The 72,089-nt window shown below is 36.2% G+C and overlaps 3 protein-coding genes across 3 annotated transcripts; 1 reads left to right on the top strand and 2 right to left on the bottom strand.

Moving 5' to 3' along the window:
• The first annotated feature begins 20,695 nt into the window (after positions 1–20,695).
• Positions 20,696–25,588, top strand: LOC108477463 (ATP synthase subunit alpha, mitochondrial-like). The gene is made up of 2 exons (XM_017780011.1): positions 20,696–20,894; positions 24,903–25,588. The coding sequence occupies exons 1-2, from the start codon at positions 20,696–20,698 to the stop codon at positions 25,586–25,588; spliced, it is 885 nt and encodes a 294-aa protein (XP_017635500.1).
• An 11,618-nt stretch (positions 25,589–37,206) lies between these two features.
• LOC108477464 (uncharacterized) lies at positions 37,207–40,668 on the bottom strand. The gene is made up of 8 exons (XM_017780012.1): positions 40,611–40,668; positions 40,269–40,527; positions 39,850–40,079; positions 39,653–39,790; positions 39,013–39,101; positions 38,379–38,648; positions 37,492–37,624; positions 37,207–37,343 (listed from the first exon to the last, which is right to left on the bottom strand). Exons 1-8 carry the CDS (start codon positions 40,666–40,668, stop codon positions 37,207–37,209), a joined length of 1,314 nt encoding a protein of 437 aa, XP_017635501.1.
• A 14,527-nt stretch (positions 40,669–55,195) lies between these two features.
• LOC108477465 (2-methylbutanal oxime monooxygenase-like) lies at positions 55,196–56,994 on the bottom strand. The gene is made up of 2 exons (XM_017780013.2): positions 56,011–56,994; positions 55,196–55,913 (listed from the first exon to the last, which is right to left on the bottom strand). Exons 1-2 carry the CDS (start codon positions 56,935–56,937, stop codon positions 55,293–55,295), a joined length of 1,548 nt encoding a protein of 515 aa, XP_017635502.1. The 5' UTR covers positions 56,938–56,994; the 3' UTR covers positions 55,196–55,292.
• Between the last annotated feature and the right edge of the window lie 15,095 nt (positions 56,995–72,089).

Here is a 72,089-nt window from a genome sequence, read left to right as displayed (position 1 = left end):
CAATCGATCTACCACGACCCAAACCGCATCCTTCTTACTTGCGACAATGGCGGTCCGGATACAAAGTCCATTGTGACTCGATCCCATTTCCACTCGGGTATCGTGATTGGTGAAGTAATCTGAAGGCACCGATGTTCCGCTTTCACTTGTTGACATATTAAACATCTCGAAACAAAGTCGGAGATGTCTCGCTTCATACCATGCCACCAAAACCGACATTTCAAATCATTGTACATCTTCGTACTCCCGGTGGATTGCCATTCGGCTACAATGGGCTTCATTGAATTATCGAAATGAGTTCAATTTTTGGAACACACTGACGACTTTTGAACCTCAAACAATCGTCATCATCGATTTGAAACTCGAATCCTTGTTGAAACACACTCAGCCCGCTTTGCGACCAACTCGTCGTCGACTTTCGAGCTTCTTGAATTTGATGTATCAATAGTGGTTTGGCTTTCAATTCAGCTACTAACACACTATTGGATCGAGCAGACAAGTGCACGTTCATCGCTCAGAAGCGAATAATGATTTACGACTCAAGGCATCCGCAACCACATTCGCCTTTCGGGTGATAGTCAATGACCAGCTCGTAATCCTTTAACACTCGAGCCAACGTCTTTGTCACAGATTTAAGTCTCTTTGGATCATCAAATATTTGAGACTTTTGTGATCCGAGTATACATGGCACCTTTCACCAAATAAGTAATGTCGCCAAATCTTTAAAGCGAATCGATGGCGGCCAATTCGAGATCATGAGTCGGATAATTTTTCTCATGTGGCTTTAATTGCCTCGATGCATAGGCCACAACTCGACCTTCTTGCATTAATACGCAACCTAACCCAAGTAGAGGCGTCGCTATAGATGACAAACTCTTTCTGGGATTCGGGTTGCACTAGAATTGGGGCTTCAGTCAAATAAGTTTTCAGTTGATCGAAACTTTTTTGGCATTTCTCCGTCCATTCGAACTTAACATCCTTTTGGAGTAGCTTCGTCATCGGCGTGGCTATCGTTGAGAAGCCTTTTACAAATCGTCGGTAATAACCGGCAAGCCCCAAAAAGCTCCGAACCTCAGTAATATTTCTCGGAGGCTTCCAATTAAGTATGGCTGAAATTTTATTCGGGTCGACTCGAATACCCGATGCAGATACCACATGACCCAAGAAGCTAACCTCTCTTAACCAGAACTCACACTTGCTGAACTTAGCATATAATTGCTTATCCCGTAAAATTTGCAGCACTAATCGCAGGTGTTCAGCATGTTCGGTCTCATTTCTTGAATAGACCAAGATGTCATCAATGAACACGACTACGAATCGATCCAAATATGGTCTAAAGATCCGATTCATTAAATCCATAAATACCGCAGGGGCATTAGTGAGCCCAAACGACATCACTAGGAACTCATAGTGACCATATCTCGTTCTGAAGGCAGTCTTGGGTACGTCCGAATCTCGGATTCGCAATTGATAATAGCCCGATCTCAAATCTATTTTCGAGAACACTGAGGCTCCCTTTAGTTGATCGAACAAGTCATCGATACGTGGCAACGGATATTTGTTCTTTATTGTCGCTTTATTAAGTCGACGATAATCGATGCAACCGCATGGTTCCATCCTTCTTTTCACGAACAACCTTGGCGCACCCTAAGGCGAAAAACTCGGGCGAGCAAAACCTCTATCCACCAATTCTTGCAATCGAGCTTCCAACTCCTTTAATTTCGTTGGTGCCATACGATACGGAGCTACCGAAATTGGAGTGGTACCAGGTACCAATTCGATGCTAAATTCTATTTCCGAGCAGGTGGTAAACCCGGCAATTCTTGTGGAAAACATCCGGTATTCACAAACCACGGGCATAGATTCGGGTTTCTTTTACGATTCCTTGTCATCGAGCACGACGCAAGGTACGCCGCACTCTTTTCTTACATATTTTCGGGCCAACATTGCGATATTACGGTGGCAACCCTTTAAGTCCGTAGACTTAACCCGAATTATCTCGTTATTCGCGCACCTCAAATCGATAGTCTTGCTTTTGCGATTTACGACCGCATCGTGCATGGTCAACCCATCCAAACCAAGAATAACGTCGAATTCATCGACGGCAAAAGCATCAAGTCCGCCGGAAACAAGAACCTCGGAACACTAGGGACTTTTCTTGCACACTTTGTTGACAAGCACGTAATGACCCAAGGGTTTGACACCGAATTACAAACTCGATGAGACTCAATAGGCAAAGTCTTCTTTGGATGCTAAGGTTTCACATATATAAGATTGAGTAGAACCGGGGTCAATCAAAGCAATCACATTAGTATTGAAAAGAGTGAAAGCACCGTAATGACATCCGGAGGCGGCATCCTCGCGTGCGCGATGGCATAAGTCCTCGCAGAGCACGAGCCTTAGATCGATGGTAGCATCTCTAGATCCTCTCGACCGCCATCGACATTGCCCATATTTCTAGGTGGCCTACCTCGGCGGTGGTAGCACCCGAGTTTCCACTCGACTCACATTACATTCAAGCATCCTCGGGCAATCCTTCCTAAAGTGGTCGGCCGATCCACACTTATAGCAGGAGCGATCACGAAACCAACAGCTCCCGAATGCCATTTGCCACAATGTTGACACTCCGCCTCTCTCGGCGATCATTTCCACCATCAGCGATCGAAGTGACTCGTGTGGTCACGGGTCGATCGCGTCCTCGTCTAGAAAAGCCCAAAGCGCCTCTAGACCGGTTCACATCATCTCGAAATCTCTTGATTGCTGTTGAAGAGACTTTCCGAGGACCTCTTTCGAATTCTCCGGTTCCCACATCAGCTTTTTGTTTCTCCTTTCTAAGCTCTTCGACTTTACAAGCTCGCTCAACAAGTACTACGATCTCTCGTATTTCGAGAATGCCAACGAACATCCTTATATCATCATTCAGCCCATCCTCAAGCGTTTACACATAATAGCTTGGACGAAATGCATTCTCGCGTGTATCGGCTAAGCCTCACAAATTTTCGTTCATAGTCGATGTGAGACATAGAACCTTTCTTAAGATCAAGAAATTCCTTCGCTTTTGGTCGATGAATCTCGATGATATACTTTTTTTTTTTTTGAACTTGGTTTGAAAGAATTCCCAAGTCACTTGCTCTCTAGGTACCACGAAGTCGAGTACTCCACCAATAGTAGGTGGAATCACGTAGCAAGGAGATGGTACACTTTAAGCACTCATCGGGTGTACAAGATAGCTCATCGAGCACCGGATAGTGTTGTCCAACCAAAATTCAGCTCGTTCGGCATCATCATCATCCGTAGCTTTAAATTCAGTGGCCCCATGTTTTGAATCCTATCATTCGGGGCTTACTTGACCTTATTTGGTCGATTCACGGAGGTATTGTAGGTGCGGGGTTGCATTTGTCGGGAATGGAGGTTGTGGGACGGTAGTGTTAGTTCGAATGTATTGATTAAACCATTCGTTCATCACACTATAAAAGGCTTGCCTAGCCTCATCATTCGGATTGCTGGCCATAGGTTGAGAGTCGCCGGCGCTGTCCCTTGTGGGAGCAGCGCCACACTCTCCACATCATCAGCTATTGCTCGGTTGGGATCGGGATCCATTGCTATAAACAAACTCAAAGTCAAATTGTCGAAATCACCACACTATCGATTCATCATTTAATGGCATGTATAGCTAGACCCCAAACACCTCACGGTAGTCCTAGAATCGACTAAACCGTGGCTCGATACCAATAAAATTGTAACACCCGAACCCGAGACCATCGCCGGTGTCGGACACGAGGGGTTAGCAAGCCAAGTTCACTTGTTTTGCCCATCCATTGGACATTTCAGTCAGGCTGGAAAAACTGCGTCACTGTTGCCTTAAAATCATATCTCGAGTTTCAAAACTCGGAAACTGGTTTCGTAAATTTTCCTGAATTTAGACTCATATATCCATCCATGAATTTATTTCTAGAATTTTGGTCGGGCCAATTGGTACAGTTTATTAGTTAAAGTCACCCATGTTACAGGGATCGACTGCTCTGACCTTCGCGCGGTATAACTTGGATATCTCTCTGTACAGGGCTTTAATGCTGGTGCCGTTTGTTTCTAATGAAACTAGACTCAAAATGGAATCTGTACATATAAGGTATGTCTCCTAATTCTTTTGGATAATTTATAGTAAATTTTAAAGTTGCGACAGGGAACCCAGAAACCGTTCTGGACCTGTCTCACAATAGCTTTAATATCTCTTAACATGTAACTCCTATGACCATTTCGTTTCTTCCATATGAAAATAGACTCATCAATGTTCATTTACATAGCTGATTCACTATTTAATACCATTCCTACAAATTTTGGTGATTTTTCACATTCACATTACTGCAGCTGGCAGCATCTGTTTTAAGGTAGGTCTTACCTATTTTGTAGTCTCCATGAACCAACTAGTCTTGCCTTACATAGGTCCACATATGATCATTTTAACCATGCCAATGGCTGATCATGTGACCAACATTCCCATTTCCAATTCATAGTCACATCATGACACCATATATATATATACAAACCGCAAATAGTTTAAGTTGATACTTCACTATTACGAGCCATTTTCGCATGGCCGTACACATATACATCATAACATATTTAAACCAACAAGGGTAGTCCTATACATGCCATTTCAAGTTCAACCAAGAATTTATACCAAAATGGGGGCTTGATAGTGTGGATGACTTCGACTTCAACGATCCCGAATCCGATTGCTATCGGCGAAATCTAGAAAACCGAGAGCCAAAGCGGCGGAGTAAGCATTTTTATGCTTAGTAAGTCTCAAGGAATATAATCAACTCTAATTACAGCAATACATTCACATAGTTAAATGCACCATTTCATTAATGCACATTCACATAATCATACTTACTTCACCATCCCAACTCTTATGTTCATACACAAATGACGGCTTCATTAAGGCCGATAACTCGTTCCATCATAGGAGCGGATATTCACACGCTCTTACTCCTAGCGCATAAAGCACACACCGCACTTACCTTGTCATTGGGAAATTTCACAAGTGCATTAGCTGAAATTTTCCAGCAAGCTTATAATTTTCAAATCACATACCTTCGGAGTTTAACCGGATGTCGCTACTCGATCAATCGCCTTGGGACATAGCCCGGTTATGGTAACCCGCACCAAGGCCTCACGGGACTTAACCCGGATATCACGATTTGCACAAATGCCTTGGTCTTAGCCGGATAGAATGACTTGCACGAATGCCTTGGTCTTAGCCCGGATGTAGCCACTAGCACAATTGCCTTTGGTCTTAACCCGGTTATAATTTCCAGCATAATTGTCTTGAGGCTTAGCCAGGATATCATTCAATTTCTCATGCACACATACATCAATAATCATTGGACATACATATTTATTTTCGTTACTAAGGCTCAAACGCAATTATAGTCGCAAGCATATTCGCCTTCGGGACTTAGCCCGGGTAGAATTCAAATACTCATGCATACATAATCAATAATCAATACACATCCATACTTTATTTCACACAATTCAAGTAGGGTCACTTCTTGAGGACTTACCTCGGATGTTGTCGAACGGCTTTTACGGCTATTCGATTACTTTTTCCTTCCCCTTGTCCAATTGTGGCCCTCTTAACTCTTGAGCTAATTCAAACAAATTCAATTTATCAAAACCTCATTGTGCTAGCTTATGGCCGAATATGACAAGGAATTTAAATGGTCATATGGCCACCCTTTTGCTTGAATACACAATGGTCATGCACATTTTATACTACATCAAGCAATTCAATACAATTTATTCGAGCATCAAGGAAAAGCTTAAGGCCTTCAATAGGCTACCCAAGGCCGAATATACTTGTCCATGTTGAGGCCAATTATGCACTTAATACCACACAAAAACAGCATGCATTTTACTAGTTAATGCTTTGCATATTGTAGCTCAAAACTTACAATATAGCATCAAGCACTCATATGTGTGCTAGGCTAATGTGCTTACAATTTCACAATTATTCTTCAACATCTTCTTCTTTAAACAAACTTATTCATCACTTCCTTCATAACCAAAACATCATGTGCAAACATATATATACATATATGAGCATGGCGAATTTCAAGGTGTCCATAGCCATCCAAAACACAAATTTTAACTAACATGCAAGAAGCATGAACCATGCTCATGAATGCATCATGGCGAATATGACAATCATGCTCCTTTTCAACTTCAATCATGATAAAACAAAAAGAAAGCTCAAAATCTTACTCAAGAGTAGACAATCCATCATTGCATGCATCATCATCAAGCTTCACACTTAGCATGCAATGGCTTTATCACCATAACAACTTTGGCCAAATACCATTTCCATGGCTTAACAAAGATTTGAGCCATGGCTAACATGCACATCAAGTTAGCAACCAAAACATGCATGAAACTCCTAACACAACCTCATACATACCTTAATCTTGATGCAAACTTAGCCAAATCTCCTTCTAGATCTCTTCCAAACCAAGCATGAAGCAAAAATCCTCCTTCTTCCTTAGTTTTGGCTCAAAGAAAGGATGAACAAAATTTTTCTTTCCTTCTCTACAACTCACGGCAATGGGGGGATTACCACACTCACACACATTTTTTTTCATTTTTTATCACCCATACACCTTTGTTTATTATTTCACCCTAATGCACCAACAAAACATGTTTCATGACATGTTTAGCCCATCCTCCCTTGTCATGGCCGCCACCACCTATAAAGGGGAATTTGACATGCAAGTCCATTATTTTGCATGCATGCTTTAATTAGTCATCACACATTTCCTATCATACTTTCAAAGTTCATTACTAAGTCCTTTCTTGTGGAATTCACCCTTATAACACTAAATCAATCATCATAAAATGTCATACATGAGCACACACATATTATAGGCATCAAAATAAATTTTTAATTATTTTTATGCCTCGGTTTTGTGGTCCCGAGACCAACTTCCGACTAGGGTCAATTTTGGGCTGTCACACCACATTACCAGTACCAGACCCAGCGACCCTTTCCAAAATCCTCAACATTGCCTGGGACAGTGCATCGTCCCCAGCTACTCGATTTTGAGACCCTGTCTCAGCCATAGATGAAGCTGGTGCCTCTCTAACTTCCTCATTAGGCTGGTGTCAAGAATACGAAGACCCAGCCCTAGCACCTCCACAGCCTCTACCGCGACCTCTACCACGAGTACCTCTAGTACTCATTATCCAATTGCGCCCTAATCTGTATTAATAGTTTTATGCCAGTTATTTTATTGTTCTAGTGTTTATTACAGATATTTTATGAAAAAGTATTATCTCCGAGTTTGTTTTCGCGGTTCGCAATCTTGCCATGGTTTGTTGTTTACTCTAACTAAACTATTTCAATACAAGTTTACTACCTAAAGTAGTCTCAATAATATTTCAAAGATAACTCTTTCAACATAAGCAGTCAAAAGACTTACTGGATCAGTGTGGAGCGTCGGTGAAGCACTCCTTCAGTAAACCATTTCCAATTTGTTCCAATCACTTTAAACCGTTTGAAATTTCTATATTTTTAAAAACCTAAATCCACAGCCAAGTTTTGAAACCTGCTCTGATACCACTAAATGTAACACCCCAAACCTAACCTAGACATTATGGTCGAATCTATGATGTCATATTAGAGAGGCTTTTCCAAAACATTACTTGAAGAAAACTTGATCATTTATAACCACTTCTTTAATTTCATGGCCAAAAGGTTAGAAAGCCCAGTTTATTTAGTAAACTCATTTTGTTTAAGTAAGATAGTAAGTATACCGGTTTGTTTTCAAACTTTAAAACCATGTTTGGTACAAAAGCTTCTAAAACGTGTTGCGTAAGCGTGATGTTTCCATAAAAAACATTTGTTTGTGTTTTCTTGAAAATACGAGTCCTATTTCTAATAGATTAAAATAATTTAAGCAAATAAATCCCCAAATTAAAAACAAATTTTTAAAGGCCTTATTACAAAATAAAAAACCCGATATCGAACAGAATCAAAATTATAGAATTTTAAAATAAAATAACTACGTTGAATGGCCACCTTTGAGTCCTCCATCGCCCCGATCCAACTAAGCCTGAGGGTTTCCTACACAGATAACAGCCGAGTGAGTTTACGAAAACTCAGTGTGTGAAACCCCAAATAATAGATAATAAAAGAAAACGCAATATGGGCCTAAGCCCTTTTTATACCAATTAGGGCCTTAGCCCCTTTTTCAATAACGGCAGCAGTCTGGGCCTTAGCCCGTTTCAGTGCAGTATGCAACAAAGAGTCCTACCCAATCCAACAGCTACACACCAACTCCGTACGAGCCCTACACATCATTTGGGGATGAAATCGATCCACCCAACTCTACACACCAAATCGTGCCGATCTCGGTACTAAAGCAGTAATTGCAGCAGAGATGCCAGTAATAGGCTTATAGCCTTTCAGTACACTGCCTCCAAAATCATATAACCCATCCCATGTAATGCAACATAATAATATACGTGTATGCAGAAATAACATGCTCAAAACAATCATACATAACATAGGGGTATTTTAGTCAATTTACCCAACAGGGATATAATGGTCATTTCATCATGTTAGGGTCTAAAGATATTTACCAACCCAACAATATGTCCACTGTCATCTAAGCGACCCGTGTAACCTTATTAGTCAAACGGTAATAATGGGCCTACAAGCCCCTAATGCGGGCCCATGTGGCCCACATGCTCATCTGGCCCATAGAGCCTAGAAATAGACTTAGCCATGTAATTACACAGTCTAGCTCAATAATTACCACACTTGGTGCGATTTTTCCGCGTAGGACCCACAAGCCTATTGGGCCTACACTGTCCAGTTTGGCCCATGAGAATGCCCATGGCCATCTCGTCGACCACACGGTGATGTTTTGTAACACGGCCTGTCACACTGGCGTTCACACACCCTTGTGGTGTCGACAACCCACTCTCCTGCTTTTCAGCCTTTCGACTTGTCAGATTTTCAGCCTTTGCAGTTTCACGTCAATCGGTAGTGTTCACACTCCTGTTTGCGAAAAGTGCCAAAATCCCACGAACACCAAACTTTGATTTGAACAAGTGGCCTAACCCACTTGAATTGCCAACAATAGTTGATTTCCAAAACCCTTAGGAAAACGTGCATGATAATCTATTTTGGTTACTACCACCATACATGTAATCCACCTGAGCCAAAGGAGAACTTACTGAAATGTAGACTAAGAATGGAGGATAACAGTATTCAGCCTAACATAATACACCCTACAACCGAGCCTCACAAAGCCACGAACACCCTCCTGGTAACAACTGACAGAGAAAGGAAGAGATTCGAAAGGAAGATCATTATAGTATAGAAGAGAAAGAGAGATAGCATAATATGAACCCACACATAGATGATGACCATAATAAGGTTCGACTATGGCCATGAATTTGGTAACCCGAAAAGAACCTAATTACCTTAGTCAAAGCAGGAGGAGATCTTCTTACTAAAGAAAAGATATTCGGCTATTCGCACAATTTGCGAGGAGAGGAAGAGATGAAACGATCACCAATGTTGAAGGTATTCGGTCAATAGGTAATGTTGAAATCGATAAGAGGGAAGAATGAGGATAATAGGCCAAGGGAGAAAAATAGTGTAGGGAAAATAAAAGATGAGAAAGAAGTCAAGAAGAACCTACTCAAAACCATAATAGATACTAGGGTAAGAGACCTATTCGACAAACTTGAGAGGTAAAAGAAAGAACCGAAACACCCTACCGAAACGTGCACAAAAAGGAAAATAAGGCTTGGTTTCAAAAAGGAAGAGTGAAAAACATCAAAATTATAAAAAAAAACCCAAAATGAAAATGACCACTTCTCAGCCATAGACGAATTCCTAAGAGTCAATGCCTTATTTGGCCACAACTCCTCTACACCTTACCCTCAACTATCCTCTCTTAAAATCTCTCCATTATCCTCTCCTAAAATCTCTCCACTTTTCCCTCACTTGACTGATTCAAACTCCCTTTCCCTTATCAGCATTTCAGTCAACCTCTACCACCTCCCCAACGCAAGTAGTAAAAACATAATCTCCCTTATATGTGAGTACCGATTCGAATCTCAAACTCCTTGCACACACTACACACCACCTACCACCAGACTAGCATGCTCACTTTATCATGCCCTACCCACATTAATTTAAAAGTCCACTAGCAACCAATAAGGGTTTTTTTCCACATAAAAACCAAAATTTTGCTCAAGCCAGGACTTGACCCCACAGCTCCATAGACACTCCCAAATCATTAAACCACCAAGGTAGATATACATCCAAGTCACAATTACACAAAACAATTCTAATAGGGTTTTCAAGATTTAGGGCGTTACATGTCATGAGCATGATAGATGATAGTATTGCATTGACATGTGTTGATCATGATTCTGGATGGTTGGTTGCTTAAGTATACCATGATATATGCCATTGAATTTGTGTATGTGTATAGGCCGTGTATAACACACGACCTATCCATGGGCATGTGTTTTGGCCGTGTGTCTCCTGCACCTTAATTTTGAGAAATAGAATGCTCAAAATTGAGCACACGGGTAGAGACATGGGCATGTCTCTCAATCATGCAAAGGACACGGCTCCGGACATGAGCGTGTGTCTTGGCCATGTGACGTCTACACCTATTTTATGAAAATTAATTAATCACACGACATAGCACACGGGCGTGGGGCTTGGCCGTGTGACTTTAATTTATTCATGCCTTGCTAAACAGAGAGTTACACGGGTTAGGGACACGGACGTGTGTGACCACATGGCCTGACCACACGGGCGTGTCCCAAACCACACAGGCGTGTGACCCCTGTTTATAGCAAAAATTTTCTATGTTTTGTAAAAATTTCCTAAGTTTTCGGTTTAGTCCCAAACCACTTCCAATGCATGCTTTGGGCCTCGTAGGCTCGTATTAGGGACTTTAAGACTAAATGTAAATGGTTTTAATTTGGTTGAAATTTAGGATTCGAAATTGTATGATTATTGTGATGTAAGTCCTGTAATGCCTCGTACCCTGTTTCGGCATTAAATTTGGGTAAGGGACATTACACAGCCTGGGACACAGGCTGTCACACACGATCACCCTACATAGTCGTGTGTGCTCTGTTAGTTTGGTACAGGTTTCACACGGTCTGAGACATGGCCTTATCTCTTAAGTTAGTGAGTTACACAGTCTATGACATGAGTTGGGACACGACCGTGTGTCCCTACTTTAAATGCTCACACAGTCTAAGTTGTGTCACATGGCCAAGCCACATGGCCGTGTGACCCCTGTACTTCAAATTTTCAAGTTTGTCCTAAAATTTATGTTTTGATTCATTTTGATCCCTAATTACTTTCAAACTAATTTTAGGGCTCCGTAAACCTAGATTTCGTCAAACTAACTTTCAAGAAAAAGTTAAACTAATTTTCAAGAAAAAAGTCAAACTAATTTGTGACTGTTTGAAGGTTGCTTCTGGTCATCAGAAATCACATACGAATTTGAAAAGAAAAGGCATTTAATTTCAAGTTGGTGATAGAGTGTTCTTAAAGGTATCGAATTGGAGAAAAGTTCTCTGTTCTAGCCGAAAAGGAAAGCTTAGTCCACAATTCATCGGGCCATATGAGATCATCGAGAAAATTGGGCCAGTAGCTTATAGTTTAGCCTTGCCGTCTGAATTGCAGAAAATACACAACGTATTTCATGTGTCGATGTTACGGAAGTATCGATCAAACCCTTCATACGTGATTTCAGCAGTTGATGTTGAAATTCAGTAAGATATGTCATACAATGAAGAATTGATCAGAATTTTAGCTCGAGAAGTTAAGAATTAAGGAATAAGTGTATAGCTTTGGTTAAAGTTCTCTAGCAACATCATAAAGTCGAAGAAGCTACTTGGGAATCAAAATAAGTTGTAATAGTGCAATACTTGAACCTATTTTCTGGTAAGATTTTTGGGGACGAAAATTTCTTTAGGGGGGATAGTTGTAATAACCCAATTTCAGTGGTGTCAAAAATAGTGGTTTTGGGACAACAATCTCTATGAGTGAGTAATTATTTTAATATTTATTTAAAGTCTATGGGATGATATTAGGGTCGTATTATAGTTTCGTTAAGAAATTTCAAAGTTTAAATGGTTAATTAAGTAAAAAGGACTAAACTAAAAAAGATACGAAAGTTAAATTCTATTATTTAAATGGACCAAATAGCTTTAAAAAGGTAAATCAATGGACTTGAGTAGTAAATATACCACATTAAAGTTAGTGGATGTTTATGGAAAGGTACTATGGTAGTTTAAATGAAAATTTGAGTTTAAAGTAGTATTTTAGTAAATAAAAGACAAAAGAAAGATGTCATCTTCTCCATCTCTGTTTCTAAAACCTAAAATAGCCATTAGAGAAGAAAAAAAGTTCGGCCAAGCTCCTTGTTCTTGCATGGTATGTACTTTTGTCCCATTTTTATTGATTTTTATGTTTTTGAGCTCATATTATCTTAATCTAGCTAGCCCAGGGCTGAATTTGCTAAACTGTTAGAGGCTGAGGGACTTGCCATAGTTGAGTTTGAATGTTTTTTGATGTTAGTTGATAGATTATCAATCTTAGTTGTTAAACAAACTTGTTTTGTTAAGTGATTTTTTTGATAAATTTAGAGTTTAGGAATTAATTGTTTAAATGGTAAATTTCATGAATCTTGAGTGAATTAAGCAAAAATATGGATTGATATAGTTATAGGGAAGAATCAGCTATCATGTATGGAAAATTAAAATGGTTAAAATTCAAGTTACAAGCTTAAGGACTAAATTGTGAAAAGTTAAAATGTTAAGGGTAATTTTTAATTTTACATAAATATGAATTATTGGTTGAATTAAATACTTGAAGTAGTTAATTTAATGAAATTATCTTTTTAGATCAAGATAAACAACAACCAAATTTAAATTGAGGAAAGGCGAAAGCTTTAGATTAGTTTAAAATTCTACTTCTATGACTATAATTGTCGAGGTAAGTTAGTATAAATTATAGTATTATTAATGATAGTTTGATTTGATTATCGATTATATTGTGTTAGTTATAAACTGACTTGAAAATGCATGTATTTTGATGCTTTGAGTAATTGACGGATAACGAATCCCGTTTGAACCTTAAGAATTCTTAGGATATGAATGACATGTCATTAGGGATTTCATGTTTCGAGTTTTGGTCTTGAATGTCCTACCGATGGCTGAGGTCCTGTATTTGTTGCAGATTCTCCATAGCTAATGTAAGCAACATCGTGTAGCTAACATTCTAACCCACAGCTCGTGTGAGCAGGCCCCTTTTATAGCTTGTGTGAGCACTATTGAAAATGAAAGGTTACGGTTATATGGAAAGGCACACTATGTGTAAGCATTCCCGAGTATCCAATGTAATTCTAGATGGTTCAACGGGTACGCAAAGGTTAATGGCAACGTATGTATACAATTAAATAATGGTTCATGATCCTATGAAATGGTTAATGAGTTAAATGATGTGTATATGAAATCTACTTATGATATGTTTGAACTTATATATATTATGTATGAAATTTCTAACTTGTGAGTTTGATAATGCTTGTATAGGATTTTACTTATGGTATTGGTAATGATATTATGCATATTTTATAATGTGTACTTAAGAAATGGTAAGTTATGTTTGAGTTTATACGAGCTTTCTAAGTACTAGTTGTTACGTAGTTATTTTCTTTTGTTTCGTAGATTATCGAAAGCTCGATCAGTTGAAGGCTTGTTGGAGATCTATCACACTCTCCAGCAACCATTTCGGTAGTTTTTTAGTATTTTGGTCAAGGTTATAAATGGTATGTACAGGACCTTTTGTAATGATATTTCTTGAATGTGTTGACGATCAATTTGGTATATGTATGCTTTTGGGGAGTATGTTTTGTTTGATGGACTTTAATGCTTTGACAAGTTAGGTCATTTTGGCCACTTTTAAGTACTTGGAATATATGATCCTTGTTGGTATGCTTGTGATGATATGTAAATGGTTATATGCGATGTTATTTGGTAGTTAAAGGAACTAGGTTTTATGCTTGAAATGTGACTATATTGTTTTGATTTGATTAATGATGTTTTGGTATAAATTAGGTGCCTTTGAATGACATATTGGTTAGATGAAATAAAATGTTTGAATTTTTTTGTTTAGATGTGTTTAAATGATGCTTAAGTTTATTGAATGTGTGCACAAATTGAGTGGTTGAATATGTATGGCTTGTATTTGAAATGGCTTGATTTTAGGGTGAAATATTGGAGCACACGGCCTGGGACATGGGCTATCACATAGCCTAGCTACATAGCCGTGTGTCACTTGTAAATTTTTAATGTATTAAGTCAGCGTGTTACACTGCATAAGACATAGCCGTTTGACCCAATTCAGTGAGTTACAAAGTTTGGGACATGGGCCGGGACATGGCGGTGTAACCCATATTTTCATATTTTGCAACTTTTTCCCATATCTTCTAATTGCTTCAAATTAGTCTCTAAATTGCTTCTAAACTATTTTTAAGGCCTCAAAGGCTCGAGTTAAGGCCCAAATGCATATGTTTGATAGTTTTTTAATGAGATTTTTTTCTTTACTGTTAAATGATTTTATTAAGATATCTTGATGTTATATGTTGTTTCGATTGTTCGGTAATACTTCATAACCCTAATCCGGTGACGGAGATGGGTTAGGGGTGTTACAACAACAATTACATGTAGCATAGATCAAATTAACCTCTTGGTTTGAAAACAAGTTCAAAAGCCACTACAAGTTGAACCACTCAATAATTTAGAGAATTTGTTGAAGGCATAAATTGCTAAAAATGATGCTTTGATTCAAGGCCAAGCAACAACATTGAAGAATCTGGAAAATCAAATGGGACAAATAGCTAATGAGATTAGAAGCAAACCACAAGGTGCTGTACCAAGAAACATAGAAAATCCTCCCACAGTCGAGTCTCCAACATGGCGAACAAGGATGCAAATTTGAGAAATTTGGAGAACCGGATGGGCCAGTTAGCCAACAAACTTCAAAATAGACCACAAGGAGCTTTGCCTAGTGACATGGAGAACCTATGTAACACCCATTACCCGTTTTCGACACTGGGACAGGGTACGAGGCATTACCGGCCTTAAACATAAGCAAACATACAAAATCGGGCCACAAAATTTCGTTCAAATTAAATTTATTCATACATATGAAAAATTGTCTTTTGTATGGGCCTACGAGGCCCAAAACATACATCAGGTACGGTTTGGGACTAAACCGAGAACTTTAGAAAACTTTGGGAAAACCTAGAAAAATTTTCATGAAACAAGGTCACACGCCCGTATGGGTAGGCCGTGTGGTCACACACACCTGTGTGGCTTGGGACATGCCCATGTAACTCTCTATTTATGACGTCATCACCATAACTAGGGTTACACAGCCAAGTCACACGCTCGTGTGCTTAGGCCGTGTGGTGAATTAAATTCCAAAATCTAAGTGTAGACTTCACATGGCCTGGGCACACACCCATGTCCTGAGGCCATGCCCTTCACACGGCTAAGACACACAGTCGTGTCTCTACCCTTCTGTTTACTACTGGGCATTCTATTTTTCCTAATTAGGGTGAAGGGGACACACAGCCGGATCACACGCCCATAGGGTAGACCGTGTGTCACACATGGTCCAGACACACACCCGTGTGCCTACCCATGTGGACAACTTTGAGGCTATTTTCCAAGCCATTTTTCACCCTCAATAACACATGCACACTATTATATATGTCTCACTGACATCCTACATGGCATAAATGAACACTTACACATTCATAAATATGGCTCATACATAATAACTTCATATTTTATTTAGACCAAGCTTACCAAATCACATGCAATATGAAACATCAATTTAATTCCATTTCATACATTTATGCTTTAGTTGTTATTGTTTCATTTACTCACAATTCCAGCATCAAGCATTCATGATCATATCCACAATTCATCCATGCCAAATGAATTTAACCACAACATAAGTGACCACAGCACATGTCTGCATGTATGAATAGGATTACATCTCCATAATTAATATGGGCCATATCTCATGGCTGAATACAAAATGAATCATCAAATCATTATAACCCAACACATTTGGCTACACAAATATGACATATAACAAAAACACCAAGTCCTTATACATGCCATACTCAAAATATTTAAATTCACTATACCTAAAAGATTAGTTTGATAGTGTGAATCGAGCTCCGACTTCCTTCGATACTCGAGCTAGCTACGCAACACTATAAGGAAATGGAAAAGGAAAGGGAGTAAGCATAAAGCTTAGTAAGCTTGCATGTAAATAATTAACAACATTAACCATGCAATATTATACGCATAACACAATAATATATTTATCACAATGTCATCAAGTATCATAGATATATTTTAAGTCATGCCATTTACATAATGTACAATAAAACTCATGATGATAGTTCATTCATTCGCTTCTTCCGAGGTTTCATCGATTCATAATCTCAATGTTTATGAGCTTGGTGTACATACCTGTTGTAACAGCCCGATTTAGGGACTAGTCAAAATAGTGGTCTCGGGACCACAAATTAGAAGTCAGAGAAATTATTTTATTATTATTTTGATATTATAGCATGTTTTTAATAGTGCATGAATAATTTGGAAAAGTAATTTTAGCGTTTGTGAGCTTAATTGAAAAAAAAAGACTAAATCACATAAAATGCAAAAGTCCTAAATTGATAGCTAAAGGTGTAAAATAGCTAGAGAATAAAAATTGGGGGTCTTTAAAGGGCAATTAAACCCTACTGTGGTAGCTTGGCCGGCCATGAGAGATGAAAAGTGTGGTAAAGTCAACATTAGGTAATGTTGATGATATAAGGTGTATTATTATAATACCAAAAAGCCTAGCTATCATTTTCTTTTCTCCATCCTTTCTTTTGATCAAAATTTCAGATAAAAAATGGGGTTTTAAGAGCTTGAAATTTCAACAACTTTAAGCCTTCACAAGTACATGATTTTAATGGCTTTTCTTGAATATTTTTGTACTTTTGAGACCCTTGAAGCATGAGATTTCAAATGAATGTGCTATTTTGTAAAATGATCAAGAGTGTAGGGTTTTTCCATGAAAGGATTTGTAATGTTTGCTGAGTTTTTATGGAAGAAAATGAGTCTTAGGTGTCTTATAAACAACTTTTGTGAAAGGTGTTAGCATGAAAACACCTAAAAGGACTATTTTGCATAAGTTGTAAAATAGATGATAAACGTGTGAAATAGTGGGAATTTGGAGTTGCTATAAGAGTAAAAAGGGTTCGTCTAAGCTTAAGATGCGAAGAAATTCGATAAAAATCAATTTTTGAACCTAGGGGTAAAGTGGTCATTTTATTAAAGTCTATGGGCAAAATGGTTATTTCACTGAAGAAGTGAAATTTTGATTGCCTAATTTTATTTAGTGACTAAATAAGTGCATTTTGCTATTATAGATGAAGAATCACCAAATCCAAACTTAAACCGGGAGAAAGCCAAGCAAATCGATTAGATCGACTAGTCACCACATTTTGTAATCCGAGGTAAGTTGTATGTAAATAATACAACTACAATGTTAATGGATGAGTTGAATTGTACTTGAATTTAATATAGCATGAATTGCTTGATTGTGGAATTGAGAAAGCATGATGGTAATAGAGATAGTAGAGTTCCTGTTTGAACCTAGGAAATAAATTGGATATTCATGCCATAACATATGAATTATTGTGAGCTAGTGTAAGACATGTCTAGAACATGCATCGGCCAGATTAAGAGAGCCAGTGTAAGACCATGTCTGAGACATGGCATTGGTATTGAGACGAGTGCTAGTGTAAGACATGTTTGGGACATGCTTCGGCCTTGAGACATAAGGCAGTGTAAGACATGTCTAGGACTAGCATCGGCTACGAGATGTGTCAGTATAAGACCATGTCTGAGACATGGCATTGGCACAGATATGTTAGAACTTGTGTAAGACCACGTCTGGGACATGACATCGGCACCTTATCCCATGTTGGAGGCTTAATGAATATCTGATAATGTTTCAAATGGTTCAACAGTGAAAGTTTTGATTTCAAGTTAATGAGTAAAGTGTAATTGTGTTGTGAGTGGTACAGGTGCCTGTTCGGTATATATAGAATATGAGCCCATTTTATGATATACGATGTGTACTAACTAGTAATGAGTAAGTTTTTCTTATGCCCAATTGTATGTTATGAACTTGTTGATGAATGGTAAAGTTATGTTGTATATTGATTTATGTGCAACTTAGTAAGCTTTATGCTTACTCACTCTCCTTTTTCATTTCTTTATAGTGCCGCCTATTTAGCTCAAGGATCAAAGAAAGTTAGAGATATCAATCACACTATCAATCAAAGCATTCGGTCTAGTTTGATTTATATTTTTTAATATGGCATGTATAGGGCTTAGACTTTACTATTATTGTGTCATTGAGAACTGGCCAAATGTGGGTTGGAAACCCTTCATTTTGTATTAAGTCTCAAATGATGGATAATATTCATTTTGATTTATATGAAAGAAGTTATTTTCATAGATGAATAAAATGCACAAATGGAATGTTGTCTATTGTGGCTGATTTTGTTTCATGAGATAGTCCTATCTTGATTGTGGTTGCTATTATGTAAGTTTTGCAAGTAAGGTGGCTAAGAGGCTTAGTAAATAGCCTTATATTGTCCACATGGGTAGACACACGGGCGTGTGTCTAGGGCATGTCTGACATACGGTCTGCCTTATGAGCGTGTGGTCTGACGTGTGTCCGCTACACGTAAAAGTTTCACGTCAATATACATGATAGTAAACACACGGGCAGAGACACGGCTGTGTGTCTCAGATGTGTGAAGGACATGGCCTAGCACACGGGCATGTGCCTTGGCCGTGAGACATTTTGGGATGCTGATGTCAGAAACAGAATGTCCATGTTTTTTGAGCACGGGCTAGGACACGAGCGTGTCATGGACGTGTGAAGAACACAGGCTGGGGACACGAGCGTGTACCAGGCCGTGTGAAAACCACTGTAGGTGTGCATTTAGAATTTATTCCACATGGGTGGAGGACACGGGTGTGTCCCTATATTGTTTAGGCCGTGTGAGCCACACGGGCTATCAACACGACCATGTTGAAATGACTAGGCGGACGTGTTTCCCTTCTACATGGGTGTGTACCTTATTTGAAGTCAAATTTTCTATAGATGGTTTAAGGACCCAGGTTGAACCTGAATAGTTTTCAATGGTCGATTTAGGGCTTGTAAGCCCATAACAAGAAGTTAAAAGTAGAAATTGAAAATTTTCTAAATTGGACGAAGTCTTGGTGACTTGGGGAACATTTGTGTGCATGAGATCAAGTTAGGTAATGCCTCGTATTCCGCTCCAGCATGGGTTACGGGTATGGGGTGTTACATTTAGTGGTATCAGCTCTATGATTTAGTTGGTTCTAGGACTAACATAGCGAGAGTACGGGTTTAACTATACATGCCATGACTGTATATTGATAGTGTGATGACTTCTGACGATTATAAATTGTATTTTTATATAGTAAATGGATCCTGATAGAGCCACGGTGGATGACATGGAGAGTAACGCGCTAGCTCCCGCTGAAGGGACTTCGCCAATTGAGAGTGAGCCCATGACTATGGGCCAAGGCAGAGGGGCTAGAGAAGCCTATCTTCGAATGATGGATGCTTGGTATACGGAGTTCCTTCGTGCGAATCCAGACACTCCACCTCCCCTACCTCTTTCGATTCCTCAGTATGCCCCAGTAGCTCCACAAGGCGCGAACTTGATTAGGAGAGAAAAGTCTCTGGTAGACAAGATTCAGAAGCAAGAGGCTGAGGAATTTCGGGCTAACATAGATGAAGACCAGGAGAAAGCAGAGTTTTGGCTAGAAAATACCATCAAGGTATTTGATAAACTGTCGTGCACGCCTGAGGAGTGCATGAAGTGTGCAGCATCGCTCTTGAAAGATTCGGCCTACTACTGGTGGAACACTCTCGTGTCTGTGGTACCTAGAGAGAGAGTAACTTGGGAATTCTTCCAGGAAAAGTTCCGAAAGAAGTATATTAGCTAAAGGTTTATAAACCAAAAGAGGAAGGAATTTCTAGAGTTAAAGCAAGGCAGTAGGACAATGATGGAGTATGAACGAGAGTTTGTGAAACTCATCAAATACGCGTGGGAGTGCATGTCCTTAGAAGCTGCCATGTGTAAAAGGTTTGAGGATGGTCTAAATGAGGATATCTGAGAATTTTTTGGCATTTTAGAGCCAAGAGAATTTGTGGTGCTCTTTGAAAGAGCCTGCAAGGCAGAAGAATTGGTTAAAGAGATGAGAAAAGCGACTATTGAGTCGCGGGATTCAAAAAAAGACAGATGGGGAAATTACATCTGTCCTCATCTAAGAAATCTAAAGAATTCTCTACCAGTAGAACACGGCCTCTAGAGCCCAGGCCACCTCTATCGTGAGTGTTGGCAGTGCTCGGCCAAGTAGGCCAGATTGTTCGCAATGTGGCAGACACCATTTCTACTAGTGCTGAGGTAAAGAAAGAGGGTGCTTCAAATGTGGGTCACTGGACCACTTCATCTGAGACTATCCCAAAATGGAAGAGAGAGAGAAACAGCAGGAAGTGAAGGCAAGTAGTGCTCCATTGAGGGGTAGACCACAAAGGAACTCTAGAAGCAGGGCTACTAGCAGAGGTGGGCCAAGAGATGTTGCAGTGAGGTTTGAGGGCAGAGTGCCTGTAAAGACTTATGCTATTCATGCCCATGAAGAGGCAGATTCTACCAACGTGATCATGGGTACCTTTTCTATCCATGAAATATCTGTTGTTGCTTTAATTGACCCGGGGTCTACCCACTCTTATATTTGTATGGAATTGATACCTCGTATAAACATGTTAGTAGAACCCACAGAATTTTTGATAAAAGTGTCCAACCCAATGGGTAGATATGTCTTAGTAGACCTAGTGTGTAGAAATTGTCCTTTGACAATTAGAGGTCATTGTTTTCCGGCCAACTTGATGTTGTTGTCATTTAATAAATTCGATGTAATCCTTGGGATGGATTGGTTGACTTCTCATAGTGTTGTAGTGGACTGTGGGAGAAAAGTTTTTGAACTGGAATGTGAAGACATGAATATTCTTAGGGTTGGGCCAAATGAATCAAATAATTTGCCTGTGATAATATCGTCGTTGATTGCTAAGAAATATTTGAGGAAAGGATATGAGGCTTATCTCACTTTTGTGCTGAATACTTAAGTGTCTAAATCGAAGGTAGAATCGGTATCAGTGGTTTGTGAGTTTATAGACATGTTTCCTGAAGAATTGCCCGGACTACCTCCAATGAGGGAAATCGAGTTTGGAATCGAGTTGGTACCAGGCACGTCACCCATTTCTATTACTCTATATAGGATGGCTTCGACCAAATTAAAAGAGTTAAAGGCTCAGCTTCAAGAATTACCGGATAAAGGTTTTGCGAGACCTAGTTATTCACCGTGGGGAGTACCAGTGTTATTTGTGAAAAAGAAAGACGATTCGATGAGGCTATGTATTGACTACCGCCAACTGAACAAGGTGACGATAAAGAATAAGTATCCTTTACCAAGGATCGATGATTTGTTTGATCAATTGAAGGGAGCCACGATGTTCTCCAAGGTTGATTTGAGATCTGACTATATTAGTTAAGGGTTCAAGAGCAAGATATACCGAAGACTACATTTCAGACGAGATATAGGCATTATGAGATCCTCGTCATGCCCTTTGGTTTAACTAATGTCTCATCAGTGTTTATGGATTTGATGAACCGCATTTTTCGGTCGTATTTAGATAATTTTGTGGTGGTCTTTATCGACGACATACTAATTTACTTGCGTGATGAGAGTGAGCACGCAAAGCATTTGGGGACTGTATTACAGACCCTGAGAGACAACCAATTGTACGCCAGGTTTAGTAAGAATAAATTTTGGCTTAGAGAAGTTAAATTTTTGGGGCATATTGTATCAGGTGACGGGATCCGAGTTGATCTGTGTAAGATTTCAGCCATTGTTGAGTGGAAACTGCCAAGGAATGTGACAGAGGTTAGAAACTTTTTGGGTTTGGCCGGATACTATAGAAGGTTTGTTCAAGGGTTTACTATGATCACTACTCTAATGATGAGGCTTTTACAGAAGCATGTCAAATTCAAATGGTCAGAAGAGTGCCAACAAAGTTTCGAGAAATTAAAGGCTTCATTGACCAAAGCCCCTGTGTTAGTGCAACCGGAGTCGGGCAAGGAGTTTGTGATATATAGTGGTGCCTCCTTGAATGGTTTGGGGTGTGTGCTCATGCAAGAAGGCAAGGTTATAGCCTATGCCTCAAGACAGCTAAAGCCACACGAGAGAAATTACCTGACCCACGACTTAGAACTAGCAGCTATAGTGTTCGCATTAAAGATTTGGAGACACCATTTGTATAGAGAAAAATGCCAAGTATTCACTGACCACAAAAGTCCCAAGTATTTAATGAAGCAGAAAAAATTAAATCTATAGCAATGAAGGTGGCCAGAGCTAATAATGGATTATGAGCTGATAATTGACTATCACCCGCGAAAGGCGAATGTAGTTGCCAATGCCTTGAGTAGAAAGTCATTGTTCGCCTTGGGAGCCATGAAGACTCAGTTGGCTACGTCTAGCGATGGTTTGGTCCTAGCAGAGTTGAGAGCTAAACCTACATTTCTACAAGAGATCCGTGAAGCTCTGAAAGATGATAAGGAGTTGTAAGCTAAGATGACTTAGTGTGAGATGAAATATGAATCCAAGTTTCGTATGGGTGTTGGTGGATGTTTAATGTTCAAAAATAGAGTTTGTGTACCCAAGGGCAATGAGCTTATTCAGAAGATTCTGCGAGAGGCAAATAATGGTTGTTTGTCCGTCCACCAGGGCAGTGTAAAAATGTACAACGACTTGAAGAAAATGTATTGGTGGTCAGGGATGAAAAGAGATATTTTAGAGTTCGTTTCCAAGTGTCTTGTGTGTCAGCAAGTGAAGGCTAGACACCAAGTACCTCTGGGTCTACTTCAGTCTATCATGGTCCCCAAGTGGAAGTGGGATCAGATCACTATGGATTTTGTGACGGCTTTGCCGGTAACCTCAAAGAAAAAGGATATTGTTTGGGTTGTTGTAGATAGGCTAACAAAGTCGGCACATTTTATACTAGTGCGTACCGACTACTCCCTTGAGAGATTGGCTGAATTATACTTTTTCGAGATTATGAGACTACACGGGGTGCCCTTGTCGATTATTTTAGATAGGGACCCGAGATTTACCTTGAGGTTTTGGAAAAAATTACAAGAGGCTTTGGGAACAAAGTTGAGTTTTAGTACAGCATTTCACCCGCAAACCGATGACCAGTTGAAAAGAGTGATTCAGATTTTAGAGGACATGTTGCGTTGTTGTGTTCTCGAGTTTTAGGGAAGTTGGTAAAGATACTTACCATTGGTTGAATTCACCTATAACAACAGTTATCAGACAAGTCTAAAAATGGCGCCTTATGAGGCTTTGTATGGGCGAAACTGTCGAATGCCCTTATATTAGACTGAGCTCAGAGAGAGTCAGATTCACGGGGTTGATCTAATCAAAGAGACTGAAGAGAAAGTTAAAGTGATTCGTGACTGCTTGAAGGCTGCCTCGGATAGATAGAAATCCTATGCAGATTTGAAATGAAAGTAAATTGAGTTTCAAGTCAGTGATAAGGTATTTTTGAAAGTATCCCCTTGGAGGAAAGTCCTCCGATTTGGCAGAAGAGGCAAGTTGAGTCCTTGTTTCATAGGACCTTATGAGGTTATCGAGAGAGTAGGATTGGTTGCCTACCAATTGGCTTTGCCACCAGAGTTGGAAAAGATTCACGACGTGTTCCATGTATCCATGCTACGTTGGTATAGATCAGATCCTTCGCATATGATTGCACCGACAGAGGTTGAGATTCATCCGGACATGACTTATGATAAAGAACCGGTCAAGATTTCAGCTCAGGAAGTCAAACAATTGAGGAATAAGAGCATAGCACTTGAGAAAGACTCGTACCTAATCACTGCTTAAACCCTCGGTGAAACTGGCTTAAGCCCGACTACAGAGCCCATCTATATAGGGATAGGGATATACCACCAAACCTGTGAACCAAAGCGCATTCTAACTCCCTTACTCTATCAAGTAAGTACTTTCATTCCTTTGGAAAAAAGAAAGCCTGCTATAAAAAAAAATCGTCTTCTGTGTGGGATGCCAGGTTCGTTAGAACCAGACTATTTCACTCTAGGTTTTGAACTGTAATCTCTCTCTTCCTTCTTGACTCGCCTTCAGTCTTGATGGCTGCAAGCGAAATGGAAGCTGCCAATTTGACCTTTTCAGTAAAGGGGGAAACAAATAAAGTAGGAGACGAAAGACTAACATAGCGCTTCACGCCCAGAGGAAGATGCTTTCTTTTAGCCTACGCCTACGCCTTTCCCCTTTTAATAATAATAAGGTAAGCATCCAGCTCTCGATCCAGAGCTACTGCTTCAACAATCAACTGAGCTCAGGAAGTCAGGTTAAGACGTCGACTTATACAGGGTCTTTTCCGATAAGATGAAAAACAATTCCTGTCTTGAAAGGTAAATTCCTATCTCGACTTTGGATCTTAGCACCCCAAAAGTCTGTCTGTACAAACGATCTAAGACTATATTCGGAGTTTCCCTGGGGTTGGTAAGGCGAAATGAGGCCACCCTAGCCCATTGAGTGCTCTACCTCAAGCCATCGACATCATACGCTCTACTGAAATAGATTTCGCGAAAAACCAGCTATATCCGATCTTGGTTGGCCTTTCACCCCTAGCCACAAGTCATCCCCGTATTTTGCCACATACGTGGGTTCGATCCTCCAAGGCCTACTAGAGCTCTTTTCAACCTGCTCATGGCTAGATCGATTGGTTTCGGGGATTATTGAACATAAATCTGTGCACGAGCCTATGCAAACAGGGTTAAAAGCGGTAGATAGTCTGGTGCCTATAGGCCATGGTCAACAAGAACTTATAATCGGGGACCGAAAAATTGGAAAAACAGCTATTGCTATTGATACCATATTAAACCAAAAGCAAATGAACTCAAGGGCCACCTCTGAGAGTGAGACATTGTATTGTGTCTATGTAGCGATTGGACAGAAACGCTCAACTGTGGCACAATTAGTTCAAATTCTTTCAGAAGCAAATGCTTTGGAATATTCCATTCTTGTAGCAACCACCGCTTTAGATCCTGCTCCTCTGCAATTTTTGGCCCCATATTCTGGGTGTGCCATGGGGGAATATTTCCGCGATAATGGAATGCACGCATTAATAATCTATGATGATCTTAGTAAACAGACGGTGGCATATCGACAAATGTCATTATTGTTACGCCGATCACTAGGCCGTGAGGCTTTCCCAGACGATGTTTTCTATTTACATTCCTGTCTTTTAGAAAGAGCCGCTAGAAGCCACATGGGAACTTGAGGAGACTATGAGAGATCAGTACCTAAATTTATTTGCTGGTAAGATTTTCGGGGACGAAAATCCCTAAGGGGGAGAAATGTAATAGCCTGATTTAGGGCCTAGTCAGAATAGTGGTCTCGAGACCACAAATCCAAAGTCAGAGAAATTATTTTATTATTATTTTGATATTATAGCATGTTTTTAATAGTGCATGAAAAATTTGGTGAAGTAATTTTAGCGTTTGTGAGCTTAATTGAGAAAAAAGGACTAAGTCGTATAAAATGTAAAAGTCCTAAATTGATAGCTAAAGGTGTCAAATAGCTAGAGAATAAAAATTGGGGGTCTTTAAAGGGCAATTAGACCCTATTGTGGTAGCTTGGCCGGCCATGAAAGATGAAAAGTGTGGTAAAGTCAACATTAGGTAATGTTAATGACATAAGATGTATTATTATAATACCGAAAAGCCTAGCTATCATTTTCTTTTATCCATCCTTTCTTTTGACTGAAATTTTCAGCAAAGAAATGGGGTTTTTAAGAGCTTGAAACATCAACAACTTTAAGCCTTCACAAGTAAGTGATTTTAATGGCTTTTCTTGAATATTTTTGTACTTTTGAGACCATTGAAGCATGGGCTTTCAAATGAAGGTGCTATTTTGCAAAATGATCAATAGTGTAGTGTTTTTACATGAAAGGATTTATAAATTTTTCTGAGTTTTTATGGAAGAAAATGTGTCTTGGGTGTCTTATAAACAACTTTTGTGAAAGGTGTTAGCATGAAGACACCTAAAATGACTATTTTGCATAAGTTGTAAAATAGATGATAAGTGTGTGAAATAGTGGGAATTTTGAGTAGCTATAAGAGTAAAAAGGGTTCAGCTAAGCTTAAGATGCGAAGAAATTCGATAAAAATCAATTTTCAAACCTAGGGGTAAAATGGTCATTTTGTCAAAGTTTAGGGGCAAAATGGTCATTTCACCTAAGAAGTGAAATTTTGATTGCCTAATTTTATTTAGTGACTAAATAAGTGCATTTTGCTATTATAGATCGAGAATCACCAAATCCAAACTTAAACCGAGGGAAAGCCAAGCAAATCGATTAAATCGACTAGTCGTAACATTTTGTAATTCGAGGTAAGTTGTATGTAAATAATACAACAAAAATGTTAATGTGTGTGTTGAATTGTACTTGAATTTAATATAGCATGAATTGCTTGATTGTGGAATTGAGAAAACATGATGGTAATAGAAATAGTAGAGTTCCCGTTTGAACCTAGTAAATAAATTGGATATTCATGCCATAACATATGGATTATTGTGAGTTAGTGTAAGACATGTCTGGGACATGCATCGGCCACATTAAGAGAGCCAGTGTAAGACCATGTCTGGAACATGGCATTGACATTGAGACGAGTGCTAATGTAAGACATGTCTGGGACATACTTCGGCCCCGAGACGTAAGCCAGTCTAAGACATGTCTGGGACATGCATCGGCTTCGAGATGTGTCACTGTAAAACCATGTCTTAGACATGGCATCGGCACAGATATGTTAGAACTTGTGTAAGACCATGTCTGGGACATGACATCGACACCTTATCCCCTGTTTGAGGCTTAATGAATATCTGATATTGTTCCAAATGGTTCAACGGTGAAAGTTATGATTTCAAGTTAACGCGGAAAGTATAACCGTGTTGTGAGTTGTACAGGTACCTGTTTAGTATATATAGAATATAAGCCCATTTTATGATATTCGATGTGTACTAAATACTAATGAGTAAGTTTTGCTTATGCCCAATTGTATGTTATGAGCTTGTTGATGAATGGTAAAGTTATGTTGTATATTCATTTATATGCAACTTACTAAGCTTTATGCTTACTCCCTCTCCTTTTTCATTTCCTTATAGTGTCGCCTATCTAGCTCAAGGACCAAAGGAAGTCAAAGATATCAATCACACTATCAATCGAAGCATTCAGTATAGTTTGATTTATATTTTTGAATACGGCATGTATAAGGCTTATAATTTACTATTATTGTGTCATTGAAAACTGGCCAAGTGTTTTGGCTTGGGTTGGAAACCTTTCATTTTGTATTAAGTCTCAAATGATGGCTAATATTCATTTTGGATTGGAATGTTGTCTATTATGGCTGATTTGGTTGCATGAGATAGGCCTATCTTGATTGTGGTTGCTATTATGTAAGTTGTGCAAGTAAGGGTGGCCAAGAGGCTTGAACCAGATGAAATCACTACAAGCAAGCTATCCAATTCATCTGGTTCAACCCGAAGAATATCACCATTTTGCATTTTAATTCAATGATTTTCTTTCTACAATTTACTACTACATCATGCATGGTCAACCAATCCATACCAAGTATTATTCAAATTCATCAAACGACAAAAGCATAAGATTAGCTGGGAAACAATGATCTCCAATAATGAAAGGGCAATTCTAGCATATTTTGTTAACTAACACATGCTTTCCTAGAGGGTTTGACACTTCTATCACAAATTTTGTGGACTCAATAGGCATATTCATGCTAAACACCAATTTCACACAAATATACGAATGGGTAGAACCCAGATCAATCAAAGCAACAACATGAGTATCATAGAGAGAAAAAGTACTCGTAATCACATCAGGAGATGAAGCCTCTTCGCGAGCGCGAATGGCATAAGTCCTCACTAGTGCCCTACCCTTGGGTCTTACAGTTGGATCTCTAGGTGCACTCTTACTACTTGCTCGGTTTCTTGGATTTCTTTGTGGTCTCACTCGAGAAGCAATATTACTCGGTCTTGCACTAAAAAATTTCTCTTTTTCAACCCTTTTAGGGTAATCTCTAATGTAGCAATCCTGGGAACCACACTTAAAACAAGCTCTATCATTAACTCAACACTCATCGAGGTTACATTTACCACAATGTGAACACTCCGATTTACTCGGTCAGGCATTACCAACACTAGCAATTGAGGTTGTCTGAGCTTTCGAAATCGAGTACTGCTTACCCTTATTCCTATTTGAGTACCCAACTGAAACACTCAATCGAGTATTAAACTCCCCCAATTTCTTAGATGAGGACTGCAATGACTTACTCATCTATCTCTTCTTCGAATCTCAAGACTCAAATTTAGCCTTTCTTTTCTCCTTAGCCAATTCTTCGACCTTGGAAGCTTTCTCAACCAGTACAACAAACTCTTTTAATTCTAAGATGCCAACCAGCAATCGGATATCCTCATTTAATCCATCCTTAAACCTCTTACACATGATGGCCTCAGCCGATACTTACTACTGAGCGTACTTGCTAAGTCTCACAAACTCATGCTCAAATTTCATTACAGACATTCGACCCTGTTTTAACTCAAGAAATTCCTTTCACTTCAGATCGATAAACCTCTGACTAATATACTTCTTATGAAATTCCTCTTGGAAAAGTCTTAATTAACTCTCTCCCTTGGTGCAACCGACACAAGGGTGTTCCACCACTAATAAGCCGAGTCTCTCAAGAGTGATACTACACACTTCATACATTCCTCAGGTGTGCATGATAATTTATCAAATACCCTGATGGTATTCTCCAGCCAAAACTCTTCCCTTTCAAGATCATCATCTATACTAGCTCGGAACTCTTCGACTCCTTATTTCTAAATATTAAAAACTAGAGGTCTATTTAGTCTCACGAAGTCAATACCTTGGGGTGCTACGAGGATAGGTTGAAGAATAGGTGAGAGTGGAGGGGGTTGAGCGTTCGGGTTCATTCAAACAAACTCCGTATACTACACATTCATCATATGGAGAAAAGCTTCCCTAGCCTCATCTCCTCCTCCTTGACTCATAGTCACGGGTCTATTCTCAATTGGCACTGCCCCTTGGATAGGAGCAGGCGCATTACTTTCTACATCATTAGCTTCAACTCGATTGGAATCCATTACTATATGAAAACACAATTTAAAAAAGGTCAGGAGTTGTCACACTATCATAATTCATTTATGGCATGTATAGCTAGACTCATACACATGCTACGTTAGTCCGAGAATCAAGTAAATCATATCTCTGATACCATTAAATGTAACATCCTTATCCATGTCTAACACCGAGAAAGGGTATGAGGCATTACTGGCCTTAAACATAAGCAAACATATAAAATCAGGCCACAAAATTTTGTTCAAATCAAATTCATTCATATATATGCAAATTGTCCCTTATATGGCTACGAGGCCCAAAACATACATCAGGTACGGTTTGGGACTAAATGAGAACTTTAGAAAGCTTTGGGAAAACCTAGAAAGATTTTCATGAAACAGGGTCACACGCCCGTATAGGTAGGCTGTGTGCTTAGGCCGTGTGGTGAAATAAATTCCAAAAATTAAGTGCAGACTTCACATGGCCTGGGCACACGCTCATGTCTTGAGGCCGTGCCCTTCATACGGATGAGACACACGGTCATGTCTCTGCCCGTGTGTTTACTATTGGGCATTCTGTTTTACCTAATTAGGGTATAGGGGACACACAGCCGGATCACACGCCCATGGGGCAAACCGTGTGTCACACACGGTCCAGACAAACACCCGTGTGCCTACCTGTGTGGACAACTTTGAGGCTAGTTTCCAAGCTTTTTGTCACCCTCAATAAAACATGCACACTATTATATATGTCTAAATGACATCCTACATGGCATAAATGAACACTTACACATTCATGAATATGGCTCATACATAATAACTTCATATTTTATTTAGACCAAGCTTACCAAATCACATGCAATATGAAACATCAATTTAATTCCATTTCATACATTCATGCCTTAGTTGTTATTGTGTCATTTCTCACAATTCCATCATCAAGCATTCATGATCATATCCACAATTCATCCATGCCAAATGAATTTAACCATAACATGAGTGACCATAGCACATGTATGCATGTATGAATAGGATTACATCCCCATAATTAATATAGGCCATATCTCATGGCCGGATACAAAATGAATCATCAAATCATTATAAGCCCACACATTTGGCTACACAAATATGACATATAACAAAAAGACCAAGTCCCTATACATGCCATACTCAAAATACTTAAATTCACTATACCCAAAAGATTAGTTTGATATTGTGAATCGAGCTCCAACTTCCTTTGATCCCCGAGCTAGCTTGGCCACACTATAAGGAAATAGAAAAGGAAAGGGAGTAAGCATAAAGCTTAGTAAGCTTGCATGTAAATAATTAACAACATTAACCATGCAGTATTATATGCATAACACAATAATATATTTATCACAATGCCATCAAGTATCATAGATACATTTTAAGTCATGCCATTTACATAATGTACAATAAAACTCATGATCATAGTCTATTCATTCACTTCTTTCGAGGTTTCATCGATTCATAATCTCAATGTTTATGAGCTTGGTGTACGTACCTGTACCCTTTCAACATGATCATACCTTGTCATCTCTTTGACATAGTCATTGGATTACCTGTTGAACCACTTGGAACACTAAAGGATACTAGAGAACTCTTATACACATGGTAGGATGCCAATGCCATATCCCAGATATGGTCTTACATAGGATCACATATCGATGACAATGCCATGTCCCAGACACGGTCTTACATGGGATCACACATCGATGCCGATAGCCCAGCTATGGTCTTACACGATATTACATATCGATGCCAAAGCCATGTCCCAGACATGGTCTTACATGGAATCGTACATAACCCTAATGTCATGACATTTGTATCCTAACTATTCCTACGGTTCAACCGGGATTTTGAGGTATCAAACTCATCGAATCATCATCGAGTCACTATTAATTAAATCCATAAAGACAATTATACACTTCATGCAATATTAAAGCATTAAATACATAGTAATGTAACGTTGCATTATTTACACACAAACTTACCTCGATACCCAAAATATGGCCACTATTCGATTTAGTCCACAACCTTGTTTTTTTCCTCGGTTTAGGTCTGGACTCCATTTTTCTTGATCTATAATAGAAAATTTTGCTTATTTAAATAGCCCATAAATCATACTTTGGAAAAATTATAATTTTGCTCCTAAATTTTCACATAATTACAACCTAGCCTCTAGGCTCGTAAAATGAAATATGTTAATTTTCTTTGATTCTCAAGCCTAGCTGAACTTATATCATACTCATATCAGGACACATTTTCTTTCAAATCAGATTTTTAACTACCCATTTTACAACTTTTACAAAAAGGTCATTTTTAGGTGTTTTCATGAAAAACTACTTAGTAAAAGATGTTTATCATGCATCAAACTTTCATATTCCTCCATTAAACACCAAAATACATGTATGTCACACATGGGTAAGTTTTTGAACATGAACCTTAGCTCAAAATATTGGTACAAATAGCTAGACCATGTTTCAAAGATCTTAAAAACATAATGAACATTAAAAATGGGGCTAGGGTGTACTTACAATCGAGCTTGAAAGGATGAACAAACCCTAGCTATGGCTCCTTGAGAATTTCAGCTAAGGAAGGAAGAAGATGGACACAATTTTGACTTATGTTTTCCTTTTTATTCTTTTATTAACCAAATGACAAAAATGCCCTTAATGCCTTTCTTTCAAAATTTTCCTATCCATGCTCATTATTGTCCATAAAAATAGAAATTGGGCAAATTGCTAATTAAGGACCTCTAATTAACAATCCATGGCAATTTCATGCTTAAAGCTTCTAGAACTCACATTTTGCAACTTTTTCAATTTAGTCCTAAATATTAAATTTGACACTTTATCAATAGAATTTCTTCATGAAACTTTCACACAAGCATGCAATAATACCATAGACCTCACAAGAATCATAAAATAATACTTTAGATTTGTGGTCTCAAAACCATTGTTTTGACTAGACCCTAATTCGGGATGTTACAACCTAAGAAAGTCGAGTAAGGAGAATCAAAAAGTGGTCAATTTACGAAACGAAAGGACTTTGGAACCCAAGGATCTTGAGGTTGAAGATGAACCTCCTGAGAAAGATAAAAATCAACCAACAGTTAAAATTCCTGCACCAGTGAAGCCAAATTCTACAAATTTTGAAGAGGTAAATATAAACTAGTGAATTCTGATAAGCTAACCCCTTCGTTAGATATAAATATATTACCTCGAAAGAGTTGTCCAATCCAAGCCAAAGTTCCACAACCTCTATATCCTCAAAGACTCTAACAACATAAACAAGATACTCAATTTAAGAGAATGTTGGATGTGTTGAAACAACTACATATCAACATTCTGTTGGTGGAAACTTTGGAGCAAATGATGAACTATGCAAAAGCTATGAAGGAATTTCTATCTAAGAATAGAAGGTTTGGGGAATTTGAAACTGTTGCCCTAACTACAGAATGTAGCCTATTTTTTCAGAACAAGTTGGCTCCTAAGTTGAAGCATCTATAAAGTTTCACCTATCTTGCAATATTGGAGAATCCTATTGTGGTAAGGCTTTGTAAGATTTGGGATCGAGTGTCAACTTGATGCCTACATCTGTACTTATACAATTAGGTATTGGTAAGGCCAGGCTGACTACAGCTACACTCCAACTGGGGGATCGATCTTTGGCATACCCAGAAGCAAAGATTGAAGATGTCTTGGTACGTGTTGATAAATTCATATTTCCTACTGACTTTATCATCTTATATTTTGAAGTAGATAAAAAAGTATCAATCATCCTAGGAAGGTTTTTCTTGGCAACTGGCAGGACGATAATCGATGTATAGAAAGGTCAACTCACCATGTGAGTTCAAGAAGAACTGGTGACCTTTAATATACTTAAGGCCATAAGATCTCCTGATGAGGCTGAATATTATTTTGTTGTCTCCAAGGAAGATCCGCTGGTTCCTGCAAAAGTAGAATACAATAATCCATTGGAAGGTATTTCATTTGATTCTCCACATCAAGATGAGGATGATACATGTTTAGAAGCTAACTCGAAAGGATTCAGTTCAAAAGCTTAGTTCAAATCATTAGAGCTATCATCACATGAGTACCACAAACCCATCCCATCAAAACAAGAGTCATTCAAGTTAGACTTAATGATTTTGAAAAGTCATTAGATATTGAAAAGTTCTACCAAAGGATAGAAGAGTTTGACTCAATCTTGAGTATTTGATCCTGGAAAATAGAGCCTCAATGGTTAAAAGCAAGGGTCATGATCCCATCTATGACATTTAGTGGGTGGGACTTGTACCAAAGAAATATGGCATAATAGAAAATGAGCTAATTTTGTTAAGGATCATCACGAGTAGGCAGATTTGTATGAATGACAGAAAGTGGAGCAAATCAAAACAAAAAGACCATATCCTACTGTTATTCTTTGATCAAATATTGAATATAATTTGTAACACCCCCTAACCCCAAACTGTCACCGAAATAGGGTTACAAGGCATTACTAACTTATACACTAGAATTTATACAAAATCGAGTCATAAATTTTCATTACAAATCAAAACCTTTCAAATTTCATCTTAAAGTCTCTAATATAGGCCTACGGGGCCCAATATATGTTTTAGAAGTGATTCGGAACTAAACTGGCAACTTTAGAAATTTGTCCTTGAAGATAGGGGCACACGCCCGTGTGGCCTGGGACAAGGCCGTGGGGCTAGGCCATGGGCAGATTCTGACTTATTCACACAGCCTGGGCACACGCCCATGTGACTTGGCCGTGTGAAAACATGATTTTTTACCATTTTTAAGCTATTTTCACATGCTAAACACATCTATTTCATGCCCAAACATTTACTAATAGTTCTTAAATAAAATATCATCCATTATGCCATTCAAACTTAACAAATATTCATTCATTCACTTCAATACCTCTTAAGAATTATGTACCACAATTCATATCAAAATCATACAACATTATCATACTAGTTAAACTCATGTAAGTTTAACTTCCAAAATATGCATATTTCATACCATGCTTCAACAACCTTCATATTTATACACTATGATATACAAAATAACACCTTAACAACCTAGGTACATGCCATTTTACCAAAAGAAAAGTATTCACCACTTTGACTCCGGGATTGGCTTGGATGCTAAGTCCTTAACTTTCTTTCGTACCTAGACCTACGCACGGAAACATACCATACGCTGAGTATACACTCAGTGGTATTTCTATAAACAAATACTTAAAACAATAATAAGTTATGTATATACATTGTAACATAACTTTTTATTTCATAATCTTATTAGCTTCATCACTTACCTTTAACTTATAGCTCTTAAATGTATTTAAATAATTCTTTTTATACTTTTCATATCATTCAATATCTTTCAGTACTTGTATAATGATCCATGACCACATAATCAATAGCAGTCAGTCTTTGTCTTTAGTACTTTCAATTATCCCTATTAACATAACTTGGACCTAGACGGATACACGGATCTAACCCACACACCAGGGATAATGTACAGTGTTTCATCGGCCGAAACCGGAATACACCGTAGAACAACAATATGATAGCGATATGATCATAGTCAAGTACAGAGTACCTCTTCGGAACGAATCCAGAACAATCACAGTAGCCGACACATATAGTGCCTCATCGACACAAAGACGGAATATCCCTGAACGCTTCCAATCCTATGGCATGCCAATTATATCTGACTAGTCCGACACTTGTTAATAGGGTGTACAAATCGTTACATTTCAATACAAAAGCAGTAATAATTTCTATCATATCATTCATTATACATTCTAACTACTAAGAATAGCAATTACATTGTATTAAATCATTAAGCATAGTTTATTGAAATATAAACCGAATTTCTCGAGTTTACTCGATATCCTTGTTCACTTTCTCCTTTCCTTTTTTCGATGATGTTTCCGGTACTACGTTGGCTAAATAAAATTTAACATTTAAAATTATCAATATATATTATTTAATAACTCACTCTTGTATTTCCATGTATCTTTTACTTAAATTCCAATTTAGTCCTTCCACCATAACCATTCTTTTTCTTCAAAACAAATCCTATATATTCATCCAATTATCATTTTAAACTATTCCAACTCTTAATTTTACAGCATAAAACACTAATTATAACATCTTAATCAACTTAATCAACATCTAAAAATTCAATAACTTTCTAAATTTCAACATAACTCAAGTAGTATTCATTCCTAGGATTCCATAGACATCAAAATTACAAGAAAGGGGATCAAATTGACTTACCAATCAAGCTTGGAACTCCAAAACCCTAAATTTTTCTTTTCTTTTTCTTTCCTTCTTTCTTTCTTTCTTTCCCTGCTCTATTTCGTTTTCATTCTTTCTTTTATTTATTTCTTTTATTTTATTTAATTACTTTATTATATTGTATTATTATAATATACTTTAATCATTATTATTATTTTCTTATAAAATAAGTAAATACACATGTTTTTTACATGTGTACCATTTATATTTTTACACATTTTATTTATTTTTACCATACATTTGTCACTATGGCCTAATTGCATCCCTTGGCTTTCTTACAGTTTATAATTAAACCTTCACACTTTATTCAATCTAGTCCTTTCACTAAATTAGCCTTAATTCAAGCTAATTCACTTAATCAAAGTCTAATCAACTACACTACTAGCTTCGTAAATATTTCTAATAAATATTTACGAATTCATTTTGCAAAAATAATGACCCAAAAATTTCAATTTTTCCAATGACCTTAAAATTTGGGTCATTACATTTCTCCCCCCTTAATAAATTTCGTCCTCGAAATTTACCTGAAAAGAGATAAGGGTACTGTAATCTCATTGTATCTTCTGGTTCCCATGCTGCTTCTTCAATATTGTGACTTCTCCACAACACTTTTACTAAAGGAACTCATTTATTACGTAATTCATTTACCTCATGTGCCAATATTTTAACCGGTTCTTCTCTATATGACAAATCTGGTCGAATCTCTATATCTTCAGTTGAAATCACATGAGATGGGTCTGACCGGTATCTTCTTAACATAGAAACATGGAAAACATCATGAATCTTCTGTAATTTAGGAGGTAGAGCTAAACAATATGCCACTGGTCCAATTCTTTCTATAATATCATACGGTCCAATGTATCGTGGACTTAATTTACCCTTCCGACTGACTCTCAAAATTTTCTTCCAAGAAGAGACTTTAAGAAACACCTTGTCTCCAACTGAGTACTCAATGTCTCATCATTTCAGATCTGAGTACGATTTTTGCCTATCGAAAGCTACTTTCAATCGTTCTTGAATCTTTCTAATAGTGTTTTCCGTTTCTTGAATTAACTCTGGACAAATTACTTTTCTTTCATTCAGTTCTGTCCAACACACTGGTGATCGACATCTTCGACCATACAAAGCTTCATACGGTGCCATCGGAATACTTGATTGGAAACTATTGTTATACACAAACTTAGCCAATGGTAGATAATGTTCCCAACCTGATTCAAAATCAATGATACAAGCTCAGAACATGTCTTCTAAAATCTGAATAACTTGTTCTGACTGTCCATCAGTCTATGGATGAAAAGCTGTACTAAAATGAAGTTGAGTACCGAGAGACTCATGCAACTGTTTCCAGAACCTTGATGTAAACCGTGGATCCCAGTCAAAAATTATTGATATAGAAATACCATGTAGCCTTACAATTCTCGAATATACACCTCCGCAAGTTTCTGTAGTGACCAGTCAATTCTAACTGCTATAAAATGAGCTGATTTCGTAAGTCGATCAACGATTACCCAGATAGCATTCTTTTTTACTCGTAGACAGTGGCAACCTAGTTATAAAATCCATTGTTATTTGGTCCCATTTCCATTCAGGAATATTAATAGGCTGAAGTAAACTAGTTGGAACCTGATGTTCAGCTTTGACTCGCTGACATGTTAAACATTTAGCCACATATTCCACTATATCTCTTTTCATACCTGGCCACCAATACAGTTCTCGTAAATCACAGTACATCTTCGTTCCTCCAAGATGTAATGCAAACTGACTATTATGAGCTTCTCGAAGAATCAATTCCTTAATTTCAGAAGTAGTTGGGATACAAAGTCGATTCTGAAATCTCAGACAATTATTTTTATCAGTACTAAAGTTCCCTGCTGTACCATTTTGTACCGTCTTCCTTTTCTTCATTAACTTTTCATCTTCTAATTGTGTTGTTCTGATTTGATCAAACATTACTGATTACTCTCAATTCAGCCAGAATACTTCTGTCATCAACAATACTGAGCTGTGCAAACATTGCTCTTAACTCAATTTTAGCCTTCTTACTTAACGTGTCAGCTACCACATTAGCTTTACCCAGATGATAGTCAATAACACACTCATAATCTTTTAAAAGTTCTATCCACTAACGCTGTCTCAAATTCAATTCTTTCTGTGACAGAAGGTACTTGAGACTTTTATGATGAATGTAAATTTAACACTTTTCACCGTATAAATAATGTCTCCAAATCTTCAAGGCAAATATCACTGCTGCTAATTCTAGATCATGTGTCGGATAATTGCATTCATGCAGTTTCAATTGTTGTGAAACATAAGCAATTACCTTTCTGTATTGCATCAGTACACACCCTAGACCATTTAAAGAAGCATCACTGTACACAACGAAATCTTTTCCCAACTCTGGAAAAGTTAATACTGGTGCCTCTGTCAACATTTGTTTCAACATTTCAAAACTTTTCTGACACTGCCCACTCCATACAAAAGGAACATTCTTTTGCAGTAACTTTGTCATTTGTAAAGCTATTTTTGAAAATCCATTCACAAACCTTCGATAATATCCGGCCAACCCAAGAAAACTACGTACCTCTGACACATTTCTGGGAACTTTCCACAGAAATATGGCTTCAATCTTCTTTGGATCTACTCTAACCCCGTTTGCTGATACTACATGACTAAGGAATACAACCTCCGTTAACCAAAACTCACACTTACTCAATTTCCCACATAATTGCTTCTCTAGTAATATTTGCAAACCAATTCGTAGATGTTGCTCATGTTCAGTTTCAGACTTCGAATATACTAGAATATCATCAATAAAAACTACTACAAACTGATCCAAGTACGGTTGGAAAATCTGATTCATAAGATCTATAAAAGCAGTCGGAGCATTTGTTAACCCAAATGGCATCACCAAAAATTCATAATGTCCATACCGTGTACGAAATGCTGTCTTCGATACATCACTCTCCTTTACTTTCAGCTGATAATATCCCGATCCAAAATCAATTTTTGAAAATACAGAAGCTCCTTTTAATTGATCAAATAAATCATCAATGCGAGGTAACAGGTATTTATTATTAAAGTAACCTTATTCAACTGTCGGTAATCAATACACAATCCATCGAACCATCTTTCTTTTTAACGAATAACACTGGAGCTCCCCACAGTGACGTACTAGGTCGTGTTATCCCTCGGTCTAGTAAGTCTTGTAGTTGTACCTTCAACTCCTTCAACTCAGTAGGTGACATTCGATATGGAGGTATTGACACTGGATCTGTACCCGGGTATACTTCAATCGCAAATTCAACTTCCCGATCAGGAGGTAATCAAGGCAATTCTTCAGGAAACACATCAGGAAATTCACATACAATCCAAATTTTAGTGCACTGACTCTCAGCTGAATCAGAGTTAATAACTATGCTAAGAAAGCAGTACATCCTTGGTAAATAAGCTTACTAGCTTTAACTGTAGAAATGATTCGAGCTGAACCACTAGTCCTTATACCATTTACTTCAATCCACTTACCATCTTCATTTTCGACAGTAAATTTCTTTTTATAACAGTCCAAAATTACACCATGTTCTCACAACCAGTCCATACCCAGTATAATGTCAAAATCGCCAAATGGCATAATCAACAAATCAACAGAAAAGATTCCATCCTGAATCATCAACGGAAATCTTCAACATATTTGATTTACTAACACAGTTTGCCCCAATGGACTAGATACTTCTATCGTTATTCTAGACAATTCAGATTTTAAATTTCCCGTCTCAACTAGTTTTGTATTAACATAGAAATGTGACGATCCTGGATCTATTAAAGCATATACGGGTTTTGAATGTAATAAGAATATACCTGTCACTACATCATAAGCATCCCCCTCATCTCGAGTTCTTACAACATATGCTCGGGCCAGATCTCTTACTTTAGATTGTTGGGTAGCATTTTCACTAGTTCTTCTAGTACCTCCTCTAGCAACTGGACCACTTCGGCCTGATCTCAACCTCTAGAAGCAGATTCAGATATTTGTAATACCATTGGTGCTGACTTACCAATCTTCGGACAATCCTTAACAAAATGATCAGTGGATCCACATCGGAAACAACCCCCAATTAACTTTCTACATTCTTCTCTATGTTTGTTTCCACAATACTCACATTCTGGAATTTCAGTGTTCTGAGCTGGACTTCTGATACTGCCAATAGATAAAGTAGTTTGTCCCTTTCGACTTCTGTCTCCTCTTTCTGATCTTGAACTGAATCTTCCACTACCACGAGATTTCCTTGATCATTTGAATTGCGAACTTGAACTAGTAGTTCTAGGACATTTTCCAGCTGAATGAACAGTTTCAGACTTTTTACTCTTCTCCAGTACTTGCTCAATCATTTTAGCTCTTTCTACTAAATCTGCAAATTTTGTTGCAAATTTTGTAATCCGTAGAGGCATCAATTGCAGTTGAAATTCATCTTACAGTCCTCTTAGAAATCGCTTGCATCTGTCAGCTTCAGTCGGTACAAATTCAGTTGCATATCTGCTCAATCTCAAAAATTCCCGTTCATAATCCACTACGGACATATCTCTCTGTTTTAGCATCAAAAACTCCTGTTTTTGGTCTTCCATATATGTTTCTCCCAAATACTTCTTCTGAAATTCTTGTTGAAAGAATTCCCAGTTTACCTGTTCTTCTAGTATATTCTGAATCACTGATTCCCACCATATATAAGCCTCCTCTTGTACCAGAGAAAAACCACATACCAAACTTTCCTAGGATGTGCATTCTAATTGCTTCAAAATTCTCTTGGTAGTCTCTAACCAATTTTCAACTGTTGTTGAATCAGTTCCCTTTGATCCCAAAAATTCTGTAGCTCCATACTTTCACAGCTCCTTAATAGGGGCTCTTCGGGTAGCAGGGGTAGAAGTAGTAGCAGGCATACTTCCTACCACTCTTTGAAGAGCTTGGGCAATCATTCTAAATATTTCTGTATTATCCTTTCCAATATTCGGTGGTTGGTTACCTACTGGATTTACACTTGGGCTTGCAGATTCAGATTCATTTACATCATATGATTCATCTCTACTGTGCATTTCTTGATTGGTACCCTCGATACTTTCGTCAAACATCTTCTATTCACTATAAAATAGAGTTAATTTATCAGTATATAAATTAGCATCCAATCCTGGCTCAAAGTTAACATAATAATGGTATGTACCTCTAGACCCTATTTCGTGCTCAATTCAATCCTAGAATCGACTAAACTTGAGTAGCTCTGATACCATTAAATGTAACAGACCCTAACCCAAACTGTCACCGGAATAGGGTTACGAGGCATTACTGGACTTATACACTAGAATTTATACAAAATCCAGTCACAAATTTTCATTACAAATCAAAACCTTTCAAATTTCATCTTAAAGTCTCTAATATAGGCCTACAGGGCCCAATATATGTTTTAGAAGTGATTCAGAACTAAACTGGCAACTTTAGAAACTTTTCCTTGAATATAGGGGCACACGCCCGTGTGGCCTGGGACATGGCCATGAGGCCAGACCATGGGTAGATTCTGACTTATTCACACGGCCTGGGCACACGCCCATGTGACTTGGCCATGTGAAAACATGATTGTTGACCATTTTTAAGCTATTTTCACATGCTAAACACATCTATTTCATGCCCAAACATTTACTAATAGTTCTTAACTCAAATATAATTCATTATGCCATTCAAACTTAACAAATAGTCATTCATTCACTTCAACACCTCTTAAGAATTATGTATCACAATTCATATTAAAATTATACAACATTATCATACTAGTCAAACTCATGTAAGTTTAACTTCCAAAATACGCATATTTCATACCATGCTTCAACAACCTCATGTTTATACACTATGATATACAAAATAACACCTTAACAACCTAGGTACATGCCATTTTACCAAAAGAAAAGTATTCACCACTTTGAGTCTGGGATTGGCTTGGATGCTGAGTCCTTAACTTTCTTTCGTACCTATACCTACACACGGAAACATACCGTACGCTGAGTATACACTCAGTGGTATTTCTATAAACTAATATTTAAAACAATAATAAGCTATGTATATAAATTGTAACATAACTTTTTATTTCATAATCTTATTAACTTCATCACTTACCTTTAACTTATAGCTCTTAAATGTATTTAAACCATTCTTTTTATACTTTTCATATTCAATATCTTTTAATACTTGTATAACAGTCATAGTCACATAATCAATAGCAGTCAGTCTTTGTCTTTACTACTTTCAATTACTCCTATTAACATAACTTGGACCTGGACGGATACACGGATCTAACCCACACACCAGGGATAATGTACAGTGTTTCATCGGCCGAAACTAGAATTCACCGTAGGGTAACAGTAATAGTAGCAGTAACAGTCATAGTCAGGTACAGAGTACCTCTTCGGAACGAATCTAGAACAATCACAGTAGTTGACACATATAGTACCTCATCGACACATAATCGGAATATCCCTAAACACTACCAATCCTATGGCATGCCAATTATATCCGACTAGTCTGACACTTGTTAATAGGGTGTACAAATCGTTACATTTCAATACAAAAGCAGTAATAATTTCTATCATATCATTATACATTCTAACTACAAAGACTATCAATTACATTGTATTAAATCATTAAGCATAGTTTATTGAAATACAAACTGAATTTCTTGAGTTTACTCGATATCCTTGTTCACTTTCTCCTTTCCCCTTTTCGACGATGTTTCCGGTGCTACGTTGGCTACATAAAATTTAACATTTAAAATTATCAATATATATTATTTAATAACACACTCTTGTATTTCCATGTATCTTTTACTTAAATTCCAATTTAGTCCTTCCACCATAACCATTCTTTTTCTTCAAAACAAATCCAATATTTTCATCCAATTATCATTTTAAACTATTCCAACTCTTAAATTTACAAAATAAAACACTAATTGTAACATCTTCTCAATTCAATCCCTATTATCGCAAGACTTATATTTTCTTTCACAATTTAATCCTTCTCCCACTTCTAACTTGAATTTCCATCAAATTAACACTTAATTCTTCCATTTATTCAACTTAATCGACATCTAAAAATTCAATAACTTTTTAAATTTCAACATAACTCAAGTAGTATTCTTTCCTAGGATTCCATAGACATTAAAATTACAAGAAAAGGGATCAAATTGACTTACCAATCAAGCTTGGAACTATAAAACCCTAAATTTTTCTTTTATTTTTCTTTCCCATTTTCTTTCTTTCTTTCCCCGCTTCTGTTTCGTTTTCATTCTTTCTTTTATTTATTTCTTTTATTTTATTTAATTACTTTATTATATTGTATTATTATAATATACTTTAATCATTATTATTATTTTCTTATAAATTAAGTAAATACACATGTTTATTACATGTGTACCATTTGTATTTTTACACATTTTATTTATTTTTACCATACATTTTTCACCTTATGGCCTAATTGCTAATTTAGTCCCTTGGCTTTCCTACAGTTTATAATTAAACCTTCACACTTTATTCAATCTAGTCCTTTCACTAAATTAGCCTTAATTCAAGCTAATTCACTTAATCAAAGTCTAATCAACTACAATACTAACTTCATAAATATTTCTAATAAATATTTACGAATTCATTTTGCAAAAATAATGACCCAAAAATTTCAATTTTTCCAATGACCTTAAAATTTGGGTCATTACATAATTGCTGGGCAACACTATCTCTTCTTTCTAGATGGATATAGTTAGTATAATAAATGGTCGTTTAACATCACCTTTGTCAGTGACAATCATCAATACAATTGAAGGAGTTCTCCTCACTCTCTCCATCATTAATTTATTTTCAGTCCTTTTTTTGAATAAATGACATGCTTAGAAATTATTTTTCTTAAATTAGGACTTCAAATTAATTCTGTCTAAGGAGATTGGAACTTAAGCGAGACCAATTGTGATCCTTCCAACCTTTCTTGGGAATTTAATTTGATGTAATTTTTTGAGAAGAAATTTTCTAAGTGGCCCAAAAGAAATTTTTCATTTTCATTTTAACTTTTATTTCCAATTTTAATTTTATTATTTTATGTTCAATAAGAGGGTCAAGTTGGCCTAAGGTTTAATCAGTTTATTTCTATCAAGTTTTATTTCAGTAAATAAAATTTCTACAGTTTTGGGCTCGAGGCCCAGAATAGTGATGAGGAGAAAAATATCCAACACTCGTTGCCCATTCCCTTCTCTGTAGTATCACTTCCCTCGTTCTGGAATTTCTTTTTATAAAAAGGGGGATGACACAAATTAATAAGAAGGGGAGGAATTTATTTTATTTCTTTTTCTTTAGTATTTATTTTAAGAATTTATATTTTTAGTTAGTATTTTTTTTCACACAATAAAGAGGAAATTGCAAACATGAATAAATTAAGCTCAATGCCTCTTTTCTAATAAAAAGGAAAGTTGTGTGGTAATGTGAATGAACATGTCAAGGATTGGATTGTTAAGAAAGACTTGGTAATTAAGCAATCTTTATAACTCACCTCTCTTTTCTTGCAACTCTACTTGGTTTGTTTCCATAATAAGGACATTACTTCTTTTTAAAGGGGATAAGGCAATATTTGCATGAATTTTAATATTTTTCTTAAGTATGATTCAATGTTTACATATAAGTATGCTAAAATAAAATGATGTTTAGAAAAAATTTGTTCATAAGTTAGCTTAAATGCACATATAATTTTTTATTTTATCTAAGTTCTTTTAAGTTATCTTAGGTTATGGAATGTTTGTATGTTCTTAGGTCTTATGTAGTCTTTTACCATGAAAATTTAATTTCCTTAGAAATAGACATGCATGAAGGTTTAAGTCATTACAATTGACTTAGTAACATTCTTAAGGCGAAATTCTAAGAGGTATAAGAATCGAAACATGATATAGGCACATTTTCTTTGGATTGTTTGAACTTTTGAAGTCTACCAAATGAATTTGAATTTAGTGCTATTCATATACATTATAAGCCATATTACTATCTTTTTAAGTTTTATCCTATTTTTTCGCACCTATCTTAACTGTACTTGTCTTGTGAGCAAGATTGAGGAAAAATTTAGAAAGATGTATATGTTTTCCGTGTGTTTTTTATTTAAAAAGAGAGATAAAAATCTCTGTTCAAATGTCAAAGAAAAAAATAGCAAAATAAATACTCAACATATTGAGAAGTCTTGTTGGGAATAAGGCTTGAAATTAAGTTTGGGGGTGTTGAAACCTATTAGTAGGAAGGATGTACCTCGAAAAGATCCAAAGCAAAGTTAATGTTAAGACTATTGAACCTAAAAAGTCACTTCTTTTTATCCCTACCTTGAGCTTAATCCTATTACAATCCTATAAAAGACCTATTGATTTTGAGAAATATGCCGACTACATTAGTGGAGAGAAGTTGCTAAGTTCAACATATGAGGACCAATTAAACCTTGTGATTGTTTCGCCTAATTGATAAGGAAACTCTGTTGAGTGGTAAATATTATGTATGATCTTGAAAAGTATGCACTCTATGAATTATGCTAGTTTTTTCCTGCACTTAGTATAAAATTTTAAGATAATGTTTGCATGGAAGCGACTTATCAATAAAAAGAGTTTGTGAGCATTGGGGATTTTCCCGATTAAGCAACAGAAAAGTAAAAATAATGAAAGAAATTGAGAAATTGAATGTAAAAAATTAATGTGGAAAAACCTTTTCAAAGAGGATAAAAAACCACGGGCAAAGATAATTTCACTATAATGGAAAAAGAACGAAGAGTACAAAAGATGGAGATAAAAACTAAACCCAAAAAACCCGAAAACAAAGAACCCTCAAAACGTAAACACAAAATTCTCTAAAAGTGTTATGAGTTCTAATCTCTAATGGGTGTATTTTCTAAGGTTGTAAAATAGCCTAGTTATAGTTAAATTCATAGGTCAAATAATAATAAAATAATCTAGACTAATCAGAGTTTAATTGAAACAAAAAAATAGAGTTTAACTGAAAGATTATTTTTCTATTTTGACTAAAATATGAGTCATACTTAACAAATCTCCACCTTGACTCATATTTCCACAACGCCATCTTTGCCAAAGCCTGTCATGGGCTTATATTAAACTATGCAGGGAATTAACTGAGTTGAATTTGTACTTAGAAACTAGAAGACTACTTGTAACATCCTGAAATAGGGCCTAAATGAAATAGTGGTTGCGAAACCATGAATCTGAGGTCAAAAAAAATTATTCTGATTAATTTTTAAGGTTTATTCATTGATTGAATAATTGTGTGAAAATTTCGTGAAGAAATTTTATGTATAAGTGCCTAATTTGATAATTAGGACTAAATTGTAAAATTAACAAAATGTGTGTTCTAGATTATAAAGGGGATTTAATTGAAATGGGTTCTTAAAGTGGAGGTCCTTATTTAGTAATTAGACCATTATATTTAAGTTTGGACAAAAATGGGCAAGAATAGGACAAATTTAAAAGAAAAGCCTTTAAGGGCATTTTGGTCATTTAGTAATTAAAAGAATTAAAAAGGGAAAATAAAGCCAAAATTGGTCCATCTTCTTCATGGAGGCCAAATATAGCATGGGGTAAGCCATGATTAGGGTTTCCAAGCTTTCCAAGCTCAATAGTAAGTCTGTTCTAGCGTCGTTTTTAATGTTCTTTATGTTTTTGGAGTCCCGGTAACTTGATTTAGCTTTTTCTAGCAAGAATTCATGCTAGGGTTCATATTTGGAAAAATACCCATATGTTAAATGTGTTTATTTTTATGTTTTATGGTATAATATGAAGCTTGAAATTATGTTAAACAACTTTTGCTAAGCGATTTTAAGTGACAACGAGTAAAACGACATAATCGGTAAAAATACCTAATGTTCATAAGTACATGATAGAGTGGGAATTTGATGTTGCCATAGAAGGTAAAAATGTTTAGCGTGTCATAAAACATAAAAAAAATGGATAAATTTTAATTTCTGAGCCTAGGGGTAAAATCGCAATTCTGCAAAGGTTTAGAGGAAAAATTGTAATTTTGTCAAAATTTGAGTTAGGGAATTTTTTGAATAGTATATTAAACAAATAAGTGAAATATGATGTTTTAGATCCCGAAAAGTGATATTTAGACCTAGAATAGGAGAAAAATCGAAAATAGGGAAAGTTAGTAAAATGGTCATTTTGGTATCGAGGTAAGTTAATATGTTTAATAAGCATTTAATTATGCATATTTGACTGATAAATTGATATTTTGGTCATAAATACTTTACTATTGAGTTTCAGATATAATGATTAATGTTCGATAATAATTCGATTTTGGAAAGTGAACTTGTATAATTTATATGTAAGACCATATTTTGTATTATGGCTTTGTATGATAACAAGAAAGTATTGACTAGCATAGTTTGATGTGAATAAGTTAAGTTGATGATATGATGAGATTGAGAATGTAAGTATGTAAGTTGAGTAGCATTTTATTATTAAGCAATTATTGTTGTTAGTATTGTTATTATTGAGTTATGCGACTAACCTTGAGAATTTGAGCAAGTATGTTTCAACTATGACTTGACAAGGCATTGACACCTCAAATTCCATGGTTGTACCATGGCAATTAAGGAAGAATTGACAGAAAAGTCCATGTTCATAACATGGCATTTAAGGAGGAATTGACGGTTAAGGATACCATGTAAGACCATGTCAAGACATGGCATTGGTAAGGCAAGGATCCCGTGTAAGACCATGTCAAGGCGTGGCATCAGCATTAATTAAGGACTCCATGTAAGGCCACATTAAGATGTGGCATTGGCACTAAGACAAGGATACCATGTAAGACCATGTTTGGAACATGGCATTTGGTAAGATAAGGATATCATGTAAGACCATGCCAAGGCATGGCATTGATAAGTTCTATAACGCAAGGAAATCATGTAAGACCATGTCAAGACACGGAATTGATGAGTTACTATAACGAAAAGGTCCCATGTAAGACCATTCCAAGGCATGGCATTGGTGAGTTCATAAGGCAAGGATACCACGTAAGACCATGTCAAGACATAGCAATGGTAAGTTCAAAAAGGAAAAGGTTCTCGAGTAATCCAAAGAGTAAGTCAAAGAAACGACAATGTGAGAACATGAAGAAAGAGTCCAGGTGTGCATTTAAGGCTTATTTAATATTGAGATTGTAAGTAATTGAGATTATCAAGTATTAAGTAAGTGATGAGTTTTCAGTTATGCTTGTGACACTTTATGACATGATTGGCAATATGCATATATTATGAAAGAGTACTAATATGTTAAGTGAGATGTTGCAGGTATGTAAGCAAGCTATTAAGTAAGGTTCCTTTTGTATTCTGAGCCTTTGGTAAGGTTACCGATGAGTAAGATGGGAAAGTAAAAACTAAACATTATTTAAGCAAATTATGACAGCATAGTAGTAAGCTAAATTGATTGCTAATGCTTATTATTTTTACATGTGAACTTACTAAGCTTTATAAGCTTACTTCTTTCACTTTCCCATGTTTCAGAGTACTTAAAAGCAAGCTCGAGTTGGAAGTCATCGGAGATCACTTCACACTATCGACTATCAAGTTACCAAATGGGTATCTTTGTTTACAAACGTTCTAGTTTATGGCATGTATAGGGACTTAGCCATTTTGTGTGTATGTCCTTATGATATGGATAAAGAATGGTATGTAAATATTTTATAATTATTAGCTATTGAAATGGCTAATGAAGAACATGGTTCGGTGTTTTGTATGCCTAAATGGTAGTTAATACAAAGAAATCATGAAAAAGTGAAATTAGCATTAAAACAGTATTGAACAGCAGCAGTGACGTGATCTTGAAAATTCACCAAGAATAGTAGAAATAGAATTAGGTGATGAATGAGACATAAAATGAAATCTTATTGAGTCTATTTTCATATCAAAGAAACATAGTAAGCAAAAGAATTGTATGTTAAGAGATATTTGAATTTTAGTGAGATAGGGTCAGAGCAATTTCTGAATCCCCTATTCTAACTTTATAAATTCACTAAAAATTGGAAAAAAAACAATTAGGAGTTATAGTTTATATTTATAGATTCCTTAGTGAATATAATTTCAAGAGAAATAAACGGCATGGTTATTTGAATTCTGTACAGGGAGAAAATTGATTTGTAGTGAGGAGTGGTCAGAGTAGTCAAACAATGCAACAGAGGAAACTTTAACTAATAAACTGTACTAATTGGCTAGACCAAAAATTCTGAAAAAAATTTAGTAAGAAGATATATGAGTCCAGTTTCAGGGAAAATTCACGAATTTAAATTTTGAGTTTTTTGACTCGAGTTATGATTTATTTAGTGACTATGACGTAGGTGAGCAGTTTTATAAGGAATAATGAAATAAATTGTTTTGATTTGTCTAAGTATTCAGAAAATTTTTAATGTTCCCGGTTTAGTCCTAAACCGTTTCAATTGCATGTTTTAGGGACATATTGAATGAATGTAAATAAATTAATTTTAAAAGAAAATTTTATGCCCCGAATTAGTAAGTTAAGTCAGGTAATGCGTCGTGCTCGACTCCAACAACGGTCTCGAGTAAGGGGTGTTACACTACTAGCCTTCTACTTGTACACTGCCAAATCAAAACTAACCCAGGTCTAATTTTCACGAACACAGTTCCCTAACTTTTCAAAACCTGCATCCAAAAGAGAACCTCTCTTCAACAAAACGGTCCTACTATTTTCCCTCCTATGACTAAGTTGACTACGCTCTAAACGAGTTGACTTCGACTCTGTAATGGACAAGGGACGTCCAATTTCACCAGTCATTGTAGATCGTTTTAGAATATAAAGACTACTAGTTCTTTTACCTTTGAACAAAACGAGAGCTCCACGAGATACCTTAATGCTGCTCGATTCGATGTTGATTCTGCATCCTTTCGAGTCTAAAATACTCATGAGATGAGAATCTTTCGTAAATAAGATACATACCTAACATCTAAGAGTGTCCTAATTGTCCCATCATGCATCCTAATTTTAACAATTCCAATACCAATTACCTTACTGGATGAATCACTTCCCATGCGTACAACTCCACCTTTAACCGAACTTTATTTTGAGAACCATTCTCTATTGGGACACATGTGGAAAGAACATCTCTAATCTAATATCCATTTGAATGTAAGTTTGGAGTTATCACTTGTTGACACTAACAAGAAACCATCACTGATTTCACCTGTCAAATTAGCACCAGCTACATCTTCCTTGTTACTCTCAGCAGCTCTTTTATTTTATGGTTTATAACAATATGCTTTGACATAACCTAACTTTTTACAGTAGCGACACCTTTTGTCTTGCTTCTTTGATGCTACCAAAACATAAATTTGTCTATCTGTCTTGCTATTTGAACCAAACTCATTGTCGAGTTTGTCTCTACTCAACAAATGACCCTTCACATCTTCGAATGAGAGTTTGTCTCTGCCATAAATCAGAGTCTCCCTGAAAGACTTGTATGAATGAGACAAAGAGCACAATAATAGCATAGCCTGATCTTCATCACCAATCTGAACCTAAACGTTCTTTAAATCATTTAAAAGAGTAATGAATTGGCTGATATGATCTCTAAGAAGCTCACCTTCTTTCATGCAAAATGTAAATAGACTTTGTTTCAACACTAAATAGATAGCTAGAGACTTAGTTGTATAAAGAAATTCTAACCTTTTCCACGAGGCGGATGAGGTCTTTTCCATTAATACCTCCTACAATACTGTATTCGCGAGGCACAACTGGATTGTAGACAAGGCCTTTTCATCAAGCTCTTCCCATTCTATTTGATTTAAATTCTCAGGCTTTTTCCCGGTAACAACCTTTTTCAGGCTGGTTTGAACTGGAATTGCCATCATCTAAACTTGCCACAGATTGAAATTTGTGACACCATTAAACTGTCAATTTCAAATCTTGTTGCTGCCATCTCTGAACAGGTTGATCTACAAAAATTGAACTAGCTCTTGTTGCAGATCAACCCGATTAAGCAACGAACAAGTAAAAATAACTAAAGAAATTAAGAAATTGAACACACAAATTTAACGTGGAAAAACCCTCCAAAAAGGATAAAAAATCATGGGAAAATATAATTTTATTATAAAATATTGAAGAGTACGAAAGATGAAGATAAAAAAATAAACTCAAAAAACCCGAAAACAAAGAACCCTCAAAACTTAAACAAAAAATTCTCAAAAAGTGTTATGAGTTCTAATATCTAATGGGTGTATTTTCTAAGCTTGTAAAATAACCTATTTATAGGCTAAATTCATAGGTCAAATAGTAATAAAATAATCTAGACTAATCAGAGTTTGATTAAAACAAATAAAAAAAGTATAACTGGAAAATTATTTCTCAAATTTGACTGAAATAGGATTCATACTTAACAGTGAGCATGATTTTGTTAATGTATGTTTATGTACAAAAGTTAATTCTATTTAAGGATTCTATTTTAACCTATTGCAAGATTTCCTTATCTAAATTTTTGCTTTTCATTACTCGGGATAAGCAATGGATTAAGTTTGGGGGTCTGTAAACTCTAATTTATTTATATAAACACCATTTTACTTAAAAATAATATTAACCCTGAGTAATTGATCCCTAATTGAGTGAATTTTGTTTATATTTTAAATATGTGCATGATTTAAGGAAGAATATAACTTTATGTTGTTTTGTATTAAATTTATGCCTGATTTAATTGTTTTGCTACATATTTATTTTAAAGTTATTTAATGCAATTGGACCAAGGAAATTATGCATGAATTATGTATAAAATAAAGATTCATGGACATGCACAAATTCACTCTACATAGACGATAAACACATGCAAAAATGGGTCATGAGGAAGCTAATTGGATCCAATTAAAGTTGGGTCAATTGATGGACAAGTCTAGTGAACAAATGGGTTACCAAACCGTCCAAACAAGGAAGAACAAGCCCAATTTGGCACAACCATGTTGGCTGCGCAAAAATCAATTTTGGGATATTTATTAGAGGTCCTTACAGTTGAAATTAAATAAGAAAAGAGCCAATATGTGGCCGTCCAACCCTTGCTTCATTCTAGCATGATTTCATGCTTGAATCAAGCAACCATCATCCACCCTTTTCCACAATATGTGTCCAGCTAAGCAAAGGAGTAAATAGGGGGATATTTTTCACTATTTTTAGTAAATTCATCAACCAACCTTCACTATAAATACCCACCTCTATTCCCCATTTCAAATCATCCCTTCATCCCTAAAAATCATCCATCATTCCTTCATTCGTTACTCATCCATTCATTTTTTCATTCTTTCATTTTCTTCCTTCTTTCCATGCTTAGCACTTAGCCAGCAAAACTGTGATAATGTTGTCTCTTAGCTAGCCACCTTGAGGAGCCATTAGCAAAGGAGCAACATAAAGATCAGAGGAAAACATCTTCATTCAAAGTTTACGAGACTACCGATTTGAACAAAGTTTATTCTTCATTTACTTTGTTATTTTAATCATGGTAGCTTAATCTGATGAGCTAGGATGATTGCATTTATTCATTGAAGTTTGTTAAATCATGTTTATAGTGTTTGTGCCTCAGTTGGCCATGTTATCAATTAAATTCAAGTATGTATTTCATTCATATGTGATTGGATGCATTTGAATTAGCTAAATGATCCTGACCAGGCGATAGCTAATGGACACAATAATTGAAAAGTGTATGCTTAATTTAGATCTTGATCCAACTAAATTAAAGGTTCATAATAACTTTGACGAGCTCTATTATGTTATATAGTTTCTAGATTTATGTGATTAAATTGTTTCAAACCTGATTCGTCCCTGTTACTTCACACGAATTCTAAGAAACTCTTAGTTTAATATGGTCAGTAAAATGCATATTTCACTAAGTAAAAGATTTCGAAAGGACTTAATTTGGTTTCCAAACTCATGAAAGATCGATTTGCCATGGAATGTTTTCCGAACACTGTTAAGCATGAGAAAAATAAACTAAGTTGAATAGTGTAATTATCCTAGCATAGTCATGTTATTGATTGTTGAATTTTGTGTTTTTTCTGCTAAACTCATTTCATACATCTCATCTCATACTTTGGATTTAGATTAAACTGCATTAGGGATCATCCTACATTTAGATAATTTAATTTAGCTTAAACATCATCACTCAAAATATTGTGTTTTTATCACCGAATTGTTAGCTTTAATTTTACAATTAATTGATTAACATATACAATTCCTATGGAGATGATAACTCTTTTACTTACTTTATTACTTGACAACGACTGTGTACACTTACACAAACCGAGCATTACAGTACCTTGGATTGTCGACACTTGTTGGGAAAGGAAGATGGATGGCTTTTAAGGATATCATTAAGATGCTTCAAAGCAAGATTCAAGGTTGGGGTAAATGATTTCTATAATATGGAGGAAAATAAATGTTTATAAAAGAAGTTCTTCATGCTATCCCGACTATGTTACGAGCTTTTCTTTTGTCTGTTAGACTATGTGAAGAAATTACATGCATCATATGGAATTGTCGGTGCACAAATAATCCAAGTGGTAAATATTCAAAATAGTTTAAGTGATATATTCAATTTTCAAATGAGAGATTAAAGTCTATAAAAATTTGTTGTAATAGCCTATAAATGAGTTGTCAATCAACTTTCTCTTTAGCCGTTTTGAGGTGTGTTTAGACACTCCTTATTTAAAGATTTTTATGAAGAGATATTGAATGAAATGTAAGATATTTGGAGATTAATATATAACAATTTAAATTTGATTTTGGTGTTGCAATTATCCTTTGAGAGAGTGTAAATTAAGCTTTAGCTAATAAATATATCAGATAAATTATTGAATAAAATCAGTCTTCGAGCAAAAGTCTACGTATATAAAATTGACAAATTTGAACTAGCAAATATGACGTTTTTGTTCATGAAACATTATATAGCTGATGCATCTAGTCTTTAATGAAATGCAGTTTGTTTTCTTCGAAAAGAAGAAAAAAAGCTGTATCTCATTTATATCTTAGTGCAATGGTCGGTCCTTCGTCGCACTAAACCACGTTCAGGTCTTCATCATTTGTCTCCAGAACGTTCCTGTTTGTGGACGACGTGGCTTATGAAAAATGAGGTGCTTGTGGACGACAATGTGGCTTATGAAAAATTGAGGGTGCTTTGCAGTTCAAACGAGTAAAATTTAGATTTATAAAATTTTTAAGTCAATTTAAATTAAAATTTAGATCCATTTAAGTTTTGATTTAATTATAAAAAATAATAATTTAAATTTGAGCTGAAATTAACCAATTCAAAATTTATCCTAATTTAAAATAACCAAAACTAAAAATAAATTAAATAAATAATGAGTCCAACAAATAACTTAATGACCCTATTTAATTATAATATATTAAAAATTAATAAAAATAATATTTATAATCTAAATTATAATTTTTAATTTATAGCTTGTAAATTGTATTTATCTTTATCTATTATAATAAAATATGTCATTTCAGCTTAATAAAATAATCTTGATAGTAAATTAAAAATACAATAAACATTTAATAAATATATATTATCTCTTTATTAGGAAATAAAATTAATAAATGACGATAAATTATCAACATACAATGTAAAATCTCAAAAAAAAAAATAGAGCTCGAAAACTTTAGATTTTAATTTTGTTTGATTTCAAAATCTTTTAAAAATTGAAATTTTATTTTCATTTTCATTTGATTTACTTGATTTCAAAATTTATTTTTTGAGAATTATTAATTTTATAATAAATTTAAATCAATTAAATAATTTATTTAACTTTAATTTAATTTTATTTTAAAATTATGTAATTATACATTATCAACTTTAAATTGTCAAACCTAAAACATACAAATAATTTAAAAGAATTGGTCCCAATATAATCCAAGTGTTAAATTAAACATAAATAATTAAATATGAAATTATTATAACTTAGAATAATCCAAATTCGAACTCATTCTCAAACTCAAAATAACCCGACTTTCAAAAACTTGAACAATTCAAATCCAGTTTCAAAAGCAACCCTACACACCCAACTTTCTAATTTCTCATCCACATTACTTACTAATAATAGCCATAAAATTGCTCCGCAACTCTGGGATGTTGAGTGGATCTCAGTTGATTCTTGAATCAGCTTCTAATTCTGCGGTTGCAATTAATTGGTGTAAAAATAATGAATCAAGGCCCTGGAGTTTGTTTCTTGGAGAAAATGGCACAACCAAGGGCTTAGTGTGGTGAAAATTCCATAATTGCCGACTGTTTTTAGTGTACTTAAGTCGTTTATCATAGTAGGACGTATAATCATGTAGTAAACCTTATGCAATAGGATTTATTTTAGAAATAACAGATGCATTTATTCAAATTAATAAGACACTGATCCATACATTAGTTTCCCAATCCCATATTACTTTCCTTTTTCATAATTTTATGGAATATTTAAAGAGCTGTTGGAAATTGGCACAAGACAAAGGGGTGTCCTCTTTTGACAAGCAAGTCCACCTTCTTCCATACTAATGTCTTCTCTCTTCATGTCATTAGGCACCTCCCAATCAAACCCGTAGAGCATGTTAGCCAAGGAGAACTCAACATTTGTGGCTCCCATATCCAATCCAGGGCAACTCCGACGACCAGCTCCAAACGGCAGCAAATTGAAATCCGACCCTCTAAAGTCGATGCGACTTCCCTCGAATCTTTCGGGATAAAACTCATTGGGGTTTTCCCAACCGTTGGGGTCTCTGCCAATAGCCCAAACATTAACCAAAATTCTTGTTTTAGGAAGTATATCAAACTCACCCACTTTAAATTCCCGCATAGCCTCTCGAGGAGGTAATATAGGGACTGGCGGATGTAATCTGAAGGTCTCTTTAACAACCATTTTGAGGTATTTCAATTTCGCAACATCTTTTCCTTCTACTTTTGCTTTCTTCCCAATGCAGTTTCTTATTTCAGCTTGCACCTTGTTCATAACTCTTGGGTTCTTTACCAGCTCTGACATTGCCCATAAAATCGTTGTAGAAGTGGTGACTATGCCGCAGATAAACGCATCCTGCGGCAATACACAATAAGATGGAAATTAATTATGAATTGTATTGAAATATGATTAGTTAGGGAAAAACAAAGATGAAGACACCTAAGAAACTTACAAAGAGCATGGCCTTCACACAATTCTCTGTTACCCTGAAACTGTTGCTTTCATCTTTCATTAATCTCATCAAGAAATCAACAAGATCCTCTTGCTCTGGTTTCCGCCTTGCATGATCTAGATGTTGGTCAAGCACCATTTGCAGGTAACCATCAAACTGGTAAAAGCACTTCTCAAGCCTACCACCGAGCCCTGTCAAAGCATCTATAATTCTTCCTATCCTTGGGAAAAAATCCTCCGCCGAGAAGCTATCCAACATGTTCATAGCTTCACCAAGAACTTTGTGGAATACTTTGTCCTTGAATTGGTCCGGCCCGTATATCTTACCGAAAGCAACCGTACCGACGATACCATCTGCGAGCGCAAATATCTTTTCGTTGAGGTTGACCGGTTCCGGGGAAGCCTGAGATAAAGAAGTGATCAATTTATCAACCTCAGCTTCCCTTGCGTATGCAAAAGATTGTACCCTCTTCATGCTCAAGAGCTCGGAAATGAAAACTTTACGCATCTCCTTCCAATGATCACTGTATGGCGAAAACAGCACGTCTAGACCATTGTAGGAGAACCTGTTAGGCCCGGGGGACGCTGGACGGGTGCAACAATAAAGGTCATGAATTTTGAGGACTTGTTCAGCTGTTTTAGCAGACGAAACAATCACCGTAGGCACGCTGCCTAGCTGCAATAACATGATGGAGCCGTATTTCTTGGACAATTTTTCAAGGGAACAATGAGGCAAGTTCCCCAAAAGATGCAAGTTCCCAGTGAAAGGGAGCTTTGGAGGGCCTGGAGGAACCTTAATACCTTTCATTCTCTCGTTCTTCTCCTTCTTTAGAAGAAGCAGTGTAAGCACTGTGAGGAAAAGAATGGAAGGCAGCCATTGTAATTGGGAGAAATCAAATACCAACATTATTGAGATGTGTTCTTCCATATTCGTTGGTTTAAACTCATATTTATAGCCTAAAGAGTCCTAAATCGCCCAGCTCTGTGTGCCTGTGACACTAGTACCGTTGATTAAAATAACCAACCCCGAAGTTAAATTAGTGTCGTATCAACATGCATAAAATAAACTAAAATTTTGATTTAAGTTAAACACTCTCGCAAATATATTGTTAATTGAGATATAACACAAAATTTACACATAAATTGCAAAATTTTCTCTAATAAGGTATTGGCATGGTTGATTAAGACTAAAACTTTAGGTCTAAGTGTATTTAATTTCAAGTTCAACTATAAACAATTGTGATATGTGAGAATTCAATATTAATATACGCTGTTCACTATATTTTGTATAGATGAAATAAATTAAAATATTCTATTCAAACAAGATAGAAAAATAATCAAATCACATTATAAATTAAAATAACATGAATATAAGTATATAACACTCGAATGCATCAATTAATATATACTTTTGGTTTATTCATTAAAAGAAAACGCTATATGTTCAAATTCACAACTTTGAAATAAAATAAAATTTAGAAAAAGAAAAGAAGATAAACTAATGGTCCGTGATTCCAGAAGGAATTCACAAAGCAAACTTAATTTTAGTTTTATTCTTTTGAAAGATTAATTTTAAAAATTATGATTTAAGGTTTAGATATAAGATATTAAAAATTTAAATTTAGGATTGAGTCTAAAATTTTAGGATCTAGAATTTAGGATTTTTGAATTTTATAGAAAATATTAAATTAATATTAAGATTTTAGTCTAGTGTTTAAGATTTATAGATAAATTTAGGGATAAATATTAAATTTATACATTAATTTTGTTTTAATGTGTAATTTGATACCTAAACTTTGATTTAGTACAATTATCTCTAAGATCTTTCGTTTTCTTGAACCTTTGTAACCTTTGTAAAGAAACACACAGATGGTTAGTGACTCCAGAACCAATGACTCAGTGGTCTATTGAATCTTCTGTAGGATCTGATTCCCTAAGTGTAGTATTTTCGTCTATGTACACCTATATTTTTTGAACAAATTGGTTTAATAAAAATCCATTATTTACAGTAATACATTTTGTATACTGTCCTCAATATTTTTTTGCATGCAAAGCAAAATGAAAGCAAACATTGGCTCAATGATTATCTAATGTTTAACTAATACTAAGCGATATTATGAGGTCAGATCGTGATACGAAAATACAACTTGTATTAGTAGATGAACCTAAACATGTCCTTAGTATAAAAGGAGTGAACTAATTGAGACTAACATTTTGTCTATCAAGTCCAATTAGGGAGATGTTTTGTCTTGAACATCAGAGCGGATGATTCCCAAAAGATAGAGACAGATGTGATTGGCTGGACTGACAATACATTAGACAAGACCCAAGTAGAATAGATCCTAAATCTATTTATTGATTTATTCACTTATGACGTTCATGGTGTGACATATGTTAGTCCTGAGTGGATGATGGACTATGTAAATGTGACTCACATATACTTTGATTTAAGTAAAAGATAGAGTTCAAATAGATAAGGAATCGAAAGCTGGTGTATTGGGTATATGACTTTTGCAGTATGTAGCATCATTCACAATAGTGGAATTCATAGACCAATTAATAGGTAAATGATATCCTCTAATTGAAATTACATGATAAATGAAAAGTAAACGTGGTCACAGGTTGTTTATCTTTGTGATAAATGACTTAATTACTGTTTGATAGTAATTAATCTTTCATGAAGAAAGATGTAATGGTTACCATGACATAAAATAGAATTATATAGGGAGAAAATTTATCATAAAAAGATTAAGGATATCCTATGAGGGTAACACACTTATGATAAGGTAATTGGATGAGCACTGATTGAGTAGCTTTTGTAATGATATGTAATTAGGAAGAGCTTAGTCACGATAATATAATTGAATGAATTCATGACTAAATGAACTTATAATCAATAGGCAAACAGTTAGAACTTAATTATAAACCATTTGAGCCCTAATTTTATATGTTCAATCGATCCCTCCACTAGCTTATTGAAACCAGAAATGAATTGCATGTAGAATCAAATGAACAAAAATGGATGGAAATTATTAACTTAGAGAAATTGATCACATTAACAAATGAATGTATTTTCTCACTAAATATATAAATGACTTGAGAATTAATTAAAGTTTTTGGAATTATTATTTAATTAAATAATTGAAGTTTGAAAATGATTTTAAATTAATTAGTCATTGTAAATCATTAAATACAAAAATCAAATATATTTCCTCTTAGATTCTTTTATAGTAAAGTTGTCATAACTTTAATGGAATTAAACTGGGTTGAGAAAATTATTTAACTAGAAAATTGATTTATCTAATTAAATTAATTAGTAAATAATATTTATTTTGAAAAATAGAAAAACATGTATTGAGTTTGATTAAACTATAAAGTGTTGGATTAATAATCTAGGAAGCACATATAATTGAACCCAATACGGAGAGACCCAAACTCTCATCATATTTAATATGAGGGGTGACATCCCTAGTGTATTTAAATTAGGATTGCTGCCCCTTTTAGTTAAACTAGAAGACTAGTTTTTCTATTAAATAAATATTATTTGTGTTCTACTAATTCAAATAGAATTCTCTCATCTCTCCCTATAAATAGATTGCACTAGTAAAGTTATTTACATACTAATAATCATTTCACATATATTTAACTAGAATAATATTTAGCGTATAACCACCAACTCAACATCCATCATACTATGTACTACAAATGAGTTGTTGTGAGACAATCTCAATGAGAAACATATATGTAACGTCCTGACTAATTTAACTTTGTTTCAGTGAATTCTATCATAAATATGAATCTGCTTCAGTGGCTAAGTGTTCTAGATATGTGTTTGAGGTCTTAGGTTCAAGTCTCACTTTTGGAAAAATTCTGTTATTTTTGGTCTTAGCCTTATACCTTTTAGGTGGGCTTATGTTATATTTTTGGTAAATTCATATTAGAATGAGTCTACTGGTTCAGGTAGTAAGGTGTTGCCTTACCTTAGGGTCTTGTGTGAGTGAAGGATGTTATTTTTACTTTTAGGCACGTGTGCCAGTTATGTAGTAGAGGTTGGATGGAATAGAAAGTCTGTGATAGTGGATGAGTGAGTGGGTATGTAACACCCCGAAATAGGGCCAAATCAGAATAGTGATTTCGAGACCACAAATCCAACGTTGAAATATTTATTTTATGATTATTATGAGGTCTAGAATATGATAATATACATGTGTTAAAGTTTCATAAAGGAATTCTATGAATAAGGTGTCCAATTGGAAAATAAGGACCAAATTGAATAAAGTGAAAAAATTGGATTCTAGAAGCAATTTGTATGAAATTGCTTTATATTATTAATTATAAGTCCTTAAAGAGCAATTTTACCAATTTCTAAGTTTTTGGACAAAAATGAGCATGTATGGAAAAAATTTGAAGGAAAGGGCTTAAGGGCATTTTGGTCATTTGGCTAATTAATGAAATAAAATGGGAAAATAAGCCAAAAAATAAGCTCATCTTCTCCACCTTGCTGTCAAAATTTGAGAGCCACCATAGCTAGGGTTTCTTCACTTTTCAAGCTCAACAGTAAGGGCTCTCAAGCCCCGTTTTTAATGTTTTTTGTATTTTTGAAATCCCGGTAACTTACTCTCTCCATTTCTACCCATATTTTGAGTTAGGTTTCATGTATGTAAAGTGACCCATGTGTGACACGTTTATTCTTTGATGATTTAAGGAGGAATATGAAACTAGGATGTGTGCTAAACATCTTTTTTCTAGGTGATTTTCATGAAAAACCCTTAAAAGGACCTTTTTGCAAAAAGTGTAAAATATGTGGTAGAAATGTGAAATAATGGAAAAACGTGAGCTGTCATAAGAGGAAAGGACATTCGGCTAGGCTTGGGTAATGTAGAAAATTCATGCATTTCATCATACGAGCCTAGGGACTAAATCATAAATAATGTGAAAGGTTAGGGGCAAAATGGTCATTTTGTCCATGGGTGAAATTTAGACTCGAAAAGAATAATGAGAGGTATTAATAATTCATTTTTATCATTATAGACCCTGAGGAACAAATTTCAGAGGTCAATCGAGGGAAACAAAATGTTTCAGAATAATCGAAACGTGGAACCGACACGAATACCAGGTAAGTTCGAATAACTTTAAGTAAACTATTAATATGCCTAATTATATGTGTTATGAATGTATGATACTTGGTTATAATGATGGCATGAAAATCCATGAAATGTGTTAATAATAATGAATTGATAATAAATGTCCCAGTTGATGTCAAAAGGGAAATTCGATGGATAAACCATGGCTTACATGACTTGAGATCCTGCATGTGTTGCAAAAAGGGATTTAGGCCGGACGGGTAATCCATTGATCTCAAATATAGGAAGGATCTAGCCCGGACAGGTGTTCCTTGAGTGATTGAGCCTCTCGAAAAATATGTGTGTATTGTGGATTTAGCCCGGATGCGTAATTCGACTAGGGTCTGAATTTAACCTAGACTGGTAATTCAAATTCAAGCTCATTGCCGGTGTTTGTCACTACAAGGAATTTAGCCTGGACTGGTAATCTCAACATCAACCTATGAGTTTACATTGCGGGGGATTTAGCCTAGACTGGTAATCCCTCCGTAAGATGTGAGGTTCGCAAGAGTGCGTACTTGAGATGATCGCTCTTATGTCTTGACGGTAAATGGATAATCTATCGAGACTTTTGAGAAACTCAACGAGATTAACATGAGATATAAAAATTAAAATGTTGGATGATGAGCTCATCTAAGACAAATTACATGGTGTATCGTTATGGAACTAACTTTTCGGTTTGAGTGCATGTGATAGGGAAACTATTTCATGCTTGTTGGTTTTATTGCCTAATATAGATACATGCTAATTAATTGGTAAGTTTACTTTCCAGTTATTCGGGCTTACTAAGCATGTAAATGCTTACCCCTCTCTTTTCCCTGTCTTACAGAGCTCGTGGACTCTCGAAGATTGGGAGACGGTTGGAGAGTCAACACACTATCATCTTGTCTAGCTTTGGTATATAGATACTCTTATTTTGTTCAATGGAATGTATAGGGCTTTTGTTATTTTGTTATATGTGTCATTTGATTAGCCAATATGAAGGCTTATAAAAGTATACATATTCACTTGTATATGGCCATGGAAATTGACTCATTTTGGTGTAGGTTATGACCTACCAAATTGTGCATGTTATGTTCCAATGTTCTTATGATGATTAAATATGGTGTGATACAATTAGACATATATAATATGACCAAATCACATGTGGTGGTTAGGCCGCAATTTGACAATGAGTTAAGATAACGAGCCAAGCTTAATTGAGTTACAAAAGTCATGGAAATCCTTAATATAAAGGGGATAACCTATCATGTATAAAAACTGATGAGATGAGGTTTACATGCCATGAAGCATATTAAGGTCATTTAAGAGTATAATTAGACCATGTCAAGTGTTATTGAAAACTATAAGTGGATATGCATATTAGAGGGTGACCAAAGGCTTTGAAAATAGCCTAATAAGGTCCACACGGGTGGACACAAGGGCGTGTGTCTAGGCCGTGTATGACACACGGACCGTCCCATGGGCGTGTGAAATGGCTGTGTGTCCCTTGCACTTAAAAATATTAAGTCAAAATACATGGTAGTAGACACACGGGTAGAGACACGACCGTGTCTCTCAACCGTGTGGAGGGCACGGCCTAGTACATGGGCGTGTGTCTTGGCCATGTGCCCCTAAATGCATGCTTACGTCATAAATTAAATACTCGAGTTTTTGGACACGGGTGACCACACGGGTGTATCTAGGCTGTGTGTAGGACACAGGTCAAGGATACGGACGTGTGCTTGGCCATGTGAAAACCCCTATAGGTTCGAAATAGAAAATAAATTCAATAAATTCCACATAGGTAGGGGATACAGGCGTGTCCCAAAGCACACGGGCTTGTGTATTACCTCTACACGGGCGTGTGAGGTTTAACTTAGAAAATTTTGAAGAACTTTCTCAGGTCCTCGGTTTAGTCTCAGACTTTTCTCAATGTATGTTTTGGGCCCGTAGGCCCATAATAGGGACACTAAGATATTGTTTGATTGGTTTCAAATTGGAACGAAATTTTATAACCCGTATTTCCCAAAAATGTTCGAGTACATGTTGGTAATGCCTCGTACTTGGTCCTGGTCTCAGGTACAGGTAAGGGGTGTTACATTTAGTGATATCAGTGCTACGGTTTAGTCTATTCTAGGACTACCGTAGAGTGTATCGAGTTTAGCTATACATGCCATTATACAAACGTTAATAGTGTGATATCTCCTAACTGTGTAATTGTCTTTGAATATAGTAAATTTCTTCCAATCAAGCGCAAGATGAGTCTGAGAGAGCCAAGAGCCATGCTCCAGCTTCTGTACAACGGGCTATTTCTAGTAGTACTAGAAGGCCTATGTCTGAAGGTTGGGAAGAGGCCAGAGCCGCCTTCTTTGACATGATGGATGAATGGTTTGTGATTATTTGAGGAATCGTCCTAATATACCACAACCTTCCCCGCCCCCTAACCGACTTGATGAAGAAGTGCCACAAGGTATGGCACCTGTAAGAATTGGTAAATCCCCTGTAGACAAGCTTAGAAAGTATGAGGCTGAAGAATTTAGGGCTAAGATTGATGATGATGCTGAACTAGCCGAGTTTTGGCTCTAGAATACTACACGAGTATTAGACGAGTTATCTTGTACACATGAGGAGTGTTTAAAGTGTGCTGTATCTCTTTTGAAAGATACTACATACTACTGGTGAAAGACTGTATCTTCAATGGTACCAAAGGAAAACGTCACTTGGGAATTTTTCCAAGCAGCGTTTAAGAAGAAAAACATCAGTCAAAGGTTCTTAGACTCTAAGCGAAAGGAGTTCCTGGAGCTCAAACAAGGAAATAATACTGTAGCGGAATATGAAAGGGAGTTTGTAAGGCTAAGTCAGTATGTGACTGAATGGGTTCAAACAGAGTCAGAAATACCTTAAAGAAAGGTCTGAATAAGGAAATCAAGCTAGTGATTGGGATTCTTAAGATACGGGAGTTTACTGCATTAGCTGATTGGGCCAAGAAGGATGAGGAACTCAATAATGAAAGGAAACAAGCTAAGAGAGAAGCTCAAGTTGCAAACAAGAGATCCAGCGGTAAGACAGTCTCATTTCCCACAAAGAAATCAATGAGCCAACATGAACGCTCCACTTCATCAGTAGGATATTCGGGTAGAGTGAGAGGCTCCAAACGACGTAATCAGAAGTCTTCCTCCCCGATGGTGACTAGTGTGGGGAGTGTAGATGACCAAAAGCCGAAGTGTAAAAGCTGTAATAAATTTCACTTTGGAGAGTGCTAGATGAAGAGTGGTGCGTGCTATGGATATGGTTCTCTTGACCACTTCCTCGGAGACTACCCAGAGTGAACCGATAAAGAGGTGGAAGTAGTGCCGAAATCGAGTGCTCCTATTTCACGAGGTAGATCTCTGAGATATCCTGGAAGTGCTAGTGGCAGTCGAGTTGTGGCCAAAGACACTGCAAAATCAGAATGTCAAGCCTCGGCAAGAACGTATGCAATATGCGCTCGAGAGGAAGCCTCTGCTCTAGATATCATCACGGTTACTTTTTCTCTTTTAAATACTTGTGTTGTTGCCTTAATTGATCCGGGATCGATGCATTCATATATTTGCATGAGATTGATGTCTAGTATGAATATATCCATTGAACCTACAGAATTTATAATCAGAGTGTTGAACCCATTAGGCAAGTTAGTCCTGGTTGATAAAGTCTGTAAGAATTGTCCTTTGACAATTCAGGGTCATTGTTTTTCGGCTAACCTTATGTTATTTCCATTTGATGAGTTTGATGTAATACTTGGTATGGATTGGTTAACCCTGCATGATGTAATTGTAAACTGTGGTAGTAAATATTTTGAACTAAAGTGCCCAGATGGTGAGATTCTACGAGTTGATTCAAGAGAGTTGGATACCCCGCTGGTTGTAATTACATCAATAGCTACTCAAAGACATATGAGAAAGGGGCACGAAGCCTACCTTGCTTTTGTATTGAACACTAAGGAAACAAAGTTGAAGATTGAGTCCGTACCAATAGTATGTGAATATCCAGACGTGTTCCTAAAAGAATTACCCAGACTACCTCCTGATAGAGAGATAGAGTTTGGTATTGAACTAGTGCCAAGAACAGCTCCTATTTCTATTGCTCTGTACAAGATGGCACCAACTGAGTTGAAAGAGTTAAAAGCACAGTTGCAAGAACTAACGGATAAAGGTTTTACAAGGCAGATCTTTTTGCCTTGGGGTGCTCCCATATTGTTTGTAAAGAAGAAGGATGGTTCGATAAGGCTATGCATAGATTATCTGCAACTGAACAAGGTGACTATTAAGAATAAGTATCCTTTGCCAAGAATCGATGATTTGTTCGACCAGTTGAGGGGAGCCACTGTGTTCTCTAAGATAGACCTGAGATCCAGCTACTATCAATTGCGAGTTAAGGAATCGGATGTGCCTAAAATAGCTTTCAAAACGAGGTATGGTCACTATGAATTCGTTGTCATGCAATTTGGGTTAACGAATGCACCGACCGTATTTATGGACCTAATGGATAGGCTATTTCTATTATACCCGAAAAATTTCATCGTCGTGTTCATTGACGACATTTTGATTTATTCCAAGATGAGACAAAGCATCCGAAGCATCTAAGAAATGTATTACAAACTTTACGGGAAAAAAAATTGTATGCTAAGTTTAGCAAGAGTGAATTTTGGCTCCAAAAAGTAGGGTTCTTGGGTCATATTGTTTCGAGGGATGGCATCCGAGTTGATCCATGTAAGATCTCTGCCATTGTTGAATGAAAACCACCTAAAAATGTAACAGAGGTTAGAAGCTTTTTGAGCTTAGGCAGTTACTACCGAAGATTTGTGAAAGGATTCTTCATGATAGAGACTCCAATAATAAGGTTACTATAGAAAGACGTGAAGTTTGAATGGACAGAAAAGTGTCAGCAAAGTTTCAAGAAGTTGAAGACATTGCTGACTGTAGCTCCTGTTCTATAATTTCCCGAGTCGGGAAAAGAGTTTGTGGTTTATAGCGATGCGTCCTTAAATGGATTGGGTTGTGTACTTATGCATGATGGTAAGGTGATAGCCTATGCTTCATGGTAGTTGAAGCCACACGAGAAGAACTATCCGATGCACGACTTAAAGCTTGCCACCATTGTTTTTGCCTTGAAAATCTGGAGGCATTACTTATATGGTGAGACTTGTCGTATATTCACAGACCACAAGAGTTTGAATTATTTGATGACTAAAAAAGAATTGAATTTGAGACAGCGGAGATGGTTAGAACTAATTAAAGATTATGAGCTTATCGTCGGTTATCAGCCGGAAAAGGCGAATGTGGTCGCTGACGCGTTAAGCAGAAAATCATTGTTTGCACTGAGAGCCATGGACGCTCAATTGGCGTTGTTTAATGATGGTTCAGTTTTGGCAGAGCTAAGGGCTAGGCCGACAGTTCTTTAGGAAATTTATGATGCTCAGACTAATGATAGTGTCCTGCAAGCTAAAAGAGCTCAATGTAAGTTGGGCAATGAATCAAAATTTCATATTAGTCTTGATGGATGCTTGATGTTTAGAGACAGAGTGTGTATCGAGGGACGATGAAATTATTCAAAAAATCTTGTAAGAGGCACATGATAGCCATTTCTCTATTCATCCGGGAAGTACCAAGATGTATAATGATTTGGAAAAAATGTACTGGTGGGACGGCATGAAAAGAGACATCTCTGAATTTGTATCAAAATGCTTGATATGTTAGCAAGTCAAAGCTGAAAATCAAGTACCTTCTGGTTTACTACAGCCTGTGATGGTCCCCGAATGGAAGTGGGACAGAATCACTATAGACTTCATGATAGGATTACCATTGACCCCAAAAAAGAAAGATGTTATATGAGTTGTGGTTGATAAGTTCACAAAGTCAGCTCATTTTATTCCGGTAAGGACAAATTATTCACTTGATAAGTTGGTCGATTTGTATATATCTGAGATTGTGAGATTACACGGGGTACCGCTATCAATTATTTCAGACAGAGACCCGAGATTCACTTCGAGATTCTGGAAGAAATTGCAAGAAGCCTTGGGTACTAGGTTGAGTTTTAATATAGCTTTTAACTGACAGACTGATGTTCAGTCTGAACAAATGATTAAGATTCTTGAGGATATGTTGCGATGTTGCATCCTTGAATTTTAGGGCAGCTGGGAAAAATACCTGCCATTGGAAGAGTTCGCCTACAACAATAGTTTTTAAACGAGTTTGAAGATGGTGCCTTATGAGGCCTTGTATGGCAGAAAGTGTCGAACTCCATTGTATTGGACAGAGCTCAAGGAGAGTCAGATTCGCAGAGTTGATCTAATCAAGGAAACTGAAGAAAAGGTTAAAGTGATACGTGATTGCTTAAAAGCAGTATCAGATAGGCAAAAGTCATATGCTAATCTGAAAAGAAAAGAGATTCCGTTCCAAGTCGGAGATAAAGTATTCTTGAAAGTATCTCAACAAAAAAAGGTATTGAGATTTGGTCAAAAAGGCAAATTGAGTCCGTGATTTATCAGACCATATGAGAGCACTGAAAGAGTTGGACCATTAGCCTATCACTTGGCATTGCCACCAGAATTGGAAAAGATTCATGATGTATTTCATGTATATATGTTAAGGCAATATCGATCAGACCCCTCTCATGTGATTTCACCGACGGAGATCGAAATTAGATCAGATATTACCTATGGTGAAGAATCGGTAAAGATTCTGGGTCATGAGGTTAAACAGCCGAGAAATAAAGATGTGGCTTTGGCAAAGTCTTATGGCATCGACATGGTGTGGAAGAGGCTACATGGGAGCCATAAGAAATCATGAGAAGTCAATATCTGAACCTATTTACTGCTAAGACTTTCGAGGACGAAAGTTCTTAAAGGGGGAGAAATGTAACACCCCGAAATAGGGCCTAGTCAGAATAGTAGTTTCGGGAGCACAAATTCGATGTTGAAATATTTATTTCATGATTATTATAAGGTTTAGAATATGAGAATATGCATATGTTAAAATTCCATGAAGAAATTCTATGAGTAAGATGTCCAATTGGAAAATAAGGACCAAATTAAATAAAGTGCAAAACTTGGATTCTAGAAGCAATTTGTATGAAATTGCTTTAGATTATTAATTAGAAGTCCTTAAAAAGCAATTTTCCCAAATTATAAGTTTTTGGACAAAAATGGGCAAGTATGGATAAAATTTGAAAAAATAGGGCTTAAAGGCATTTTGGTCATTTGGCTAATTAATGAAATAAAATGGGAAAATGAAGGCAAAAATCAGCCATTCTTCTCCCTCATCCAGCTAAATTTCTCAAGCCATCATAGCTAGGGTCTTCAACATTTTCAAGCTCAATAGTAAGTTCTCTTAATCCCCGTTTTTAATGTTCTTTGTATTTTTGAATTCCCGGAAGCTTACTCTCTCCATTTCTACCCATATTTTGAGTTAGGGTTCATGTATGTAAAGTGACCCATGTGTGACATGTTTATTCTTTGATGATTTATGGAGGAATATGAAAGTTGGATGTGTGCTAAACATCTTTTTTCTAGGTAATTTCCATGAAAAACCCCTAAAATGACCTTTTTGCAAAAGGTGTAAAATATGTGGTAGAAATGTGAAATAATGGAAAAATGTGGGCTGCCATAAGAGGAAAGAACATTTGGCTAGGCTTGGGTAATGTAAAAAATTCATGCATTTCATCAAACGAGCCTAGGGAATAAATCGTAAATAATGTGAAAGGTTACGGGCAAAAAGGTCATTTTGTCTGGGGGTGAAATTTAGACTTGAAAAGAATAATGAGAGGTATTAATAATTCATTTTTATCATTATAGACCCTGAGGAACAAATTTTGAAGATTGATCGAGGGAAATGAAAGGTTTCGAAATAACCAAAACGTGGAACTGACACGAATACTAGGTAAGTTCGAATAACTTTAAGTAAACTATTAATATGCCTAATTACATGTGTTATGAATGTATGATAATTGGTTATAATGATGGCATGAAAATCAATGAAATGTGTTAATAATAATGAAATGATAGTAAATGTCCCTGTTGAAGTCAAAAGGGAAATTCAATGGATAAACCATGGCTCACATGACTTGAGATCCTGCACGTGTTGCAAAAAAGGATTTAGCCCGGACGGGTAATCCATTGATCTCAAATATAGGAAAGATCTAACCCAGATGGGTGTTCCTTGAGTGATCGAGCCTCCAAAAGAATATGTGTGCATTGCAGATTTAGCCCGGACGGGTAATTCGACTAGGGTCTAAATTTAGCCGTGACTGGTAATTCAGATCCAAGCTCATTAAGGGCGCTTGTCACTACAAGGGATTTAGCCTGGACTAGTAGTCTCGACATCACCTTATGAGTTTACATTGTAGGGGATTTAGCCTAGACTGGTAATCCCGCCGTAAGATGTGAGGTTCGCAAGAGTACGGACTTGAGATGATTGCTCTTATGTCTTGACGGTAAATGGATAATCCATCGAGACTTTTGAGAAACTCAACGGGATTAACAGGAGAAATGAAAATGAAAATGTTGGATGATGAGCTCATCTAAGACAAATTACATGGTGTATCGTTATGGAACTAACTTGTCGATTTGAGTGCATGTGATAGGGAAACTATTTCACGCTTGTCGGTTTTATTGCCTAATATGGATGCCTGCTAATTAATTGGTAAGTTTAATTTCTAGTTATTTGGGCTTACTAAGCATGTAAATGCTTACCCCTCTCTTTTCCTTGTCTTACAGAGCTCGTGGACTCACGAAGATTGGGAGATGGTTAGAGAGTCAACAAACTATCATCTTGTCTAGCTTTGGTATATAGACACTCTTATTTTGTTCAATGGCATGTATAGGGCTTTTGTTATTTTGTTATATGTGCCATTTGATTAGCCAATATGAAGGCTTATAAAAGTATACATATTCACTTGTATATGGCCATAAAAATCGGCTCATTTTGGTGTAGGTTATAACCTACCAAATTGTGCATGTTATGTTCCAATGTTTTTGTGATGATTAAATATGGTGTGATACAACTAGTCATATATAATATGACCAAATCACATGGGGTGGTTAGGCCGCAATTTGGCAATGAGTTAAGATAACAAGCCAAGCTTAATTGAGTTACAAGTCATAGAAATCCTTAATATAAAGAGGATAACCTAGCATGTATAAAAAACGATGAGATGAGGTTTACATGCAATGAAACATATTAAGGTCATTTAAGAGTATAATTAGACCATGTCAAGTGTTATTGAAAACTATAAGTGGATATGCATATTAAAGGGTGACCAAAGGCTTTGAAAATAGGCTAAGTGCCACATATGTAGGCAATGCTACCTCAATCTCATATTGCATAATTGCTAGCTCTCGAGCTAATCAACGGGCTTGCTCATACAAGCTGTTAGTCAAGATGTAGCCACTCAGTGCTGCTCAAGCAACCGCAACATATGCCAGTATACTCAGCCATCGGTAGGATGTACGAGACTAGCACCCGGATCACATAATCACATAACACATGGTAACCCTAGTGACATGTCACTTGTATCCTAATCTATTCCTCAGGTTCTCAATTAAGGTAACACTACTTATGTGGCACTTAGTGTGCAAGATTCCCAAGTATCCGACATTATTATTCCGAATGGTTTACGAGTATGTCAAAGATAAGAATAAGTGTAAGTTTGTTACGAGATGGTACAGGTATGTACTTGAAGCTTATGATTATAAATTCGTGAAATGAGGATTTCAAGGTAAGTTGTAATGGAAGTGAATTATGATCATGAGATTATGGTAAATTATGTTACCTCATGTTGTATTACTTGCATAATTAATGTATGATAAGGTTGCTTCTTTCTTCATACGAGCTTACTAAGCTATATAGCTTACTCCATTTTATTTTTAATGTTCTATAGTGTCACCAAGCTAGTTCGGGATTGGAGATTATAGGAAGTCGCATCACACTATCAAACTGTCTTTTGGGTACCGATTATTTAAAAACATTTTAAGAGTACGGCATGTATAGGGACTTGGTAATTTTGTTATACGTGTCATTTGATTTGGCCAAATGTATTAGCTTATATTTTTTTAAGGTGATTTGGGTATTTAGCTATGTAATTGGCTTATTTTGGCTAAAATGATTTTAAGACCATTTATATAAGTATATGTGTTAATACTTTCTTGTTTTTGTGTTTTGCAATGCGTTGTTATGTGCTTATTATGGTTAAATGACTTGTTGTGAAATAGATGAGGCGAGTCATTTGGTATGCTAAGAAATCTAAATAGAAGTATGAATGATGAAAGTATTCATGTTGATACTTGTGAATGTGAGTTTGGTATGAATTGATTTGGTAAATTATGCTATAGTAAATATGTTAAGTGCTGGTAATGAATGATATGATTTAGCCTTGATTATGGATGTTTTGGTTGCTTAAACATGCCATAAATTATGCGTTGAACTTGTACGTGTGTAGGTGTAAATGAGGGTGACAAATGGCTTGGTAGATAGCCTTTATTTTGTCCACACGGGCAGACAAATGAGCGTGTGTCTAGGCTATGTGTGACACACGGTCTGTCCCATAGGCATGTGTTCTGGCTGTGTGTCCCCTACACTTAAATTTTGATAAACAAAATTGTAACATCTCGAAATAGGGCCTAGTCGAAACAGTGGTTCGGGACCACAAATCTGACGTTGAAATATTTATTTTATGATTATTATGAGGTCTAGAATATGAGAATATGCATGTGTTAAAGTTTCATTAAGAAATTCTATGAGTAAAGTGTCCAATTGGAAAATAAGGACCAAATTGAATAAAGTGCAAAACTTGGATTCTAGAAGCAATTTGTATGAAATTTCTTTAGATTATTTATTAGAAGTCTTTAAAGAGCAACTTGTCCAATTTCTAAGTTTTTGGACAAAAATGGGCATGTATGGATAAAATTTGAAAGAAAGGGCTTAAGGGCATTTTGGTCATT

The sequence above is a fragment of the Gossypium arboreum genome, chromosome 11, assembly GCF_025698485.1.
Source record: "Gossypium arboreum isolate Shixiya-1 chromosome 11, ASM2569848v2, whole genome shotgun sequence".
Classification (NCBI taxonomy): Eukaryota; Viridiplantae; Streptophyta; class Magnoliopsida; order Malvales; family Malvaceae; genus Gossypium; species Gossypium arboreum.
Note: the sequence above shows the minus strand (reverse complement) of the source record. Positions and strands in the feature narration are given on the sequence as shown.

Excerpts from the sequence above, each read along its gene's own strand:
- LOC108477465 (XM_017780013.2), bottom strand. The coding sequence starts at position 56,937 with ATGGAAGAACACATCTCAATAATGTTGGTATTTGATTTCTCCCAATTA. Across the intron at positions 55,914-56,010 it reads GTGTGAAGGCCATGCTCTTT|GATGCGTTTATCTGCGGCAT; the intron begins GTAAGTTTCTTA and ends GTATTGCCGCAG.
- LOC108477464 (XM_017780012.1), bottom strand. The coding sequence starts at position 40,668 with ATGGAGCTACAGAATTTTTGGGATCAAAGGGAACTGATTCAACAACAG. Across the intron at positions 40,528-40,610 it reads TCAACAACAGTTGAAAATTG|AGGAGGCTTATATATGGTGG; the intron begins GTTAGAGACTAC and ends CTCTGGTACAAG. Across the intron at positions 38,649-39,012 it reads CTGAGTTGAAGGAGTTGAAG|ATTTTCCAACCGTACTTGGA; the intron begins GTACAACTACAA and ends CTTATGAATCAG.
- LOC108477463 (XM_017780011.1), top strand. The coding sequence starts at position 20,696 with ATGGAAGAGAGAGAGAAACAGCAGGAAGTGAAGGCAAGTAGTGCTCCA. Across the intron at positions 20,895-24,902 it reads TTCTACCAACGTGATCATGG|CTATATCCGATCTTGGTTGG; the intron begins GTACCTTTTCTA and ends GCGAAAAACCAG.